Below are 70,731 nucleotides of genomic sequence, written 5' to 3'. Positions count from 1 at the left end.
TTTCCCTTCTCTAATTGTGTGGGTCATATATTCATGAGGAAAATAAGTGAACAGTGATTAATTTGTTGATTTATTTTACCACTGTTTTTTTCAAAAGAATTCCTAAGAAGGCAGCAGAAATGTAGTTTATCCTACTCCCATCTGTCGTTTATCCTACTCCCATGACAATCTTTTAGCTTAATTTTTCAGAAGCACCTAGGTAATCTGTTTTTCATTCCTGCAGTTTTGTTCAATGACTTCCACTGAGGAAGACTGGCACCTGCTTGAAGTTGCACCTGGCAACTTCAACATTTTCTTTTTCTTTTCTTGAGAGGAGAGTGTGGTTGTGCTGTCTGGAGGACCTCCCATTTGGCTTTCTGCAGCTTTCAGCTGGCTCTGAGGGTCATATCCTGCTCCAGTTGTATCTGCACAAGGTTTGTTACCGTAATTTCATTGTGCTCACTTGCATGTCAGAGAGTGGGGTCTTAAAGACCTCATTTAATCATGATGTTTAAATGGATTCTTTCTCCTGATTGTGAGGACTGACATGTCTGTTGACTGCTGCAGTCCTTCATCTGGCAAATACCCTTGTAATATCACAGGAGCAGTGCCTGTGCTTAAACCAAGTGACCAAAACAGGGCCCTTAGCATTAATACAGGTGACTTAGCAGGACTGCTAACTGATGTTAGTCTTCTTCAGACTGTTACTGGAAATACCATGTTTTATATTGGTTGTGCTTAGCTAGAGAAGTTTCTGGATATAACTGTTGTTGGAGTAGCATCCAGAAGAAGCATATTTGGGCAAAAGTCCCTTATCTGTGCCCTTGGATTCACCCTGCCAGCACCTTGAGTTTGTGGCAGGTGAAAATGTTCAGCGTGTTGCATGATCTGGTTAGTTGTTTGCATGCCATGTTAACATAAAGCTATCGGCTTCCCTTTGCTTTGTGAGAGGATATTTTCCATTTTTTTCATGACTGTTAAAACCAAATGTAAATGCTGGTGGTTCACAATGCTGAGACTCTGCTGTGTGGGGACACTGGTGGGGAGATTTGTCAATGAATTGTCAGAAAGGCTAAGGATGAGCAGTATTGGGAAACCTCATTTAAGAAAATTGTTCCAAGTTTGTTGTAGTTCCCAGTGCAGAGAATTAATTAATCATAAAATTGAATGCTGAAGTGAGTTATTTGAGGCTTATAAAATCTGAATAAAACCAAACAGGAATGATTCAATTGTTTATATAAAGGACTTCTTCCAGGAATATTTGATTGCTTAACTACAGTGCTCACTAATTTCCACCACTCTGCTTGGGGAAAATAGACTCCTAAAATAGTAGTTTTAAATCCTCTTCACTATCCCCTCCCTTTAATTTCTTTTTGCTGTGACACTACCTTTGTTGTGTAGTCCCATCAACACACCGCAGTAACAACATAACACCATCTTCCAAATATAGCTTTGCTGAGGGATGTCTCTTTCTGACCGTTAATGTTTGGGTTTGATGCTCTTTCAGCCCCTCCTTTTGGAGCTGCACTGGCTGTTCCGCCAGCTTTGGTTTGTATGTGTGCATGTGTGTGCGTGCAGGGAGGAAGGTTACCCTTTTTGGTGTCAGTATAATTGATGTTTTGTTGTGGGTTAAATTGGTAAAATAAATATCTCCTGTTTTAAAACAAATACTGCAGTGTTTTTTAAACTTCATCTTGCAATTTAAAGCAGCATGTTTCAGTAATGAAAAAAATTGTCTCTATTAATAGCATTTTATATTCACTTCAAAGTGCTGTGGATTCAAATTTTGTAATGTTAGGTTTTAATAAGATGACATGGTTTTTCTCTGCAATGGCAACTGCCCTGTTTTATTGTTCGGTGCTGATTTACATTTTAAACTGAACAGAACACAACAGTTTTGAACAAGAAAGAAATAGCAAGGTAGATTGAAATTTTTTAATTTTTTTTTTTTTAAGCAGGCGACATTTTGGAGGGCTGCATTCTGCGGTCTTCAAAATGTTTAAGTTGCTGTCATGTGAACTCATGTGAGAGGAGGAAGACAGAGAACTCAAGTGCCTCATTCTATAGTGTGAAATGAAGTTTGTGGGTGGACTTTTCACAGGGCTGCATTATGCTTTGTCTCTGTGTGACATGCTGGTTAAATGGACAGGACGAGCCTTTGTAGTTTTGCAATGTCCCATTGTTATTTAGCACATAAGAACAGCGCAGTATTGGTGCAGCTGTTCATAAACTGGTGACTGGAAAACCTTGTGCAGGGCAAAACAGAAAATGCTATATCATGATTTTGAGTCTGAGTCTTGAAGATGCTTCTGGCAATGTGAAACACTCCCTTTCCTTAAAAAAACCATGATTACCTCTAAACCTCATTGTGTGATGCTGCAGATGGAGACAGTACTATTAGCAATTCAGATACACAGGGCTGAGGTTGAAGTTTTGATCTTTTATGCTCTCCGAGGATCTCTGAAGAGTATTTTTGGCCTGGGGGTTTTACACAGCCCTATTTTGTGAGAAATGCTGAGCTCTCGTTTCTTTTCTTTCTGCTTTGCTGAGGGTGGGGTTCTGAAAGCCACTGCTGAAAACTTCAGTTGTAGTCTGTCTTTTTGAAGTAGTTGCATTTTAAATACTTTGTGAGCTTGAAGCATTCTAATTTCCCCTGGAATAACAAGCACCTTCCTCTAACGGTAGCTGAGAGGAGACTAGCTAACAACACTTTTCACACACACGCTTCTCAACTTACGCGAAATCTCATACCCCAGGGTACCAGACCTGTTCTACACTGCTGACCTGGACATTAACCGTTACCTTTAAATTTAGCAAGGAAGGAAGGGTTTGGCCTGAGCTGTAGTTTTGGGATGTTTGCTAGAAGGTAGAGGTGCATAAACCAATAACTAGATGTTTTCATCTGTTGCAGCTGCCACCTTGTATCGGGGGCTCCTGGGAGCTTTTGCTGTTCGTAGAGTCCCAGAGAGCGGGTGCCATGCAGGGAGAGCAAACTGAAGGGTCAAGAGGATGTCAGGTACGTGCTCGCCCGAGGTGTTTCAAATGTCCTGGAAAAGCCGTACAAAAATGCTAGGATGCATCTGACATCTTCCCCTGTTCCTGCCCAGGCCATGGAGTGGGTGAGCACCACTTTCTGGCATTTTAATACTGATCTGGAGAAGTCTAGATGTTTGTCTGGCAGGTCTGTTTTGGTGATTTGGAAATTTAGCTTGCCTACATACTAGAAGGCTTGTTTTCTGGATGCTCCCAGGTTTTATCATGGCTGTTGAAATTCCATGTAAGAGAACAGATCTGTCCTTGCTATTACTTACTCATAGGTGCTTGGTTTAGGACGCAGCTATCACAGAATAAGGTGACAATGTCAGTTGGCATGCTGATCACAGTGAAGGCAATGTGTCACACGTCTATTTCTTCCCCTGAATGCGTACAAAAATGAGACTCATGAGATGACACCTGCGTTGCAGTGGCTGCTGTATAAAAGATTAAAGCTTGGAGCAGTTTGTTTGATTAATTGCAGTGTAGCAGAGTCTGTTACTAGTATGTGACCGGAGGCACTGAGACAAAGGATGATCTTTAGAATGTGTTAACTGCAAGGGAGTGGGGGCAACTTTCACAGAGGTCATAGAAAAGGGTCCGTCCCGACTCAGTGAGTAAGTGATCTCCCTGCAGGAGAAAGCAAATGCTGCTTTTACTTATGTGAGGTTCTTATTTGCTCATGATGTGACAGTAAAAAAGACAATCAAAATGAGTTAATATGTTCATTCCTTTCTTTTGTCTCTTCCTTGATGAGTCATTGTAATTACTGAAAACTAATATATTTTCCAACATTAAAATATTGCGTTGGGCTATCAATAGTCTAGTGTACTCTTTCATGTTCAAAATGTGGAAGGGGTTGCTAGAAGATAACTTCCTGTATTTAATTAAGTAGCTTATATGTACATGGTACTTTTCAGAAAAATGAAATTAATAATCTCAGAAAGGATATTGTCAGGGTGCAGAGTATGCAATTATATATGGCACTGTCTTACCTTATCATTATTTTTCATTAATGAAAATCTTAAAAAAAAAAAAAAGGCAAAATCATGAAATGATTATTTAATAATTTGACCAGCAAATGTTCTCAAGTTCGTGTATTTTGGTGTTTTCTTACAATCCGAAAATACTGCCTACAAAAAGTCTGTTGGTGCTTTTGTGTCTGTACAGGGTCACCTGGAATGATCTCAGCGTTTCCATATGAACAGTAAAGAGCTGCTCTTCCCAGTGTCAGACTTGCTTTCTTGTCCAGCAGGTATGGGAGTACGTGCTGAGGTTCTATTACTGTGAATTATATATTATAATTTTTAAAGCACCTCTTTTCAGAACCAAATTAAACTCTTTGGATAGGATTTGTAAAGTTATTGAGGTTCCTAAAATGCAGATAAACTCTAGCTGGGACTTTTAAAACAAGAATTAGGACTCCAAGATACTTCTGAGAATCCAGGTTAGTGCATATTTGCATCTTTGGGCCAAATGTAGTTCTGAGTCACTTCCTGAGGATGGGATTTAGGAAATACTATCACACTGAGATGCATCCAAAAGCATGCAAATATTTTGCTGAATAAGACCAGACTTTAAAAAGTGTGTGTTTCAATGTTGTGTTCCATTTGACTGACAGACTCACACCATGCTTTGAATTTCTGCAGTATGCATATGGCTAGCTGAATTTCAGTACCACGTTCCCCGAATATGCAGGGGGTGCAGAAAATGGTGGACTTTACTGCTGGCACCAGTGTACTAAAGGAGAATTTTCTTAGAAGCTGCCTGGCATGTCTTCCAAAGTCCTTAAAGGTAACCACTCTGTTAGTGAGCCTGGGCTTGCCTGGGCTCTCATAAGCAAACAGCTTTAGACTCTCTGTTGTTACGATGTCCTAAACAGTCTAAGATAGTATCTCAGGCTAGCATGTAAAGCCCTATATAAGTGCTAAATATTCCCAAAAGTTTATTTGTCTTCGTGAGTGTCCTTGTTCCTTGCTGAAAAATAAAAGAATGCCATTAACATGTTTTGTAGAAAAAATAGCCCATCTTTGTTGGGTTTTTTTTCATTTATGTCCGTCTCAGTCAGGAGAAAAAAATCAACCTTGTGATGACCAAGGTACTGAGTACATTCATAGGTTGTACGTGTGACATTTTTGGAGTTCTTGGCATTGCCAGGACAGGAGGTTTAGGATTATGGACAACTTTAAAGTTCAGCTCTTTAGTCACAAGGCTGTCTGCAAAGCTGCTGTATATTTAAGCAAACTGAACTCTTCTAACCTGATGGCTGGATTAGGAATAAGGACTCAATTTCTCCCATTTTGATATAATTTGGGAATATTCAGGGCTGAATATATTATAATCAGAGCTTTGCAGCCACTGCATTTCATTGCGAGTGTACTCATTGTTAAAAGACAACCTAGATCTGGTTCAGAAGCACATTACATCCGCTGAAGTAACAATGTATTTGTTAGAATTAATTCTAATGGTAAATCCTCAGCACAAGCAGATGTGCAACTCGGTGGCTGAGACTTGTTCAGTGCTGCAATGTACACACGGGCAGCATCCACTGTTCAGCATCTGCCACATACAGGTGATCAGCTCACCGATGCTCTGGCTCGCAGGTGAGGATGCAGTGTGGGAGATCATCCTTGCTGCCATGCAGCAGCCAGGAAGCATCTATCATCTGGCAGGTCCACCCTCTCCCTCGATGGAAGAAGCCCTGCCTGACAGCACATGCTTTAACAATACAAAGTTTCTGTGATACACACATATGCTAGTATGAAGAGTAATTGGATGAGGATTTAACTATTGAAACACTGAGCTTGGAGTTCTGATTTACTTGCGTGGAGATAATTTGTACTCCAGTGCAACACTTGGATGTACGCTTAACTATAAGTCTGTGAGCCTCATTGAAGAAGTATCAAACAGAGCACTTGCAGAAGCATTTGAAAGGTCGTGATTGTACTGGTGAGAGATGAGGAAGTATCCTTGTGGATGGATACACAGGAATGGTGCCTTCTTTTTGTGTTTTTACAAGAAAAGCAAAACAAAAATTGCCTAGAGTAGAATAAAAATCATTATGTCAGAAAGATGCAACAGAAAGCCTGACATTCTTCTAGTGTTCCGCAGCCTTCGTAACTATCCACATTGTTCTGCAGCAGCATGTCAGCCACCTAGATTATTTAGATCAGCAGCAGGGAGATTCATGATCCTGCAAGAAAATTTGTAATTGTGACAAAAATAGAATGAAATCCAATTTCCCTCCTTTTTACGTATTTTATCTTGAATTGTACCTTATGTGACAGGACTGCAATTAATATCTCTTGTAAAACAGAAGGCTCATTAAATTGGTCTCATTATGGTTGCTGAGGTTGTGTGCTGCTGCTGAAAGGGATTCCCCCATTATCTGTGTTTGACACGTACTCCTAATCAACCAGGCCAATTCTGCTTTATCAAAGGTCTGTCACATGAGTGGAGATAATATTTATTTTGACTTGTACTATTAGCGTAAAAAATGTAGGTTGCGTTGGCAGACACATAACCCTCTGTCACAAATGGCCACGCACAGCATTTATGGAGGTGTTCCCTTTCTGCCTAGGTGATTCTAAATATAGCCCACTTCACCCTTCAGTACAGGGGATCCAGGTCATTTCATTTTTTTAAAACCTCTACTTTCAAGGGATATTTATGAAATTAAATTTAAATAGACTGTGAGGAAATCTCACATCAAGAAGTGTTAAAAGGCAAGATTAATATCAGTTCTGCAATTTCCTCCGCAACTTATTGATGAAAAAAAAGAATAATCCAGCAGCCCTACAGATACAGCTTGCTTTGGAACCTCGTTAGCAATAAATGTTCTCCTTTCTGAGAAGTCTTAATGTGTAGTGCAATATTACCTCATTTGTTGAAAATTTGCAGACACGTGGTTTTGTTTCATACTGGTACTCAGTTTATCAGGGATACAGACATTTTCTCTGTGTAGAGAACTGTTCATAGGAAATTGATGAGTGAGTTTTAACAGAAAGATGATACTACTTTCGTCTGTTGAGTTTACACTAATGCAAGACTTAACAACATCACCCCTAAAAGGTTTGCACAGATATTTTCATACTGTTGCAGCGTTACATGTTCAAAAGAAACATGTATAGCTGTAATGCAGCCTCATATGTTTGTATGAGAAGCCACCTACCCCAAACCGCAAACCAAATGCTCTCTTAGTTACATGTAAGAAATTTTGGGTAGAAGGTAGATCCATACAAATGTTATATGTATGTATAACCTGTTATATGTATGTATAACCTACAGACTTATTTTTGATTATTCATCCTTTACCTTATGCATACTGCATCCATTACCAGGAGAGGATACTTCCTCTTCTCCAGTAATACAAAGCAGTTTCCGATTTGAGGGAGAAGATGGGAATTGGGAGGAAGGGGAATTGACGGTGCCCGTGCCGACTGCTGGAATGATGCTGCAACACCCTGACCCAGACTGATTGCTGGGAGAATGACAGAGAAATCAAGTGCAAGGGTGTTGTTGGCTATGGGAGTCCTTTTTTAGTTGTTTAAACCCTTTACATCAGCATAATTTCTTTCTTAGGTTACCATGAAGACAAGAGAACACTGGCCAGCATTTTGCAATAGACCCCTTGGTACAGCAGTGCTGAATATGGGCTGATACTTCAGACAATGCCAATTAAGCCAGGAGTAAACAAGCATCCCCAGAAGGAGGTGTGGGGATGTGATTGCTGCAGAAGTCACGCCACATCAAGGAGGAAGGTGAGGAGTTGTAAGGGCGCTGAGCCTGAATGAAAGCAGTCAATGTCCTAAAAGTGCCTGAAAGAGGTTGGGCAGGAGGGCCTTTACGAGCCCAGCTTGGCGCTGAATCTCTTGGCCTCTGCCTTCCTTTCATCGTGGGACCAATGGCTGAAACCCAGGGTGTCTAGGAATCAAATTATTTTCCAGTCACTATTCTGTCCCTCGAAAATCTTTATCTGCTCATGAGGGGCTTATGTTTATGACTGGCTCCACTATGCAGAAAAGCTGCAACTGGGACTAATTCAGAAGACGATGTTTCTCTCCTTCTACAAGAGATGATCTGGGTCAGTGTGTTAATGCCAAGAGATTGGGCCCTTTGTTCCCTGTTGAGAAGGGAACTTTCTTTTTTCTTTCTCTCTTTCTTCCCCTTCCAAGGTGAATAGTTCTGTATTTTTGCTCTGGTCCCACACAGAATGACGGAGGAATAGCTGTATTTTACAAATGAACAGAGACAGAATACCGCAGTAGAAAGACTTTAGTCTGATTGTTCTTAGGTACAGTGTCTAGAACGTTTAGTATCTTATAGAGATATAATATGTTAAATCAGTCAATCACAACTTGGACATTATTAATACATTTTTAGCCAAAACATCCAAAACAGGGGAAGCTAAAAGTGAAAAGTGGTTTCTGATAGTGGAGATAATAATCTTTCCCTTTTGCAGACTCATCTTCCATGAGCTCCCAGTATTGTGTGTACTTCTAACACTGTGTAGCTTGGTACATAATTAATGAGCTTAGTATAATGCCATATTCATTTATTCATACCTACTTCAGATTTATTAGATGAAATATCCTGAAAGTCGGTGTTGGAAATCAGAAAGCGTAGAGCTAATTTTTGATGAATAATTTGTTGATAAGTTGATGCTTTTGCAGACGTAAATCGTCAGTTAAATAAACATGACTATAGATAACAGAATGGTCCTGGTGGGGTAGTCTCTGCACCCTGAAGCTTTACCAGTCCCACTTACTCAAAGTTCCTGCAGGTGTTGTGGAGCTGCTGCCTTTTACATGCAATGATCTGCTTGTCAGCTGTGTGATGGTGGCTGGTGGCAGTCCGGCTTAGCAGGAACTCCCCAGGCATTGCTGCGCTGGCAACAGTCAGCAGCTGCATCTTACTTTGTAGGGGGCAGTTGCTCCTGGCTTTAGTAGGGTTTGGAGCCGGACCTCTTTTTAGTTATTTACACTACTTGGAGGACACCTACATGAACGGCAGTTTGCATGGATTATCAGAGCACAGCTCTGCTTGTGCTTTCAAATTTTCATTCATTTTTATTGCGAAACATATTGTCTTAAGCACTTTGCAAGATGTGGTAGGAAGGATGCAGAAATATGGGGCTGTGTTTCCTGCAATAGACTAAATAGACTCATTTAAGAAATACTACAGATATGTGAACAATTGAACAGTGTAGTGGGGGAAGGAAGTCCTCCTGTTCTTCCCTTAATCCTCCTTTAATTTCCTTCTGACCAATCTCATTTAAGTATTAAGGTGACTGATTTCTAACTGCACCCAGCAAAAAAGAGAATTGTTTCTTTTTACTCTATTTAAATTTTAAGCTTGGTGTGCATTTTTAGAAAGGAATGTCTTTATGGAAATGGGCAATGCCAATGGACTTAGTTTTCAAAGGAAACTCAATCGAGACTTCATCAGTTCAGTTACTAATATGTGTATATATGTACAGGGTGAGGTGTGTGTATATATACACACACACACACCCGCTCTGGTGCACTTTTATTTTAGAAAGAACTCAGAGAAGATAGACTTCAATTCAGCATCTTATCTAAATACTCCCCATAGGTAGATATGTACCCAGCTGACTACCTGCTACATTGATAGCTGCCCTAGAAACATTATCCTTGCACTTTAATATAGAATCAGTCATAGAATGGTTTGGGTTGGAAGGGACCTTAAAGATCATCTAGTTCCAACCTCGGAAGGTTAGAAGGGAAGGACACCTTTCTTTAGGTAGGTTGCTCAAAGCCTCATCCAGCCTGGCCTTGAACAATTCTAGGGATGGGGCATCCACAACTTCTCTGGGCAACCTGTTCCAGTGCCTCACCACCCTCTGAGTGAAGAATTTCTTCCTTATATCCAATCTAAATCTCCCCTCTTTCAGTTTAAAGCCATTGCCCCTTGTCCTGTCGCTACACACCCTTGTAAAAAATCCCTCTCCAGCTTCCTTGTAGGCCCTCTTTACAAAGGCCTTCTGTTTTAATTCCTTATACATAAGGAAAAATAGAATGGGTTCCAGTGTGATTAGGACAAGAAAATGGGATGCACATCTGTGTGAAGTTAAACATATGTGTAAGTGCTCAAAGTACTGCAGCCTGTACTAATAAAAAATACATATTTGATAATTTTCAATTACTTTTTCACTCAAAACGGTTGATGAATGGCTTTTTATTCTTGTTTGGAAATATATTTTATTTTAGAGTTTGTACAGTATTTCAGACTGCACAAAACACACAGTTCTTATTTGTAGAGCAAATAGAAAAGCCATTATGCTGGAAAACTGCTCTGTGTCTGCCTGAGTCTTCTTCCAGTACCTTTTAGTTATTACAGACAGCTTGAAATGCCTTCCTTTTTTGTTCTTATATACAATGCCTATCTTGCATCCATATTTTCTGTCCTCTAAATCATACTATATTAAAACAGTGTGAAAGTTAAAAATTCTCTTGGCAATCTATCAAAGTTGTTTCAGGAGTAACCTTGTTCTTAATTTTCTAATAATAGCTTGTATTTTTATAATAAATTAGTTTTTTTCTGGAAGTCATTATTCATCAAAAAGATTTTTGTGTTTCTCCAAATGGGTAGCTCAGTGCCTTTTTATTGACTCTAAGCCTCAACTCCAGCAAGTGTGTGATCAAGTATACCGGAAAAATCCTTTGTCCATTGCTAAACCTTATGAAATTGTAGATCAAAAGAATTTTCCTATCTTACAAGGACTGTGGTACTATTCATGGGCTAAAAATGACTGTCGAAGTAATAAAACAACTACTGTTGTCAGGGAAAGATTAAAAGCAGCAGCTGGATTGTACACAGTCAACTTTAAAATCTTTCTCTAGGAAGGTAGACGCTTTAGAAAATGATCTGGCTTTTCAGTTGATTTGCCATGATTGGCAGCCCCATAAAATGGCTACTGACACAGGAACTTGCAAAAGAAAGAAGCCTTTTTTCCCTATGAAGAGAATATTCTGCTTCTTGCCTTCTCCCAAATTGGACTCTCCACTTGGAAGTGAGATATAATGCAAGTGTCATGGCGATGATGGGTGCCAGCCTTTTCCTCTGTTTTATCCAATTTACCTATCCTCTTTTTTTCTGAAATCATTCCTGCTGTCAGTTTTCTGCAGCTTGTATTTTAACCTATGTTCTTTTACTATTTTAGTTTTGTTTCTCGAGTTCATCCGTACATTTTGCAATTCCCCTTAAATTCAGTATATTGCAACATCCGTTTCCATGTAATTTTTCCAAGATCATAATCTGCTGGAACAGTACTAAATACATCTAATCTCCATTCAAATTCTACCTTTATCCCTCGTATCAAGGAGTGAAATTTTTTAATTGTCTCCAAACTCCTAGCCATCCTGCTCTTCAGATTAGCATGTGTGCAGTCTTTGAAACTTTATTCACGCAAGGTCAGCATAATGGTTTATTTTATTAATTCCTTTCTTTCTGTTTTCATCATCTTTCTTATTTCTAGTCATCCAGACTTTCTTGTTCTCCTGAACAAAGTAGATTATCTTTGTGCCTATATCAGAAGATTTGGCCATCTACCTTGCACTTATTGGTGATTTTTCCCAGACTGTTGTTTTCTTTGGGGTTTTCTTTCCCCATACCTTTTTGATTCATGTTTGTTTCTTAACCTCTTCCTTCAAATGTTTCTGACTACATAACTTGTTAACTTGGAGGGTAGTTTATCTTTCTTTCATCCTGACAGCACCAATGGAAATCAACTAAATGGTTTGCCAAACTTTTTCTTCTGCCTGGCTTCTGATTCTAGCCCTCCTAGTACATCAGATTGTAATTCTGGGCTCCACATTCCCCTGTGAACATCAGTGTACCTCTCCTCTCCTCACCTCGGCTTGGCTAGGCTAACAAATGTGAGTCCTGTTTGTCTGTGCTGTTTTCCCTTAGGGTTATGTGCATTGGAGTCATGAAACAGGCAGCTTTGTTCCATTACATCCTTTCTTCCACGCACTGGTCTTAAAGCCATGCACGTGTTTGGCTTTTGTGGGTCTAAGAACGCACACGTATTGCATAATTTGTCACAATTCAAATTCAGTAGTGGTGGCTGTGCCAGGCCTGTAACATGCCAGTTCTATGCCCAGTTTTCGAGCATGTACGTTTTCTTCTTGCCCATTCAGATGCCAGGCTTGGAACATACTGCCTCACAGCTATCAGGTAACATCAGCAGTATTCTTCGTATCTGTGCTGAGGATGGAAAACTCAGCTGGGAAACAAAAGCTGCTGCCCTTTCTGATCTTTTTTCAGTACCCTGCCTGAAAAACACGGGCTCCTACAGTAGGTGACAGTTGAACTGATTCAGGAGGAATGGTGTGCAGAATTGATGCTGAGCAGAGGAGGTGCTGGATGCGGCTGCTGGCAGAATGGCAGGCAACGTCGTCCACCCCCCTCCGCAGTCACCCTTCTGGCAAACTCCCTTTAGCCAAATCTATAAGCACCACCGTCTGAATGCCTTCAGCTCCGTTTTGGGCTCAAGCTCTAACAGCAGCACTAAACCTCACCCTTGCTGACTGTGGACCTTGAAAAAGAAAAGAAAAGGACAATGTCTGATTTTTTTTCAGATCTTTCTGAAGGAGAAATACAGATAAAAGCAAAGCTCTTTGTGACTGATTTTTTTTTCACTATCTACTTGAAAGGCAGTGGGTCAGAATTAAGGCATTTTTGCTGTGGAGGAAATGTGTGGGATGTTGGCTGCAAGCCAGTAGCCACTAACATCCCTGCTGCACTAGGAATACTTGAATGAAGTGGGCGTCAACCTCGGGAGAGCGGGCAGCACTACCTACATCAGAGGAAAACCTCTTCATTGAGATTCAAGGAGTAAAAATATTGAATGGAGATAAACCGGTCTGGCAGATTTTTCTGTGGGGGGCAGTGAAAATGCAAGAATTGTCATCCAGTCTGGAAGAACGTCCTCTAAGGTCCTGTGCCTGTCAGGTCCCATTCATTCTGTGCGAGAAGAGATCCACACAGTCTCTAACAAGTTTAAAGTTTCAACTTCTAGTTCTGTTTTCTCAACACAAAGAATGATGAAATAACATCCGGAAACTTTCAGGCAGTAGTCCTTGCTACAGCCAGTCTTTAGCACTTTTTTCTGAAACCAGAATAAAGATCTCAAGTGTGTCAAATGCTTCTATAGAATGTAATTTATCCAGACACTCATCCCGCTTGTGTCCAGCTGAATATCCACTGGGGGTAGGGGGAGAAGTGATTTCTAGAGTTCCTTTGTACCACTAAATTATGAATTTGAAGGATCAAACAGAATACTGCCAGTGTTGTCTTTCTCATTGTTATCTGCCCTAGTTGCAGAGCTAAGCCACCTCGCTGAGTCAGTCACCAGTTCTATCCAGTCTAAATATGACCACATTTTTATTGAATCAAGTCCATCATCAAAACATCATGCCTGTGAAATGGCTTTCCAGCTCCAGTAATGTGATATGTAAGCAACAGTTTGTTTTTTTTTCTCGGAAACTACAGATCTGTTCTCAATATGCATAAGGGAAGGGAGATTCTCATCTTATTTGTGACATCATTGAATTATTACAAAGTAATACATCCATTTTTCACACAAGGAAAATGGCAATGATGAAAAAAGGGAAAGAAGAAAGAAGTGTTGTTAGCACTAGACAAAAGCGGCCACATAAAGACAAAATGACATCACAAATGCTTTAATGGCATCACAAATGCTTTAAAAAGCTCTTCTCCTTACATGGAAAATAAAAGAGATCCTGGACAAGTTACAAAACTACTTCTGTGTAAATCTGGATGTTTACATGGTAGCGATGATTTAGGTTTTGGATACAGTTGTGCATGTTGGCTCAAATATGTCTGGTCTAATAACACTGAGGTTACGGAAAGCTACGGGCTAGGGGATCCAAAATGACAATGAATTGGCATGGATGGAAAAAAAGTGAATCTGAGCAGGATTTGGGAAAATGAGACCCATGAACTGCAAGAGGTCTACCGCAGCAGACAAGGCAATAGCTCTTCGCTTTTATTATGGACAATAGCTTTATGTTGAAAATTTGCCTTTCATATTCTGGTTTTGGAAATGATCTATAACAATGTGTTTGTGGACAGTCAGTTTGCAGTGTCCTACTGCCTGGACTGGGGGGGAAAAAGCTTTAGTGTCTCAAGGCAGTGTAGTTTCTGTGGCTGATAAACTGAAAATTACCAGTTAACCACCAGAGCAGGTCTAGGTAGGTTGACAGGTAATGTCTGATATGAATCGAGCCTGTAAGATCAGGGAGAGAAATGTACTTTACAAAGCAAAACAAATAGTTGGACTTCTGATGAGTTGGAAAAGTGAATTAGGGCTGCGGCTTGAAAAAAAGGGTGAGGCTGAGGAAATATGCAGCCAGGAGAGCCCATTAACTGATGGATGTGGTGGAAGTCACAACTGCCAAGGACATCTGTGAGAAGACACAGAACAGAGCCAGGAGTCAAAAGTCTGAGATGAGGAAACAGACCTGGAAGAAAGCTTGATGGCAGCAACATAGGAAGGAGAGAAGGAACGATGCAGAAAAGGTTTGGATGCAATATTGGAAGATGCTTCAGCAAGAAGAATGGTCTGAGGGGTGAAATACTCAGGAAAGCAGAAGAAAAGAATGTAACCGTAATGTCTTCTGCTGTGAAGAACCTTGCTTTTTCTGAGATCCCTAGGTAGCAAACAGCAAATCAGCAAACCCTCAAAATGAATTTTGAAAGTAACCACACTTTCTGCTCTGAGAGAAGAGTTTAAAACGTCTAACATAGTTTTTGTAAGGAAAAGGAAAATGCGCCGGAGGGCTGAGAGTTCTTAAGACCAAGTTATAAACCTTTGAAAATAGGATTTTATAATGGAAATGCAGAGATCATTAACTATTGTAAGCACCTCTAAGAATGACACCTCTATAGTAAATTACATTCAAATTAATATAAAACTGTAAAGATTCCCTGACAGCTTTGATTATGTAAGTTGATTTTAGTAGTTAAATGTTGACTTTCTATAATGCATTCTCCAAATATTATACTGAATGCTGCATCATATATAACAATTACCATGTCACAGTGCTATTTTGTGTAAATTAAATTATTGACAGCAATATAATTTTGTATTCACTTTATTATTTTGATTCATTTTTCTGTCAAAATACACAATGACTCTTCACTAGATTTAGAAACCAGAAAAACTCTTTAGATGGTGAAGTATTATTCTCCATACATTATTTTTCCTTAGCCTGTAATGAGGTTGGGGGGGAGAGAGGGAAGCAACATTTCATTCCCTCTCTGACATTGTGTGTGTTTTTAGACATGTTGTCAACTTTAAATCGTGTTACAGTAAGTGTTCTTATCAGAAGCCTGCAAACTCCATGGCAGCCCTGGTCAGTCTCTCTGGGCGTGCTGCAGACTTGGTGGTTTTAGTGTGCTCCAGCACAAGTGTTGTCCTGAATCACAAGACGGGGTTTATGATATGGTGATTATTCATCCTAGCTTTAAGGAAAGTCTGTTGTACATCACAGGGTGAATACTTCCTGTTTCTTCATATTTCTTATGGATAAAAGTGAAAAACCTCATCTGTTTGCACCTTTTCTTCCCATGTCCTTTGTGCGTTAAGGCAACAGTGATTGTCTCTCCTTGGATGCCTGGAAAGTACTTGCAGGTTGTGGTTGTAACTGCAAATTGATAATCATTATGCAGCATTTAAAGTTTTCTCGTTAACCCTCCTCCAGATGCACAGCCTGTCAGCTCCTTGCGACCCACTCGAAGCTAGAGTGTGGAAACTGGGACAGCAGCTGCATCTTCCTACTGGATCTTGGCTCTCTTCCAGGTAGGTACCCTGACCTCCGCGGCAGAGCCAGTCCAGCTGGCTCACTTCATGTAAGGCTCAAAGTCTGCATCAGAAAGACACAGGCAGGTCCCAGAATGACTGAAACATGGTTTTGGGCATCATCCTACAAGGTGGAAGAAATGGGCTCTGCTGCATTCAGGCAGAAAAGAGGCTGAATCCAGCACGTCACACAGTGTGGGCAAGGACTCTAACTCTGGGTATAAAACCTCTGTTCTGAGTGGTGGTAGAAAGGCTCAGAAAACGCTCACCTTCTCAGCTAGTCCAGACCAAGGAGGCTGGGGAAAGGCTATTTTGCAAATCTCAGTGGGGCTTAGTTATGGCTTAGATGCAGCCAAGCCTTAGTCACATCTCCATCTGCTCAATAATAAAAAGTAAAGGCACCTTGGCACTCCTGAGAGCCGAGGAAGCAGTTTCTGGTCTCTGGGCCAGTGAGTGCAGACTTGCTTGTGGCCATCCAGCTGTGGGCTAGCTCCCTCTTCAGCAGGCTGACCCAGGTCTGTGCCCCATGTAGTGCTCTGGGAGCCTTAAACCTAAAGATTATTTTTCAGATGCTCTTTGCAGTTGTGTTATTCAGCTGTACTGAGCATGTGGAGTCAAAGAGGCTGAGAGGAAAGCTGCAAGTTGTCAGCATGGTGAGGATGGGACAGGGGATGAGAGGTAACAGCAGAGGGCTACATCCTCTCTGAGTTCACCGTGGATTTACGAATGTTCTCCAAATACATCAAAGTTCATTTGTCTGTTGACCTAAGGTTGGGAACACATAAATAAAAATATTCTCTTTCCATGGGAGCACAAAATTGCAAAAACTCATCTGATACTGATGAAATATTCTTAGCCATTGCACTTGTGTTTAATTCAGTATGAAACGTTATTATATTGTTTTGTCTGCAGCATACACCATATTTCATTGCGCTCGGTTTTAAGGGACGGAAGCCCAAAGAGACACTTGGCAGTCTCTGTTGGGGATTAGTGGTAGGACTGAAAGTAGATATCGCTTCTTAGCCTGGATCATTCCTTCTTGCCTTTGCTTAGCCCCTGTTCAATATGGCACGTTCAAGATCTGCAGTGTGGTGGCAGTAGTAGTAGTGTGGACATGGAAAAGAGTCTGTTTGCTTGAAGACTGATCTGTTTTTCTATTAGATGGTCTGATAGAAAAACATTAGAGCTCTGTCAGCGTTGCCCTCCTAAGACACTGGTATGGGCGTGTATTCTGTTGTCAAACAATGTATTAACAATTATTGCAGAGACAACTGTGGAAGCCCAATGTCAGCCTGACCGTTTGTGCTAGCTGCTTTATAAAATCCCAGGAAGTCATCGATGGATGGAAGAATCATTTCCTTCTAGCTTCTCGTTGAGCAGCCATCCCTCCTTTGGACATTTAACCTGCAAGGAAAGAGCTTGTCCCTGCATGTATCTGCATGTAATTTCATGTACCTTTCCCTGTATGAAGCAGTTGCACACACAAACTCACGTACAGCAGTACGATTTTAATAGAACCGCCTTCACCTGGGAGCAGACAGATAGACTTGGGTCTCTTCTGGCACAGGCACAAAATGCTAAGCCATGATGCTGAATTTCTCATTTGGCCTCATTTCTTGTTTAGTTTGCCAATGTGGGAGTTAATTGTATAAACACAGAAATATGGGAGATAGGGAGAAATACGTTCTGTGCTGTCCTGTTCATGTAGCTCTGGTTCTCGCTGGCTTTGTTAATGTGTTGCTTACAGCAGTTTAAATGGCAGGGGTGATGAGGAACAGGTGGTGATGAGAACGAGTTAATGTGAGAGGACATGGAGAAATCATATTGCTCAATAGGAAATTGTTCCTCCCAGCATAGTGCTGTGCTAGCCCATACAAGTGGGACTCTATAACAGTATCTTGTGACTACACCAGAAGATACAGCGGCATTGAGTTCAAGTGTTAAACAAGTATATATCCTGTTTCAGCTAATTCTGGCATCTGAGATTTTAGGTGGCAGTCATTCCCCTTGATATGTGAGTCCCGAGACATTGTGGTGATGAGTTAGGCCTTGTTAGGACCTCAGGTTACTACCCTGGAGAGAAGAATATTGTACAAAAGGAGGATTTAAAGCTAAAACAGAGCAAACAAGAACTAAGAGCTGGTTAAGTTATCCTGAGAGTCGGGAAAGACGAACCTGTTGGGCAGGTATTCCCTAACAATGTAATTTTGACTTTACTAGCCTGCCTTCTCCTCGATGTATCCTCTATTTGTTCAAAGAAAATCATCTGCTCCTCTCAGTTATTTCAAAGTAAAGTCACAAGAATAGCTTGTTCCCACTCTATTCCAAATATAGCTGTTGGCAGCAATTGCTGAGATAAGGGGGAAGGAAAAGGAACTACCAAGGAAGAGGAAAGGCAGGAGGGGTAAGAGAGGAAAAAGAGAGCTGAAAAGGTTGGACAATAGAGAGTAGGGAGACACATGAATGAGAGGGGAGGTGAAAGAACAAGGACAATACATCGCAGCAAAGAAAACGAATCAAAGATAGAAACTAACTCCTGCAAAACAGGTGGAAGCAGCCCAAATACAGAACAAAAAGGACCATGCCCACCCTCAGGAGAAGTTTGAGCTTTAGCCTTGAAAAGTAACCAAACCTTGAATAAAATCATGCCCAATTCTGACTTTCACTCAGATTGTAGGGGTTATAGCATCAGAAAACTTATGCTAATTTACACTGCTTGAAGATCTGGCCTTAGAAATTTTAAAGCAAAACATGTTGTTTATTTTAATCTCTTGTGGGATTTAAAAAAAAAAATAAAAATCTCTGCTCCAATAAACTTTACCAGCAGTTCCTGGCAGAACGCCATCCATTGGGTAACTTTGCTGAAAATTAACCTGAACACTTCTCTTCAGGAGTTCACAGTCAGGATGGTCTTCTGGTGAGACTGGAGCATGTAGACATGCCCTCGGGAGCAGAAAATAAATGATGATAAAAACTAAGGAAAAGCCAGAACCACACTTAGACTGACTTACCCAGAGCAAAGGGTTGAGGGTTTCCAGGGCTCAAGGCAGACTGGTTTAAGACCAAAGCACAGAGAAATGAGACATAAATGGAAACAGGTTCTGAGAAGTGGCGCATAGACAGGGCAAACGCAAACGAGTTCTTGGCAATCTAGAAATCCTGTGAATGGCTCCAGCTTCCCTGGAGGGGTGGGAAGTTTCTGAGAAACCCCACAGAGCTCTTCTGCTTCTTTACTCAGAAGACTGCTTGGAAAATGGTGCCAGAGTTTTACTTTCCCTCCTGGTCTGCTGAAGAGATGCCGTACATGACCTTACTCCTCAGCTGAGGATAAAAAGCCCTACTCGGTTCTGAAGGCACTGTTTCCTATAAACTGAGTATGTTTGGAAAGACTTGTGACAAGCTCTCTAAGTACTCAAACAGTAGGTAATGGGACCAACAGAAGCGCTGAAAATGTGACACTTGCTATAATTATTTTATTTCAGTTCTTCAAGGAAGAAGGCCACTTGCATCGTGAAGGGATGTGCTCGATTAGTGTCTCTCTGGACTAAAGGCCCAGTACAGCCATGGGACAAGGCAGTATTTACACAAAGCAGAGGAGACGCATTAGAGCAGGAAACACAGGGTAAGTGAAACTGGTTTCAGGAGAAAAGACTGGAAAGCAGAGCTTTGCAGTCAGACTATCGTTATTCAGAAACAGTCATCATTATCTCGAGAGTCTTGTCACATGAATGATATGTGTATCCAAGTTATTTTCCCTGTTATGAGAGGCAACTTCTTTGTTTCTTTGTTTTTCCCAAAGCAAGCTTCATGCAGAGCTGATATTTTAGCCTTTTGGCAAGGACACTCCCTCTGTGGCTTGCTCCTGGCACCTCTCTGGGCTATGCAGTCTCCGTCCTGACACCTTTGGGGCTATGGGGGGGTCACAGCCTGTAGGACGGCCACCAGGCAGCCCTGCTGCCCTGGCCGGGATCTCTGGGCTATACTTTGGTCTCTCTATAGGTAACACGGCTGTGGTGTAAAGGTTTAGGGGTGCTGCTATGCGGTGACACACCAGCAGCACTCAGCCCAGCGCACTGCTTTCTGCTCGGCTGCCGGCTCCTAGCCGGCTCCCGGGAGCGTCTTCCCCCAGGAGAGGGCAGTGGAGCCCACACACGCTCCCCGCTCCCATCCCGCGGCGGTGGGGAACGTCCTTTCCTTCGGGTATTGGGTGAGTAAAGAAAGGGGTGAGCAGAGGCTGGACTACGGATTGAATACGTACGCTAGAAACGGAAATATCCAGGAAATGTTATGCGCATTTAATAACAAGAATAGGTTTTGGGCAAACAAGTTTGTTGTTGCTTTTATTTGACTGGAAGTTTTCCCTGTCACACGTACTTGTTTACAGCTGCACAAACTGAAACTACTAACTTGCTGATTCCACACGGGTCTGTTTAATTCCTATAGCCCGAATTAGAAAATGCTATTGACATTTAAATAACCCTTCAGGATGCTGCTAAGGCTCTCCTGAGCCAAATCCTCACAATAAAGTCGTTTACTTATTTCAAATTTGCAGGCATTCATCCTAAGACAACAAGCAGCCTTGGCTGAAAACCGCAGAGTGTGGTTTCACGGTACTGTAATTAAGGGCAGGCTGGGATGCCTTCTCCTCCACTCTTTAACCATCCCCTTCCCCGAGCATGCCAGCAGTCAGGCAGCTGTTTTCTGTAGGTTCATGTTTACAGCAGGTTTCCCTGGCTGGGTACCAGGTTTCAGTGACTGCCCAGCACAGGCTGAGAGCCTGTATCAGGCCTGCGAGCGGTAGATTTAAGGGAAGCGGCTTTTGCCTGCAGCCTGGGAACCCAGCAGACACCCCTAGCAAAACAAAAGGTATAAGTAAACCAGCATTTCTTCCTGTGAGAACATGCCAGATCTCTCTACCCTCAGTGAAAGGGGGCAAGTTTATGAAACTCTGAGAGAACTTTGGAGAGAAGAACTTCTCTTTTAGGTGAAACATAATGGCCCCAACCTGAATCTAGCCCAGACTTAGGACAGATGTCCCTTGCTGTTGTCAGAGGACAGGGTCACTCACCTCCTATCCAGAAAAAAGTCCTTGCTCTCAGCTGATTCCTCACTCTTGAGGGCACCTGCTGAGCTGGGGCCACCTTAACATTTCCAAAAGCAGCAAGGTGGACAGTGGAAGTAGCAGGGTGTGTTTCCCAAGCAGGCCTACTAGCATTGCTGCTGTTAGCACACAAGGTCAGTTGAGTTTTGCTACAACAGCATAGTAACCCCCTGGAGGGATGACTCAAGGGTGTGATGTTAAGCTGGTTAAATGGTGCTGCCAGCTCCAGGGATGATGAGCTGCCTTTTCTTCCTCAGCCACTCTAAAGCTCAAGTATCGAGGCAAGGACAATTTTATTTCTACAGCTCCTGTCTCAGGTCCTTGTAGTAGAGAAAAACTGCAGGAAAATATATCCAGTGCAACGTCAGCTAGCACCTTGTCAAAAGAACAAACATGATAAATCCAAAGGGAACTGGTTTCAAAGAAATTTGAAATAATAGAGAAGTTTGGCCCTTCGGCTCTGAACCCTCCTCAGTTAGCACTATATCCAGTCAGATATGTCATGCGTGTACGAGGCACAGCTCCTCTCTTGGTGCGGTGGGGCTTTGGCAATTTACACCCGCAATCTGTCCGTCATATGAAACCACATGGTTTATAAGAACCACAGGAATCAGTAGGATTTTTTGCACGTAAGGCTTATTGACGTCAGTGCGAGCTGGACCGTCTAACCCTTGGAGTCTGGTATAATCAGCCAAACGGGGATCAAAGGAACAAAGCACATGCAAAGCACTACAGCAAGAATATCTGAAAAGGGACCAGAAACGTTTGAGTTTCATCTGTCAACATCTTTCTGAAGACCAAGCATTAACTCCGTTCCCATCTTGCCTTGCACCAGATCCTGCTGCCATTCAAAGCTCCCATTGAGAGAAGCCAAGTGACTTGATTGTCTGTGTAAAGGCTGGAAATCAGGCAGAATTTACCCCATTCTTTAGAAGCCTTTTAAAATTAACCAACAAAGTCAACTAATAGCAGTATTTCTTAGGTGAAGTTAGCCAGAAGGTACATTAAATTTTATTTGTGTCAGTCTTTCACTGAATCCTTCTCCATAGTGGAAGAAGACTAAATTCGCCCGGTTAGCTCAAAGGTGGAATTGAGACATGAGGAGGTTAAGGTGGGAAGCGAAACCTTGGTTCTTCTTTCTCCTGTGTGCATTATGATTTAGTGTCATCAGTAGCCACATGGTAGTTCCAAAAAATACAGGAAGATGTTAACAGAGTATCCCTAAAACCTGTAGCTGATACATCTGTGACTTTTTGTGGTAGGGAGGATACTATACTTAGTGTTACCTGTTTCTCAAATTGATGTAAAGTAACTTGCCCCACTGCACCAACAGATTCCAATATTTTGTTCTTTCATAGTAGCGATTAGACCAATTATAGCTCGGCTGTAATGGAAAGGTACAATACAATTGCTCCTACTTCTCAGTCAAATTTCCCAGAACCTGTCTCTCTCTCTCTGTCACAATTTAACTTTTAAATTGAGATGGGTTTTTTTTAAACGAAAATATCTAGAATCCGACTGAAATTGAACACGAGCTTTCTTTCAACTAAATCTCACACGCCAAACTGTATTGGCTGTATGTTAAGCGCCAGAAAGGACTGGTAACACATTCTACGTTAAAAAACCACTAAGTATTGTATATTTACTAATTACCATGCACACTTCCCTGATCACCCGTGAAGGAAAATATCTAGGTTTATGCCTACTGTTCCTTAGCGAGGATGACAAACGCCCCTAAAACTTACTTTTCAGGCATACTCCTGTCTATCCTGAGCTCTGCGGTGACTGGACAAGTAGTGAACCTGGAGCATCACCAAAGGCAGCAAACCAAAAATGGAGCAACTGAGAGCGCCTTTCTCAGCTGGGGTGTCAGTTGTTGCAGGGATAAAGAGGGGCCTGGGAAACAGATGCCCTGTCACAGCGTTTGGGACCGGAGGCAGAGGTAAGTTAACGTGCCATAGGGACACCTGAGCACGCCACACTTCTATGCTGCATGCTCTAATGTACTAAAACCAGTAAATGCTGATATCTGCAGGTAAAAGTGGAAGTGAAGAGTTTTTATCCTTCCTGTGTATTCTCTGGCTTGTTGCTTTGGAACAGGAGTGTGCTTTGTAACATCTCTCATATGTTGCTGCTGCTCGGGTTGTCAGTGGTGTTTTTTTTTCTGTAGACCACTGAAAAAGGGCTTTGCATGCTACAGACCATATGTGAGAGTCGCTTTCCTAAATGCAGGAATAACCAGCCCTGAGATGAAATATTCCTAAGTAATGAGATTAGTGACATGAACATAGCATGGGATACAGCTTTCAAAAATAATTACATCTGACACCCTCATCAGCAAGAAGATGTAGGGGCTGCAAGCTTGGAGCTTGGGAACGGCATACGAAGGATTGGCTTCTCCTGGGAAGGAAGGCACAGGGGACGTTATTTTTAGTTCTTTGGGGAAAAAAAAAAAAAAAAAGCTAGAATTTAAGCACTCTTTGGTTTGATACCCTCATTATGGAGGAGATCATAGGGAAGAAAAGCAAAAACGGGAGTGGAAGTGGTACTGAGGCTTCGGGAAGCTGGGACACGGCATCAAAAGCAAGAGGTTGCTCGGAGCAGGGGAGGGGGCGGCGCGGACGGAACGGGGTGGGGGCGGGAGGGCACTCGTGCCTCCCCGTCGCCCCCGTCCCGTCCCGTCCCCGGTTGCACCCGTCGGTACAATAACAACCCACCGACGGCGGAGCAGGCGGTTCCGTTTTCGCGACGGTATATATAGATCAGACACTTTCCAAAAAAAGCAGCGACGCGCTCGCTTCTGCTCGGCGGCTCTTTCCATCCGTAATTCAGAAAAAAAAAAAAAAAAAAAGAAAGATTTTTTTTTTTTTAAAAAAAAAAAAAAGGAGAAGTCGGATTCCGTGAATGCGGCTGTTTCTGACCCGCCGCCGCCGTGCGGTTAAGGGCTGCTGAGAAAGTGAGCGGGGTCCGGCGGGGCGGCCCCGGGACCTCCTCTGCTTTTCCGAGCTTTTTAAAATTTTCCGGAACGAGGCCTAAAAAGGAGAAGCGGGGCGGGGCCGGATCCTCGCCTTTTTAGGACAAGGGCCCCGCCACCGGAATACCCCCCTGGGCGGTGCGGCGCGCGGCGGCGGGGGCCGCGCGGGGCCGGGGCGGGGCGGGGCCGCCCCCGCGAGGCGCGGCGCGCGGAGTGGGGTGCGTGGGGGGGGCGAGGGGGGGGGGGTGTCGGGGCGGGCGCGGGGCGGCGGGTCCTGCACGCGGGCGCCCACGTGACCGCCGGGCCCCGTTCCTCAGTCCTTATATGGGCAGTGACGTCCCGGGCATTCAGGGGGCCCCCATAAATACTTACCGCCAGACTTGTCCTCCAGCGCGAGCTGCGGCGGGAGCGCGGCTCTCCCGGGGCACCGCACCGCATCGCCGCGACGGGGCGGCCGCCCGCCCGCACATGCCTCCCCGCGCGCCGCGCCGGCTCCCCGCGGTCCCCCCGCGCTGGTAGTGGGAGGCAGGGGGAAGCGCCCCCTCCTCTCCCCCGCCTCCCCGCCGGCCGGGAGCGCCGCTCCCCCGGCCGCCCCGCTGCCCCCATGATGACCGCCAAGGCGGTGGACAAGATCCCGGTGACCCTCGGCGGGTTCGTGCACCAGCTCCCCGAGGGCATTTACCCCGCGGATGACATCTCCGCCGCGCTGCCAACTTCGGTCGCGATCTTCCCCAATGCCGACCTGGCAGGGCCGTTTGACCAGATGAGCGGTGTGGCTGGAGGTAAGCGGACCCCGCGCGGCCGCGCAGGTGCGGGCCGGGCCGCCCGTGGAGGGCAGCAGGTTGGCGGGGCGGAGGGCGGGCGGGCGGGGGGCGGACTGGGACGGGGCCGCGGTCCCCCGGGGCTCGCCCGCCGCCCAGCCGGGGCCCCCGGCGCCCCCCGTGCCAGCCCCGCCTCCGCGCTCGGCTCAGGGCGAAAAGTTGGGGCCGGCGCGGAGACCCCCGCAGCCGGAGCGCAACATGTGCGCGCCGCAGCCCCGCGCCGGGCCGGGCCGGACCGGGCGGCGGCTGGGACTGGGACCGGTGCCGGGGCGCCCGGCGGGCGGCGGCGCGGAGGGCTGACCGGCTCCTTGCCCCCCTAGACGGCATGATCAACGTGGACATGGGCGACAAGCGGGCTCTGGACCTGCCCTACGGTGGCGGCTTCGCGCCCAGCGCCCCGGCCTCCCGCAACCAGACGTTCACGTACATGGGCAAATTCTCCATCGACCCGCAGTACCCCGGCGCCGGCTGCTACCCCGAGGGCATCATCAACATCGTGAGCGCGGGGATCCTGCAGGGGGTCAGCACGCCCTCCTCCGCCGCCTCCTCCGCCGCCTCCGCCGCCTCCTCCGCCTCCTCCTCGGCCACCGCCGCCTCCGCCGCCTCCCCCAACCCGCTGGCCGGGGCCCTCGGCTGCACCATGGCGCAGGGCCAGCCGGCCGACCTGGAGCACCTCTACTCGCCGCCGCCGCCGCCCTACTCGGGCTGCGGCGACCTGTACCCGCAGGACCCCTCCTCGGCCTTCCTGCCCGCCGCCGGCGGCGGGGCGCTGCCTTTCCCTCCGCCGCCCTCCTACCCCTCCCCGAAGGCGGCGGCGGCCGACGGCGGGCTCTTTACCATGATCCCCGAGTACGGCGGCTTCTTCCCGCCGCCCCAGTGCCAGCGGGAGCTGCACGCCGGCCCCGACCGCAAGCCTTTCCCCTGCCCCCTCGACTCGCTCCGCGTCCCGCCGCCCCTCACGCCGCTCTCCACCATCCGCAACTTCACCATGGGGGCGCCCCCAGCGGGCGCCGCCCCCGGCAGTGCTCCCGGCGGCGGCGGGGGCGAGGGCGCGGGCGCCCGGCTGCCCGCCGGCGCCTACAGCCCGCACCACCTGCCGCTGCGGCCCATCCTGCGGCCCCGCAAGTACCCCAACCGGCCCAGCAAGACGCCGGTCCACGAGCGGCCCTACCCCTGCCCCGCCGAGGGCTGCGACCGCCGCTTCTCCCGCTCCGACGAGCTCACCCGGCACATCCGCATCCACACGGGCCACAAGCCCTTCCAGTGCCGCATCTGCATGCGGAACTTCAGCCGCAGCGACCACCTCACCACCCACATCCGCACGCACACCGGCGAGAAGCCCTTCGCCTGCGACTTCTGCGGCAGGAAGTTCGCCCGCTCCGACGAGAGGAAGCGGCACACCAAGATCCACCTGCGCCAGAAGGAACGCAAAGGAGCTGCCGCCGCCGCCGGCGGGTGCCCGCAGCCCGGCGGCGGGAGCGGCGCGGCCGCCCTGGCCCCCTGCGCGGCGCGGACGCGGACGCCCTGACGGCGCGGGGCGCGCAGGACCCAGCGCTGAGCCGCTGAGCCGCCGCCGAGCGCGGCGGGGCGCGGAGCGGAGCCCGGCGGGGCGCGATGAGCACCTGGCGGCGCCGCGGGGCTCCCCCGGGCCGGAGCGGAGCGGGCCGGGCCGGGGCGGGCCGGGCCGGCGGGTGTACATAGGGGCTGCGGCGGGAGGATGGATGCATGCAGTGCCGTCGTGGTGAGGTGTCCTTGGTGCCTTGTGTGGTGTAGAGCCCGGTCCCCTGTCTGCATGTGGGGGGGGTGCCTTACCGATCCGCTCCGACGACAGCGGCGACGCCGAGACCGGGAAGTTTTCCCTCCCTGGTTTTAGTATGGCTGTACATTTCTGCCTATTAATATTGGGATTTTTTTTTTTTTTTAGAGACTATATTTTTGTACGCACTGGTTTGGGGTTTTGGTTTTGGTTTGGTTTTGTTTCTTTTTCATTTTGGTGACTTGAAAGTGTTACGTTTGTAGTAGGACTTGGGACGGGATGTAAATACTCTGGCTGGAACCGACGCCCGTTGTCCGCCGGGACCCGGCGCGCAGCAGATAACACGAATAATTCACAACCACTAACGGGAGCTGGAAGGAGAGAGGGTTTCTTTCTGGCCATTCTGTAAATAAACTTTTCGACAATAGGGTCGGTGCTTACAACGTTTATAAAAGACGACAAATAAATCTCTTAATTATGCTAAATTGACACTTTTATTTCCGTAGGTTGCCTGGCCGGGCCCGGGCGAGGGGGCGCCTCCCGCCCGTCCTCGGGCCGCTCCGGACCCCGGCGGCGGGAGGCTGCGGGGCGAGCCGCAACGCCCCGGCGCGGAAAACCAGCGGCTCCGGCCCCGGCATACAAACACCCGGGGATTTCCCTCGGAGACGAGAGACGGGCTAATATTAACCGGGGAGCGGGGTGGGTTTTTTTGACTCACTTTCTGTTTTTGTTCCGCGGTTACGATCTGCCCCAGGCAACCTCCCGAGTGGGCTCCGGAAAAGTGGGTACCGCCGCCCCGACGGCCGCCGCTCGGGGAAAGCGGCTCCCGGCGGCGCCAGGCTGCGCGGGCGGCGCCGCGCCCGCTCTCGGGGGGCTCCGCGGGGGCCCGGGGGCGGCGGTGCCCACCCCCGCGGCACAGCCGGGCTTTTTCTGCTGAACTCATCTGGCCGCAACATCGCGCTCTCTTTTTTTTAACCTATTTTGATTATGTTTTTTTAAGATGTTATCCCGGCCTGGCCCCGCCGGGGCCCACCCTCGGGTCCTGCCGTCGGTGCAGGGCCGTACCGGCCCCGCGGACTCGCCCCGCTGCAGCAGAGATCCGCGGTACGGCCCGCACCGCGCAGGTGAGCCGTGCAGGATGAGCCGCGCCGCTAACGCCGCAGCCCAGCACCGCAGGGAGAGGGGGCAAAGCCCTTGTCCAGCGGCTCCCAGCCTCTGCTTGCCTCGGTGCCGGGTTCCGCTGTGCGAAGCCCCAGTGGCACCTGCCTTTTCTGTCTGAAACGCCCTGCTCCCTGTCTTCTGGAACTGGCACTGGCTTTTGGAGCACCTGCTCTTCTCTTGGGAAAGGTGGTCAGTGGTAGCTGAAGCGAAGTGGCTGATTTTCAATCAGATGCGAAGGCTTCCAAAGCTGGGCACGGACCAGTCTGTGCAGGATGAAGATGCCACAGAACGACACCAGCTCCAGAGCCACCACAGTCACCACCGTCCACCTTAGCAGCACAAGTAAGCCTTCCCGTCGCCTGCTGCATCTCTTGGTGGGCTGCAGCTTTGCCACCTGATCCCCTGTGCTCCTGGTCACCAAAAGAGACCACGGCCTGCTGCCGGAGGGATGTCACACAGGAGCCGTGGCCTTCTCGGTTGGCATCGATGAGCTAAGGTACGGGGAGGTGACCAGGGATCCAGTGCTCTCAGCTTGCTGGGCTCCCAGAGGTACTGCCACGGCCTCAGATAACCACAGCTCAGTTGCAGCCAGAGCATCCTGAGCAAAACTGGGATCTCAGCTACCCAGGCACACAATCCAAGGCTCCACTCACACTCTCCAAACTACTGTCTGCAGCTGTGCCACAAGATTAAAACCAATCTTCGTCAAAAGCAAAACTAGATGAAGAACACAGAAATTGTAAATGAGCCGATTTAAGGAAAGGGCCGATGACTAGCGTACAGCTACAAGAGAATCTGATGTTGTGCAACAGTATCCGCCATCCCAAACCCACGCCTTTGCCTTACAGTAACGGCCAGCTTCCAAAGTGGCAACACTGCATGTGCCTGGATTTGTCTGCGGGACATCGGAGGAAGACCTGGGCTGAGAACCCAGCGTTAAGCATCACCTTTCAAAGAAAGGCCAGTCGCACCACTCAGACTGTTAGGCAAGAGAAACCTGCGCTCTGTACCAGACTTGGCTGAAGACTGTCGTACTTGAGAAGGAAAGTAATGACTGGTCAGTGGTGAGATATCCTGTATTTAATCTATAATTCAGCAATAACAGTAATTTTGCTGCTGTGAAAACACAATAACCAGACTGCAGAGAGAAGGAACGGCATTACAGACTTAAACCTTCTGCTTACGGATATCCAGAACATATGAAGTCAGTTTCAATTACCAAGTAAGCAAGAAGTTACACAAAGAGGCTTTTCTTTAATCTCAGGTTTTCTTTGCTATTTTTCCCAGCTTTAATACTTTGATGCTAACACCTTTATTAAAAAAAAAGAGAAAAATGTTTTGCCATGGTTGTTAACACTCCACAGTGTAAGGGACCATGCTGTCCTCTACAGAAAGATGTATTAAAGTCCTATCCCATTAAACATCTTGACTGGGTTTTACACATGGAGAGAAAAAATTAAAAACCAAGCAGAAAGACCTAAGGGGAGGACAGAGCAGATGAGATAAAAAACGTTCTTTGTCGCAGTTTGTTTTTCCAGTACAACTGTTTGCACGCACCACGCTATCTTCTTTGTGGACTTCTGAATAAGGACCATGGTCTTCATTAGCATCGGAGAGTTAGAAACAGGCTGTAACACAGGGAGGCATTGCGTTATAGTTAATGACCACATTCGATAGAGAATTGTTGCACATTAACTAACACTGAGCTGCAGGGGAATTCCAGGAAAAACAGGTAAGCCAGCTGCAGAAATATCAGACACTTTAAAGTGCTGTAAGAATAAATGGAAATCGCCTAAAATAATTTCCACCAATTTTTCCTTGCAAAAGAATTAATCTGTGCATGCATAATGCTGACTGTATTTTACATTCATTCTTTCGCAGGCAAAAAAAAAACCAAAACAAAAAAAAAAGCAAGGCCGGATCAGAATAATTTCAAAATTCACACATACAAACCACTGTACAGGAAAAACAAGTCTGCTTTTATAAATACACAAAGAAAAATTAAAGTCAGTTGTGGAATGATTTCTGGAGCAGGTTGGTGCATCGTTTAGGAGGTTGGTAAGTAGTGTTTTCTTACTCAAATTCCCACATGGTGACCAAGAGGGCCAAGGCTACCCCGGCCAGGGTCTGGTGCGAAGTGCGTGTTAGGATGAGTGGGCAGGGGACGAGTCCCTGCAGTACAGACGGAGTTATTTCACCTCTAGAAAAAGTTTCTCCCTTGTTAGACAGACCGCATCCCCTGCCATGGACAAACTGCATCTCCAGGCTGCTTGCATCACAGCAAGGCGAAATTTGCGGTGTCTCTTCTACACTACGTTTACTTACAAGCCTTACGAAAAAGTAGTCTTTATAAATAGTATAAAGAGAGGAATGGCAAGGCTTCAAAAGCCCAAAGCGTTCACTTGCCCGTATAAAAACAGAGACCAAACTTGAAAGACAAGACATCAGGTCAAATCTTATCTGTACCTAGGTGTGTGCGCTGCGTGTTTGCAAATACGTCATGTTTCTAGGATAGCTTCCATGACACAACTGTGGATAGGTGTTTTTTCTCTTAAGATGCCCACAGTTTCCGCTACTGTCCGCCACTGCTGCACAGGAGGTTCCAAGCGAGGTTAATTAGCAGCTGACTAGTCTCCTTCCCCTAGCTGAAGGAAATATGCATAGACGTGCTCTGCAATTCTCAGTTGCAATAGCGAGATCTTATACACAACGCTTTAAAGAACTGTTAAAAAGCAATTCTGAACCTGACAGTGTCCCTTCAGAGCGGGAATTCCCTTAACTCCAGCCCTAGGGATCACTGGCATTCACTGGAGGAGCGTGTCCCGGCTCAGGAGTAGTTCTGGGTTTGTTTTTTGCTAGCAGGGTACAACTCTTGTCGAGACTCCCTCTGGATGACGGAGCTCCCAAAGGCGGCAGCCAAAGCAGCCCCCTGCCCAGGCTGGGTGGGCACGCACCACCAGCCCACGGGCACCAGCCGACTCTGGCGGTGGGAGCCCCGCTGGGGGAATTCGGGGCACCCCACGACAATGCTTATTGCATTTACTCTCCCTGCCGGAGCCCGACACCCCCTTGCTGACGCGCAGCCCCAACTGTGTACACAGGACGCCGCGTTGTTCCCCGAGCCGTTCAGTCGAGCAGAAGTGTCACCGTGGCACTCCTCCACCAGCTGCCCAAAGGAAACCGACGTGCTCTGGCGCTTTGCTGCCCCCGACTCACGCCGCCAGGCAGCCCTTTTGACTCGCAGCGCTCCCGGGGAGCCCCAGACAGCACCCGCGGTCCCTCCGTCCGGGCACGGGACACCCGGCAAAGCGCAGCTCTGGTTCCCACGGTGCTGCCCGCCGGGGCCGGGGCGGCGCGGCTGCGGCAGGCCGGTCCGTGAGGCGGGCCCGGCGGCGCAGGGCCGGGCGGAAGGCCGGCCGGGCGGGGGGCGCCATCCATCCCAACGGTCGCCGCCGGGCCCCGGCCGCCGCCGCCTCAGAGGCAGACGCGGGGCCCGGGGTAGGGTTCGCCCCCGCACCAGAAGTCGGCGGCTTGCGGAGTCTCCATCAGCCACACCTCCCGCGGCAGCCCCGGTGGCTCGGCGCCCGCCGCCGGCGCCGGCGGCCCCTCCAGCAGGCGATAGTAGTGGCAGTCCCGGCCGTGCTGGGGGTCGTAGGGCGGCGCCAGGATGTCGAGGAAGGCGGCGGGCCCGTCCACGGCGTCGATCTGATGGAGGTTGTCGGTGTGCGGCGAGAGCAGGCACGGCGGGGAGGCCGGCGTGTAGTTCTGGCGGGAGCGGAACAAGGCGCGGTGGCAGGGCCCGGCGGCGGCGGCGGGGGGGCGGCGGGGCGGCGGCGGGGGGCAGCGTGTCCATGCAGGCGATGCGCAGCGTGCCGTAGAGCACCTTCAGCATGCCGTTCATGCCCGGGTGGTCGTGCAGCGGGATGCAGGCGCCGCTCCGCAGCAGGAACACGCCCATGCTGAAACTCTCCGTCTCGCAGATGTGCATGTAGCTGACGGGCGGCACCGCGCCGGCCCACGGGAACCCCCCGCCCGCCGCCGCTGCCGCCGACGGCCCCCGCGGCGCCAAGTGTAAGTCCTCGGCGCGCACCTCGTCCAGCAGCTGCTGCAGCCGGTGCAGGTTCTCCCCGAAGGCCGGTCCCGCCGGGCTGCGGAAGGTGATCCGCGCCTGCCGCGCCACCCGTTGGATCAGGGAGGCCATGTTATCCCGGGGCATGGCGGCGACCCACCCGGCCCCGCCGCGCCCGGCCGCCGCAGGCGGTCCCGTCGCCGTTTCCGCCTCCTCCCCCTGCTCCGGCCGCGCAGACGCGCCCGCGCCGCCGTGCACCACGGGGCTCGTAGTCCTGCCGGTCCGTCGGCGCCTCTGCTCCGCGCTCCTCCGCGGCTCCGCGCCGCCCCGCAATCCCCGCCGCTCCTCGGGGATCCGCGTCCGCGGAGCCCCGAGGAGCGGCGGGGGTTGCGGGGCGGCGCGGAGCCGTGGGCGGCGGCGGAGGGAAGAGGAGGGAGACTACGACTCCCAGCAGGGCCGGCGGAGGTGAGTGGCCGGCGGGGGGCTGAGCCCTGCGGGGCGGCGGGAGAGGGCCTCTGTCCCGGGAAGCGCCCTCCGGAAGCCCCGGCCCCCCGTGGCGGAGCGCTGAGGGATGGCGGCGGTGGGTGGTCGCCCGCCGGCTGCGGAGGCTCGGGCACGGGCACGGCCCCGCTCCCGGTCTCAGCCGCCCGGGGGTCTGCGCAGCTTCGTGCCTGCCGGGGACGGGGGAGCCGCGGTAATAAAAAAAGTTCCCGTGGCGCTTGTTCTCTCCTGTAGAGCCGTGGGAGGGTGAGGAGAAGATGCAGCAGGAACTTTTTACTTGGATTGTGGTTTAGCCATCTAAGGCTGAGCACGGTAGCGCAAGAACGGTGTCATGGACCTATAGCGGGCTACGTAAACAGTTTATTTTTGATCACTAATTGCTTGTTAAAGCTAAGCCATTTTGTCAGATTTATCGGATTTTAACGTACTTTCGGACACTGCCCTCTCCCATTGGAGTATTGGATCGAGGTCCTGCTGCACGGCACGTGCTGTCTGTGATGTGTCTCTGTATTGTCACGTCTGAGTCTGATCCTATCTGAATTCATTATCTTTAACCGCAGATGAACATCGAACGAGTGCATGGAGTTCCAGACACTGCTCCTCGGAGAATCCACGTGTGACAGAAAGGATGGATAGTTTTTTTGGCTCAGTTCCAGCTTGGTGGAGCCGGCCTGTGGTTGTTTCAGGCTGATGTACAAAAAGGGTACAGCGTGCATTCTGTCAGGGCATTACCTGCAACGTTTTATTTCATTTATACATCTGTGGCAGCGATCCAATTACCTTCTTTCTTATACACGTGACTGCGCATAGCAGATCATGCCTAAAAAATACTGTGGTTTTGAAGTCAGAAATTAACCTACTGGTGCTGGGATTTGTTAAACAAAGTTAGGCTCCGATCATGAAAATATACGGGCTCATACAGGTCAATTATTTAAGCAGGTGTTCAGCACCTAAGTACCACGGCAGGTCTAGGCCCAGCTGGTTAGGATTCTGAAACACAGCCAAATGATAATACTCAATCAAATAGGACTCCAGTGGCTGCAGCCCACCAAATTAAAAAAAAATAATTTAAACACAAAGTAAACCAATGTGTTTTCTTGATTAGAGGTAAACTCAAATCTTAAGATACACATTAAACTTAAGTAAGGTATGTGGCCTGATAGTATTCTTACATAATGTACATGAATCTGAAATATTGTACATGAGTCAGAAATAGATACAGATATTGTGGGCATGTGATGGCCCAGCAAAGGATGAAATAGTGATACTGTAAACAAAAATTGGTGACTTGAATCTCTCTTCCCAAGCCTATTTCCCTCCTTCTATAAATAAGTTTGGTGCACAGAATGCAAATTTAGGTCATGGCATTATTGCTTCCTCTTCATAGAGGAGGATGTTTGTTCGAGTTGCTGCTTTCGAGTTCCACCTGAAGCTGCAAAGCATTGCAATCTTCAGCTGTGTCGTGTTCACTCACTGATGTTTAAAGTAATTTCTGTCTCTAGTGCCAGTGTTGGGAGCATGGGGTGAAGATCAGGTGAACATTTCTGTGCCTGGCAGGAGGCTTAGGATAAAGGGGTAGACGTCTCGAGTTGAGAGGTAGAGTCTTTAACGGCCTGTGAGCCTTTCTGTGTTGGAGTAAATGGCTGAGGACACCGATAGTCCCACCACTGCTGTGTTGATTGGCACCTGGCATTTTGTCCGAAGCCAAGGGATTTGGAAGGCTCTGTGTTCAGTGTGCTCTTCTATTCAGAGCCCTTCTGCAGGGACAGTCAATTTAAATCTGGACGTATGGGCTGGAATTTTTGGCAGTTATCGTTATCAGTGATAACGATAAATTGGCGCTCTATTTGCTTAAGCTATCCGTTTGTGTCCTGCCCCAGCAAGTACATTTTACGTTTGCAAGTGATTGCTAGAATGCTTACTTTTGAACACACTGGTTCTTTTTCTGTGCAGCACGAAAGTAAGCCGTTTTGTGGAAACGGGAATGCTTGGTATTGATAGGACATTGTGCGCTTGGAGTAACATGCAGTTTTAAGAAAGATCAGCATGGAAAACTAGGATCCTGAGTTCTGACTGCAGGCTGATCTTGACTTGCTGGGTGATATTGAGTTACTCGACCATTTAGTGCTTATCACTCTGTAAACCATGAATCACACGTCCTGTGTACAAGGATGTTTATTAAGTTTTTAAGAACATCTTTATGTGAGCATTCCTGGTGCCACGTTACGTTGGTGATAAGGTTTATATTTTGCATAACTGATCACTTTATGATCCTCAATGTTTCATAATGCTGTATGGATTTCCATTTCTAACAGGTACAGACAAAAATATGTCCATGGCACTTAACGTTCCAGTTAAACACTGTATCACACACACATTTTTCAGTGCAGTAATATTAAAATAAACAACAACCAAAAACAACCTCAAAAGAAAAGAAAGCTGTGTGGCCAATAGACAACTAAGTTGACATGTTTTCTCTTGTGAAAGGCCATATTCTTAGCTGGCCTCTGCCATTTTGAGTGCACGTGAAGAAAAAACAATCACAGTGTAGTTGCTTGACTGGGCTTTGAGGCTGCTTTGAGTTGGTGATGCAATGACCAAAGTTCAGCCCAGTGGTTTTATGATACAACCAGTGTGAGTGAGGTCAGGTTCAGGTTACGGTTTTAGTGTCCTGCTATGTGTGTTTGTTTTCCACACACACAAAAAGGGAATGTGTTCAGAAGTGTTACAGCTATTTTCTCCTGCCCAACTTCTAGGCTCCTCTCCTTTCTACCTGAACTCTCCTGTGGGATTGACGGTTTTGCAACTTCTTGGCTTTTTTTGTTACTGTTATGTGTTACAATTCCCCTCCAGTTTGTGAAATATCCCTTACTTGTTTTCACTTTCTTCTAGGGGTTGCTTCCCAGATCGTCTTAATTTGGTTTGAGAAATTAGAATTACCTGGAGCCATCAGGTAAAACAACAGTCTTGAGTGGATGAAAATGCTGCCTGCTTAGAAGGTTGGTTGGTAGCTGTAATTAAATCTTGTGTCATGATGCTAGAATATTTTACAGGTGTAGAACTTGGACAGACAGTACAAAACCCATCCTCTGTTATAATGTTGCCAACAGCTGCAGATGTGTTTACATAGCGCAAAAAAATAAGAATCTGTGTCAAAGAACATCTTTTTGCACTGTTCTTGCCACTGGTTCTGCAAAGGTATTTTTTTTTTTTTTTTTTTTTTTGTAGCATCACCAGTCAAGGAGATAGATATGAATGCTGGCCAAACATGATTCAGATGAGAACAAGGCTAAAAAGAGAGAAGACAAAAAACATGTCTGTAATATTTGCTGGCTCTCCAGTAATGGCTTACGTAAAAGAAAGTCGGTTATCAATTATTCATCAGAGAGTTTATCAGTAGAAACACAGAGGAGTGCTAGATATAACTACTGAAATCGAAAGGGGAATTAGGTTCATATATATACACCAAACTTCAAGCAGATCTATGTAACATTAAGACTCCCACCCACCTTTACCACTTCTTTGCTGACACGCGTGCTGTATTCCATTAACCACGTAATTCACCCCTCGCTGCACTCTTCATTTGTTGTAGCATCTCAGTTAAATGCACTATTTCTATATAAAGCACATCATTAATGAGTTTTATTGACAGTTTGCTACTGAACAGCCTAGAGCGGGAGTTGGAGTGACTCAGAGTAGGAAAGGCTGTGCAGCATGCAACTCCCTGTGCATGAATTTGCAGAGATAATGAGCCTCTTTCTGGTCTTCTGAGTTTAGCTCCACGGATTTCATGCTTTCCACTGGTGCAAATCAGATCCGTGCTCATGTCTCTGACACCACCCGAGTTAGATCGTGGCGATGGGTGCTGTGACTTAGTCATGGCCTTATTCCTTCTGAACTCTCTGACTGTCTAGGACTGATCCGGGGTGTGAGGAAGAAGACGTTTACCAGTGTGCTTAGAAACTTCCCTCCCTTCATGCACTCGCTTCTTGGCATGTAGTTTGCAGGGAGACATCTCTGGCCAGATCCACTTGTGTGGGGTCACTCTTAGCTACTGCAGCTGTGGAGCTGCACGATACTTTTGCCAGTTGTGTGCAGCAGTGACAAAAAATGGAGAGGGAGAAAACTCCTGATGGTTGTGGAAAGAGTTATTACTCGACTTTTCTAAGTTTTTAATGTATCTTCCATGTTTTCTAAAGATAATCTGATTGTATAATTGGGAAAAAATATGACCTTTATGTCTAAAACTTAAAAATATATTCAATTATGTTGAAGTGTCCAGAATCCTGAGTGCTCAGATTAAAGGCAGGAAGGTAAAAAAAGACTTCTTTTGATAATTACTGAGATGAAAGACCCGCAGCTCATTTTGCAAGTGTAATTTTGAGTCCACAAAAAGCTGTGTTATTCTTTCTTATTACTGGCATAACTTTCAAAATAAAGTATCAACAGGAATGCATATGGATACTATGTTATGAATAATGTAATTAGAAATAAATGGGAATAATTGATTTAACTGGTTAATCTTACAATGTGTGGAACACTGTAATTTGGACCATCACTTTTAGTCTTTTAACTGACAGCAGAAAAGACAGTTAAAGATGTGGTATGTTTGCTTGTGATTTCTTCCCTGCATATCTTTATCTCTGGTTGCATTAAAATAATTTGGTATTTTACATAAGTGCATTCAAAAGCAAAATGCATGGAAGTCATTTATCGTTTTATTAATATAAGTTTCAGTTAACTTAAAAGCCGACACTACTTCTTGGGAAAGTTGAAATCTGTTTCCTGGGATAGTTGGTACGGAGTGAGTCGTACTTGGCTGTAGTCCTGATGCTTTATTAGCACGAAGGGTTTGTCTCCTCCCTGGCAGGTCTTGGCTAGCAGTGAAGTGGAGCACCCAGAGCCTGTCCTGCTGTTGCAATTTCTTGGGCTCAGAGTGTGGCCCTCTCCACCATTTTTGAAACCTGTAGGTCCTTCGAATTCTGTCACTGTCACTGGCTGCCAGACCCATAAGGCCCCTCCGGCCCCTATTACATCAGTGCCGAACTACACTTGGGTTTTTTTTTGTCCTTCTGTGTTCCTTTTTCAGAGAATCCCGAGAGTTGTGTTTGGTTGCTCAGAGAGAGAGCGGAGGGTGGGAGAAAGCTTGCAAGGTCACCTCTGTTTGGAAGCAGCTCCCTTGGCCTTCAGCCCTCCCCGCAGCAGCTGGCTTTCAAATGGCAAGAGCAGCTTTTGCTGATATGACCCAGGGGAAAGGCCCGCTCAGCGTTCGGAGGCTCTGCAGTGTCCTCGTCGCCGGGCAGTGATCAGAAAAGCTGCTCCCTTGCCTCCCTTGCAGGGGAAGCCTTTTCCTTCTTTCCTGTCTGTTCCCCCGTTATCACTGACCTCGGTGCCGTGTTTGCGTTTGCCTGCTTTGAGATAGGTGCGGTATATAAGCACTTTTGTACTAGGGTAGGTTGTGATCCTGCTCTGTTGGAGCCTGGGAGTTGGAAGTAGAAAGTATATTGACTGGGATCCCAGAGGGTGTGAGATGTGGGTCTACCGTTGCTTGTGCTACGCTAAGTAGCGATCACACACCCGCTTTTAGGCAGCCTGACTAGCAAGCTCTAAAGTAATCCTGTTCCTGCGGCTTAAAGAGTTACTGCTCTGCTGCTGTGTCACTGTAACCTGCATGGTGCTCACTCATAGCCTTCCCTCCCTGCCAAGAATGCTTCAGCACAGCCTGTCTTGAAGCTAAGCCCTTCTTTTTCAGAATCACCGGTGAGGACTGGGTATGGTTGTCACACAGGTGATAAGCAGTAAGGCATGAAGCCATAGTAACTTGGTTGGCTTTGGTTATACATGTAACACATTGTTTTAAGAACATCTTTTCATCAAGAGAGAGAACTTTTCTCATTTCTTAACAATTCGGGATCAAATTTATCCCAGTGGAGGTCCATACAAGGTTAATCAATAGTGCTGATTTTAAGAAGAAAAGAGTAAGTAATTTTTAAGGAATAGCCAAGGAACAATTTTCTATTTTAAATAAATAATAGATACATTTTTTCGTGGAGAGACTTAGTGTTCAGCAGAAAAAGAGGTGAACAGTAAAATTTAGTGGGTAATGTATTTAGTGGGACAGGGAAATTTCTTTCAATGTTTTCAGGTGTTTGTAGTTTTTAGGTTAAGGAGTAAATCCAGTAAAATCCTTCTTTGTCCCATAGGTAAAGGGTTCGTTCTGAACTCGAGGCCTCCGGGAAGAGGAAGGAAGTTTTACGCAAGTGTTTGAAGAAGGGAGGTGGACTGAGGGAAGCAGAAGAGAAAGGCCAGGACCCACGGGACTGTTACAGCCTCTCATGCAACAGTGTTGATCTCTCTTTGAGTTGTGATTATCTATGAGCATTTGACTACTTCCAAGACAAAAGTATTGAAATACAAGAACATCCATTAGAAAATGTTGGCTATTAGTTAGTAAAGGGAAATGTTGATGAAAAAGAGAAGGAAGGAAGAGATGCCCGTGCGGATGAAATGTCAGTGAGAGAGGTCAAGGGGATGTTCCAGAGAAGCAGCACGCAGAGGTGAGTTGGTATTTGAACATGCAGGAAATGAGGCAAGGAGGGAACAGGGCAGTTTGGTTCCCTGATGTACGGCTGCAGGATGAACAATTGTTAAAGGGAACATACAAAGGCATTTGGAAAATCAGTGCTATGTGTAGGCTAGGTTTTGAAGTGTGGATTGAAATGATGACACAAAAATTTTGCTCTCTTTAAAAATGAAGAAAGTAATTTTAGTGTTGTGTTTGAGGACAAAGTGAAAAGTCCTAAGTTTGGAAATGACAAATGCTTGCCAGAGCTATAAACATGACCTTCGCTGGTTGAGCTCTAGTACTCAGTGTTTACGTGACCACACGCTCTTTTCCAGTTAGAATAATGTGCTTGTCAGCAGCATACCGCTCTTGCACTATGCCACAGTGTGCACAGGTGTGTCTTCAGATGATTGAGGAAAAACCTCAAATGTCACCAAGGTGTAAAGGGAAATTAGTTCAGATATTGCTTTTGCATTTCACTGCATGGTAGCAAAAGTGTGGCAGATTTTTCTTGGAAAGTTAGGATGCGTTCCAGCAGAGACTGATGCAGAGACTCAGCTTTTTCCTAAAAAAAAGTAGCTTCCACTGTTCCCCGAAGCTAAGTATTTAGAGCTTGCAGGGTCAGGGCCTAACAAGGCACACATCCTTCTTACTGGTTTGGTTTTTGGTTGTTTGTTTTTTTTTTTCCCCTCCAGGAAAACAAAACTCTCCATGTTAAAATGACTGGAAATGGAACTTAGGGGGATCTGGCATGTGATTACTTTTTTTAGACAGGATTTTCTTCATAGCTGAATTGGACTGAGTCTTTTTTTCCTCCTAAAACAGATGGTAAGTGATTCAGTACTTTTAGTGGTAGAAGAATTATTTGTTTTCTTTCCTCAGTAGTTGGTGTGAATGTACTTTTCTTCATCTATTTACATATTACGTAAACGCACTTTACCAGCACTGATGTACGTAGTTTACAGTCCTAATCCTGCAGAGAGCCCTGCATAGGTAAGGCTTTGCACTTAGAAGGCATTGACATTGCTTACAGAGAGCTGTTCGCGTGGAACCCATGGCAGGGTTGTAACTGTATCTGTATTTTTATGTATTCACTTAAATTTATGACACTGTACGAGGATGCCAACAGAGCCGTAAGTCCACAAAACCATCAAATAACTTTGCACACTTTACTTTTTTTCACCTAACAGAGCCTCTGGGGATGCCCTTGGTCTCCTCTGCTGTCTTCCTGTGATAGGCTGTAGTCCTTGTGACTTTTGAGTTAAAGCTAAAAGCTTTGTCCTTACTGTAGAGTGTTGGGGTGAGTTCTTCCTGGTGTGAGGGCCTCCTTCGTGTGACCTTTCGGACTTGTACTGATGCTACTAGGGGGACTTCAGAGGGATTCCAGTATTAAAGAGTAGTAAAGAGGGAGAGTATTAAGAAAAACTCCTTTCACGTATGTACTTGATTTCTCAAGGTTATCTACATCTGTGTTTCTTTGTGTATATACAATGTTAAAACTGAATGCTAAATGCAGAGCTGTTCCTTGTTTTGTGTTAAACAGCACATACATGTAAACCATATACATGCTGTGTCAGCATATGGGTATTTGAGGCGGAATGGAAGGATCTGAAGCTGATAGTAGACTACATTATAGGGATATAGTATGTTATAGTGTCCAGCCTCTGAGTCCTTATACAAGAAGATAGGAGCAAGGTTGCCCAAGCAGCTTTACAGTTGTCCTTTCCAAGCAGCGAAGAGCTGTTTTGTAAATTTGATGTGCTTCTACCCTAGCTTTGTCTGAGAGTTAAAACATTGAATGCAGAGTCAGACTGCTGCTTTACTGAGGTGATAATACTCCACTTTAAAAATAGTGGCCAGTTTCTCTGTTTGCAGATCTGGCTGTACACAGTTGGAATGGGATTATCCGATTCTCCTCTTGGTTCTCGCCTCACCTACGCATGCTTCCGTTGAGTCACTGGGGGTTTGCGCAGAGGAGCTGGCCACTTGCCTTGTTTTCCAGGTTTACCAGAGAGTTGAAACTCAGTTCTTAGCATCTCCCACTTGAAAAATATGGCAATCTTCCGCTTCCGTGGATTCTGAATTCTAATAGGCAAAAAAAGACATGAATTAGCATCAGAAATTCTGTGCTGTGACATGTCAGGCTTTTCCCCTTGATGAGATTATTCAGCGGAAGGGTGGCAGAAGAGAGCCCTTGAAACTAGCACTGTTTTTTGCCATGGATCAGCAGTCAAGCTGGGGTGATTCACCGTGCCTTGTATTTGTGTAGTAAATTACTTTTCCCTTTACGGAAGGGGAATTGTTTGGGGGCGTTTGCCTCTCGGGCTGCATAGCTGTTGATGTGGTCACACAAGGTGGCAGAAGGACACATGATCCCGCAGGATGCTGCTGCTGCATGGGGTGGCGGGTGAATCCCGCCTGAGGTCGGACTGCTGGCTGGGAGGAGTGAGAGCTCGTTTGGCCAGTGCGCTCTGTGCGTTACGTACCGAGGGCTGTACCTCTGGACATACCTCATCACACGTGTTTTCATAACTGGGAATTGCTTTGTTGCATTACCAGAAAGAAAGCAAAGCACAAAGCAATGGTTGTGAACTTCTAAGTGCTGTATCTGTAGGAGAGCAGAACAAGAACTCATAACCTGGGTGTTGGCACGCAGAGACAGCGGGATTAAGATTTGTGTTCTCTTGGGCAGTTGCCATACGTGCTCTTGCGCTCGCTGTAGTTGCCTCCTGACTGGCAACAGAGTGCTTGCTTCCCAGTGCCACTGTTCTGGTGTCTCCTGGCACCTCACCGCCTGTCCCTTGCTGGCCAGGTGTGGCATAGGGAATGGCACCATGCCTGGCAGGGTGGCAGTGGCTGTGACGTGTATAGCAAATGAAGGGAGTCCAGGAGAAGTTAAACCAGGTGATCTGTCAGTTAGGGAGAAGCAGGAAAGTCTGCCCTCACTGCGGGGGGCTCTGAAGAAACAGGTTTGGAGACCAGTTATCTGTTACCTCCAGTGAGCCCAAGGGAGTGAATACTGTGGAGAAAACTTGGCTCAAAGCTTTGAGGACTGAGTAATTGCTGGAAGCTCTAGGTGACTTGAGACATAAGCATGCATTTATAAGCACTGGAAGTACTGAAGAGAGTTTCTTCTGGTTTCAGTTAATAATAGGGCACGTTGTGTACAGTTCGTTTGCTCGATTGGTTCACTTTATTGTGTGTAAATACACTGCAGAAACAATTTTGTCTTTTGTTCGGTGTTACTCAGCTGGCATGCTTCTTGTAAATCCACTGAATTAAGGGAAATTAGTAACCCACTCTGGTCTGTCTGTGAAACGGGGTCCATTTGAAATAAAGGCCCACGGGGGATATGGTGGGACTGCGGAGGAGTTAGAAGGACGGTGGGCAGAGGAGGTGGCATGTGCAGCGGAGCGGAATCCTCCGGGCCACGTGTGCCGCAGGCACAGCAACTCACCGGCGGCGCGAGTTGCCTTGGTGAAAAAGGAGTTCTGCTCTCCCGTGTGCCGTACGAAACTCAAGCTCCACTGATCTTCGTGGAAATGACGTGGTGGCAAGTGAGAGCAGAATCTGGCCAACTGTTAATAGCTTTTTGTATCTGGGGCTGAAATGAAGTGGCTGTGTATGCAAATAATTGTGCAAGCATGATTCCTAAGTGACTTATAAAAGGCGAGTTCGATATTTAATTGTTGGAAATACAAACTTCTTGGCACAAATCTCCTAGTTTGGCTGAGCTGTACTTGACCTGTGACAGAGAGAGCAAAGGTGATTTTAAGTCCTGGGATGTAAGAGGCCAGTGTGTAACGTAACTCAAGGCAGAGTTAGTGCATTGGCTGCTTTGTAATTACAGATGCTTATTTTGTGTACAAAGCCAGTCTCGATTAATTATCTTTTATTTCCATTATCTCATCTCAATCTTTACGTGTCAGCCTGAGCTATTTTACTTCAAGGGGGTGACATACAACTAGAATTAAAAAAAAAAAAAAGGGTTGATAACAAGAAGTTGATTGTTTTGATATAAAGACGTTCTGATGTAACCAAAGTGATAAAATTGGTTAAATCTATGTGCAGAATCTGAGAACTTTGTGGGAAACCTAACAAGATGAAAATAACCTTTCTTCTGCTCTGTGCCCTGCATTACTTGCAATGTTTTGACCCGTGCCTCGGAGCAGGGATAGTTCAGCTCTTAAAATATAAAAGAGACAATTACATGCAATCACGTTGCTGTAGCTTAACACACTGTCCCTCCGCAGCTGCGCTTCAGGAACCAGCTGAACTTCAGGAACTCTGCTCTCATGCCCTGTGGTGAAATGATACCTGTTGGCTTCAGCCTTCTTCATGTTGTCAAATTCTTAAACTGTGGTAATCTCACCACAAGTTATCAGCTGTCCTTATGCCTAGAAATATGGTCATCCTATTCAAACTCCTGAAAGCAGAGAATGTTTTTCCTGAGGCTGAGAGTTAAAAATGCTTTGATCTTTCAAAGAGCCTCCAGAATTTGACAAAGAAAATTTTACTTATGCAAGCTCTTTTTTTGTTTGTTTTGTTTTCTTTTTCTCTTTTTTCTATTGTGTAGAAGTGACAGTACAAGTGTGGATGGTGTGGAGAGACAGCACGTTTTTGGGGGACAAAAGTGTGAGCCCAGAGCTGATGGGATACGTCTGAAAATACTTCCTGACAAAAGTTGTACTGACTGAGAATCAGAAGCTTGCGTCCAGTTGACATCACTGGAAGATGCACACACAAAGTGAAAGTACTATGTGGCCTTTAAACTTCTGTTGCTGTGGTATGTGAGGTTTTATACTACACAGAAGAATTGAACCATTCACTTTTCTGAGTAACTGAGATAAAACGGGTATCTCTGATCTATTCCAGTCTGCTCTGTCTGGGCGCACTTCCACGACTTCAACGAAGTGGTGCACATGCACAAGGAGGCTCTTCGGGTGGAAACACTGTAATGGAGGACTCATTAACTGATGGTACTTGATAATTTTTAGAGAGATGAGTGCAACAGTTGCTGCTTATCTAGATCATAGAAATAAGGGAATATGATCATAGAATGAGCGAATATGCTCACCAAAGTGAAATGTTCTCTAAAATGCTTGCTAACAGGTTACTTATGTTTGTTTACTCCAAAAGCAGTATCTTTTTCGCTAAGTCAAATGAAAAATTAGATTGTCTTCTTATTTAAGTGTATGAGGAGTAACCGTGAAAATCGATTAGGTTACACTGATGTTAAGTGTCTGCAGTGGAAAATCTGGCCCAGTGCTTTGTTTTTGCACATTTGGCCAAAGGAAAGCAGCAGTTCCATCTTCTGTTGCTGATTGTGTTCCCCTACAATCTTGTCTAATATACAGAAACACTGAAACTGTATCAAGAATATGGTCTCTCTTGTGCGGTACCACGCAGAAAATAATCACGCAATCAAGCTTGCCGTTTGTGTGTGTCTCCTGCCTTGGGCTGTCCTTTTAGATGCGGGCTGTCTGGGACAGGAGCTGCCTGTCACTGTGCCCGAGCCTGCGGGCACTGCTGGAGGAGAGCGAGCAGCTTCCCTTCTGCCCTGCTGTTTGGGAGTGACTGAGGGCTGAGCTGGAAGGCTGGTGGGTGGCTGGCTTGCTTTTCTAGGTGAACCCAGTGAAGCAGATGGATTTCACGAGGAGTCTTGTGTTGCTCTGGTTGACAGCGAGTGTGGCTGGACACATCAGAAATACCAGAGCTGCTCAGCTCTAAGCCCTGTCTGTACATCCACAGCACCAGTCTCCAGGGGACTGCGGTTACTAGAATGGAGGATGCAAGTTGCATTAAAAGGCCAGTCCCTGGGGGTTTAGGAGCGATAGCAGAATCAATACTTACAACTTGCTTTCATTTTGCATGGTGCAGGATTTGTTCTCCCTTGCAAATGACTTCTCCGGTGCTGCTTGGACGTGCCTGCTACCCTGTGATTGTTCCTAAAGCCTTGATTTGACACTAGCCACTGATGTGCTGTGGGCCAGCAGATCCACGTAGCAGCAGGCCCACCGGTCTTCTTGTGGAGAGTCAGGTGAGTTTTGGAGAAGCTGAGTGATTCAGAAATTGGCCACTCTCTTCTCTGGCAGTTCCCTGGATTCGAGGTGTCCCTCGTCTCTGGCGCAGCTGGGCAGCAGGATGGGGAGGAAAGCAGCGCTGGGTTTATTGTCGTTGCTCAAGGACGGCTGATGTTAGGTGCTATAAGCGTAGGTTTTTTGTGAGTGAGGAAGAAGCATCACTATCGGGTGAACTGGAGGGGTAGTACTTTGACCTCTTGGCGCACAGGGCGGGCTGAGGAGAAAGACTAAGACTGACAGAAAGAAAATCTTCTTAATCTGAGCAATGCCAGCTTGTCATCGTCAGTTCGGTAGTAATGTAGCTGCAAGCCCGCTGCTGCCTGCTTTGCAAGGGGCAGATCATTAACGACAAGGCATGGCAGAGTGCAGCGTACTCAGGGCTTTGAGGTGCTGACAAGCTAATACCACCCAGAATAACTGCAGAGAGCGTAGTCGTGTCCAACACGAGCTACAGTTTCAAGAAGTGAAAGAACCTGTTACCCAGCGTGTCACCCGTGAAGACGTGTGGCATACATGCTGAAACTTAAATCTCCCTCGCTTTCTGCCTCCCCAGCAGCTGTGTACGCGTGTTCAGCTTCTGCTTGGAGTGAGACTCGAGGTGACAATCTGTCCTGGTTTTGGTTGGGACAGAATTAGTTCTTCTTTTTAGCAGCTAGAAGAGCTCTGGGTTTTGGATTTAGTCTGGGATTTGTTATGAGGAGAAATGTTGATAGCGCACTGATGTTTATAGTTGGCACTGAGACCTCAAGGACTTTTCAGCTTCTCATGTTTCGCTGGTGCACAGGAGCACAACACGCTAGGGGGTAGCATGGCCGGGACAAAGGGCCCACAACTCCCCTTATGATTTGAACTCAGACTTAGGATTGACGGCTAAATTGGCCAATGGAGTATTCCATATCATGCAACGTCATGCCCAATATTTAGATGAGGGTTGACTGTGAAGTTTAGAATTCTCTTCTGAGGGCTGTCTCTTGGGCTCTCAGAGTTCTGTCTCCCTCTCATCCTCTTTTTGGGCCTCTCACTTGTCTGGGATTGCAGTACTGAGACTTATCTGTTTCAGGGTTGCTTGCAGGGACAGGACAGGCCTTGGTCACCAAATAGTGAGCAATTATACTGTGCATCACCTGTTTGTATATATTATTATAATTATATATATTCATATATTGTTATTCTTTGATCACTATTAATTTTATATTATTTCAATTATTGAATTGTTCTTACCTCAACCCAGGAGTCTCCTTCTCTTTTCCCCTTTAATTCTCTTCCCCATCCCCAGAGGGTGGGAGAGGATGAGCGAGCGGCTGCGTGGTGTTTAGTTGCTGACTGGGTTAAACCACAACAGAATCAGTGTAGCACAGGGATTGGAAGAGCTTTGGGGTTCCCTAGGCCAGCTGGATGTGCAGTAGTCTTGTGCCTTTTGCCCTGAGAAGCCCTGGAGCACCTGGGTAGCCATGCTGGGCAGGGCGAAGGGGTGGAGCAGGCATACTGTTGGGGTGTATGATCTCTGGCAAGGCTGAGAGTGGAGGGAATCTTGTGGGTCAGAGAGAATGTGGGACTGAGGTAAGAGAATGCAAGAGCACACTCACCATATGGCTGCTAAGCAGCGAGCAAGAAAGGATTTTACTGTTTGTGGCTGGAAGGATGAAGCGAGGAGTGATGGGTCAGTTAGAGAAGAACCTGGTCAGGCTGTGGGGTAGTTGTACAATATACCCAGAGCTTGCAATTTATTCTGGACCAGTTTGGAAGTGTTCTGGTGTTCTTCAGTAGTGCTTACAAGCATCTGATAGTCACCATGCTGGGCACCTGACTCACCACCCAGAGCACTGACAATTTACCCCCTTGTGTCTGTCATACACACCTGCAGATTTAACACTTTTCTTTTGGAGAATTTTTTTTGAGGACTTTTCTTGTCCTGTGAAACAATGCTGCTCTTCTGCCATTCTCATGGAGATGCGGTGCGATGATATCACTTCCTAGTGAGAGGCTGGTGAATCACTTTGTTGGTGTTCATGAATCACTTCTTTGCTACCAGTTTTTGCACTGGTCTTGGTATAATTTCCAAAAGCAAAAATCATCGTTTCGGAGACCTTTTACTTTTTGTTAAAGAGACAATGCCGGAATTATCTTGTTGCGTAATGTACTGACCCCAAGCTCCCAGTGTGCTGCACAAGAGCTCTCCCAAATCTGTTTTTGTAGCTGAAGGTATTGCCACCTCTCCAATCGATCTCCCCGACAGTGGAGAGCTTGTTCACATCTGAGTGGAGAGATGGGAGCACGTATGTTTGCATCACAGGCTCTGGTGGATAGTCCAATATGCCTATTGCAACTGTGGCTATTGCCCAGATTGCCCAGCTGGATTGAATTGATTGAATTTCCTAATTAAGGTATAGACCCTGCCTACAAAAGGCGGGCCATTTCCTCCTGGCTGTGGCAGATGCAATGATATTCTTGGAGCTGCAGCCTGGGCTGGTGAGCAACAACTGGTGACCCTGACGTGATATGAACACGAGAGACCCTGAAGACTGTGACTCCTTTGCCGGAGCCAGAGTAGCCAGAGCCGGAGCTAGGGCCGCAGCCAGGGCCGGAGCGAGAGTCCTTCGGTAAAGAAGGTAAAGCCACAAGCTCCGATGTGATACTCTCATGGGAGGGAAGCGTGCTGGAGCCAGAATGAGTGGACTGGGTCTCTGCTCACTGTAAAGCCTTCACCTTTCTTTAAAAACAAAAACTGGTAAAACAAAAAGGGGCAATTATGGCTATTACAACTGTGGCTATTGCCCAGATTGCCCATCTGGATTGAATTTCCTAATTAAGGTTTAGATCCTGCCTACAAAAGGCGGGCTGTTTTCCCCCTGGCTGTGGGAGATGCAACGACATCCTTGGAGCTGCAGCCTAGGCTGTTGAGCAACAGTCCAGTAACTTAGCTTAAAGTGTAAAGCTCTGCTGTGGGTCTGATAACCTCTTGCATGGGAGCAGAAGTGCTCTGAGCTGTCATGGCCAGGTGTGTAAAGGCACTTCTGCTAGCTGAGTGGCTCCCATATATTATTGCCTGCCTAGGAAGCCTAACTGGTTGTTCATCTTCATTAGCTTTGCAACTCAACTGATGTAAAGAAGGCAGGAAGCAAGAGTAAGTAGGTCCCTTGCAATTTCCTTGTCCAAAGGAAGAGCAGATGGCAGGCTGTGTGGTTGTATCGAGGCAATGCCAAAGGTCTTTGATGTGCATCTTCTTATGCATCGGCACAGGGCTTTTTCCTGGAGAAAATGTAGTTGTGCATGGTGTGAATACAATCTCGTGAGGGTAAAGGCACTCATGGTTTATTCTTGGCAAAGCCTGAGGCTGCTTTAAGTCATCTTTATGGCAGTACTGATCTTCTGGTGACCAAAGAGTCAGGGAATAGCATGGGAAGCGCAGAGGCACCTTTGCCCGTTACCTTGTTCGATGGGTCAAGCACCCCTCCATCACAAAGATCCAACCCATTTCTCCAACCAAGCACAGCACGTGCTCCACAAGCTCACTCACTGCTGCCCTCTGAGGGTATTTTTGCCTTTCCCTTCCTCTGTGATACGTTGCATGTTGCCAGCTGGTATGCATAACGCGTTCAGCAGAATTTTAAAATGAAACGTCTTTGGAGGAGGTCAGCGTGCCGAGGGGGACACGGCCCGTGCGTGGGCAGCATCTGACAGATTCCTGTCGCTGTTACCCAACAGGCTTGTCAGAAATGACAGCACCTGCCTGCGGACTGCACCGACACAGCCCTGCTAGGCAAAATGGGAAGCGTGGTTGGCGTTGTTTGCCCTCTCGTTCATATTCGTAGTCTCTCCCTGCTATGAGAGGTGCAGTGTAAACGTCTGGATGGATAGTTAATGTGTGTTGGGATAGTGATACCAGCTAACATTCAGTTTTGAGCAGCCCATGTGTAATTGCTGTAACAGACAAGCAGCACAGAAGATTGCTTAAGAGTTTTTCAGTTGTCAGTGACTTTTCTGCACATAAGCAGGTAAGGAGGTAACCTGTCTGAAAGATCTCTCATTCCAGAATTAGTGCCAAGGATCAAATCTTCCTGACCCCATTGCCGGGAAGCTCTGTTCTCACATTTACAGTGTGCCTACATGCTGGAGGTTTTCCTGTTTCATTTCTCCTTTGTGATGGATGGAATAACTTTTTTTTTTATTATTATATTAAAAGATTATTTGACTTTTTCTGCCTGTGTTGCAGCCGTTAGTGTGTTTCATGTATGTTATTAGTACTCCGCAGCAGAATCCTGGTTTGTGTCCAATAGGGATTCTCAAAATAGCCATTGCTTCACCCGCTCTCTAAGCTTGTCTGCAGTCCAAGCTGCTTAATTTTCCATGTGGTCCACTGTCAGCCTCCCATTGTAAATTATCTGCCCTTGTAACCTGATTTTTCTTACTCCACTGACCATTGAGTTTAGCAAATGAAGTTGATGTTAAGACAATACCTGTGAGAATTTCCTAGTTGCATGATTTGTACTTATTTTGTAAGTTTTGTAAGGCTGTTTGGTTCCCTGCTGCCCTGATCTCAAATGAGTGACCTTGGAAATTGGTTGGTTTGAACGTAACTTTTTTTCATTTGCGGTCCTCGGAGGATTGTAATTGCAGCATTGCCTTGTGACTGTGCTGAATTAAGAATCAGAGCCCAGCTGAAATTCCCAGACCAAAGGATACAATGGCTACTAGTAACCTTGGTGCGTTTTTAATGTTTTTTTCTAAACATCTTTTTGTGTAGTATGTGGTCAGTGTTTTTTGGGAAAAAAAAAGTTAGTTATTAAGTACCTATTAAAATTTAAGAAAATAGTTGGTCCTCTTCCCCCTTATGTGCACACCTTCTCCTTCCATATGCTTCAGTGTTGTAAACTGATCATCTCTTTCTGTTGTTATGGGAAAACATTTAAAAAGCACAACATTTTATAGGCAAAGGAAGGAAAAATCCAACAACTTTGTACTCTGCCTATAGGACCTCTCTAAGTATGGCAAAATTGGCAAGTATGAAACGTAGGCCAACAGCTAAGGAGAAGAAGGGAGAGCAAAGTTGGAGATGCTAAAGAAAGAATGGATAAGATCATTCAAAGAGTCAGGAGGAAGGACAGAGGATACTTAGCAAGAGGGACCCAACAATATGGGTCAGCTTTACTTTACTCCTATCAAATCTGAGTGTTATCCCAGATTTATGGAGATACGACATCCAAAGCCCTTCCAGGGAGAGAGATCTTAGCCCAGAGGGCAACATGGGATAAGGCTCAAAGCACAGAGAAGAAAAGGAGACACGCAAGAACAAAAGGAATAAGAAAAGTAGCGAGAGCGAGTAGGGAGGAAGAAAAGCAGAGGGGTTGGGAGCAGCCTGGGATAGGACTGTGTAAATGCCAGCTGGGGTTTGAGCAAAGTCAAAGGGAGTGATCTCAAGCCCAGAGCAAGAACTTGAATTTGACCTGAAGGTAGAGAGAATTGCAGCAATTCTGCTGTGTAGGTCTGCATTTGGAATTTCAAGCTTTGTTTTGCCTCTGGAGTCCTCAGTCTTGCACTGTCCCAGTACAGCAGCGGTGGGCAACGCAGGTTTTAGTGAAGGTGAGTTCCTATCCTTGGGTAGCCGCACTGGTCATGTGCGTTTTTAGTAAAGGCTGTCCCCAGAGTGAAGGTCAGCTGGTGGAACTAACAACAGCGGCTTTTCAGAAAGCAACACTGAATGCGCCATAGGCATGACCAGGTAGCATTTTCCCAGCCAAGCACTGAGACTGTGTGCAGAGAGCTCTGTTTGATGGAGTCTAGGGCAGCTGAAGGGCAGACAGGCTATTCTGGTGCTTGTGTGACCACTGGAGAAAGTGGAGACATACCTGTGCAATGTGAGGAGATACTGGTGCACATGGAAACTTCCCTACAGAGCTCTGATTAGAAGATGCAAATGGGATGCTTCAAAAAAGGTAATTTACTGACAGAACAAAAACTAGTGATGAGCTGAACAACTAGCTTGTCTTTCACCTTTCCAGATACTTTAACAGCTAAAGATTTAAAATTAATCCAGAAGAAGTTGGAGCATTATTTTGAGGCTGTTAAATTCTTCCTGTTCAATTTGTGGTGGTCTTCTGGAGGAAGAGTTTCTTATTTCAAGTTAGCTTAACCCTCACTTTATTATTGTTATTGGTCAAATTAATTGCTATCTTTGTCAGAGATCACAAACCCTCCACAAATCTGATTGTAATTACTTATGTGTTTTCATTTCTTGAAAGGTGAAGATGTATTAGAAAATAAAGGAACTTTGATGACAGTTTGTTGGAGTGAAGAATCAAAACTGGATTTTCAGCACATCTTGGTAATGTACATGAATCCGTAGAATGTATCTGAAATTTTGTATGTATCGTAAGGTTTTCTCTTGTTCCACTGGTGTCTTTTCCACTCCCTTCGCAGTCATCGTTTCAAAAATGTCAGAAGAACCACAGCTGAGCGTTTCTCCTCTTCCCACCCGTGCTATGGGATGTGAAAGAATAACGTTAGCACACAGAGACCTTGACTTCCTCTTGGATGCATCTGAACAATTTTATTAGACAGTCCACTGTGCCTGTGATCCATCTGAGAGCAGCTGATGAGGAGCATCACCAAGGTATGGTACTGGGCTGCCCACCAGTTTTGTGTCTTTCAGAAGGCTTGAAAGAGATTCGTGAAACACCACTCTCCTAAACCACAGCCTCACCGTGATGACATTAGGGCAGCCACGACTGTGCAAAGTATCTTCACCAGCAGTCTTTCACCCTTTGACAAATCTTTTCTTCTTGAAGGTAACTGTGGGTGGTCTTCCTTTGTCTAATTTCTGTAAATTTGGTACATCGCTTTCTGGTTATGCAGCTGATACTTGTGTTTATATGAGTGGCTATTTAAAAAAGGAAAGATCAGATGTTTGTTGTTTCATTTCAACATAAATCAAATTTTATACTCACATAGCAATTCTAGTTTAGCCCCAGGAATAGCTTTAGTATTGCTAAGTGTCTGGAGAGTATTGACTACAGAGACATGACTTTAAGCAGGCTATAATAGTTTCTACAGCTGTTAACAGTTCGCAGAAGAAAGGCAGTATTATTCATCGGTGTTTAAAATGTGCATGACTTGCATTGCACAGAAGTCAGATTGGGAGAATGTCAGAATTTTTTTTTCTGAAATTCTGCCAGGAAAGTCTTCAATAACTGGGGAAATTCTTTTCACTGGTGAAATCAACATGCAGCACATTGTGTTATTATAATTGCTTATAGCTCACCATGAAAGTTGTCTTTGTATGCGTGGATGTACGGCTTGTACTGTTTTGTTTTTATTTATTCTGCATTCTTTATTATAATGTTCTTTCCTTTTTTCCAGACCAGAAAGATTGTTATTGAGCCTTCCACAAAGCTGAAATAATGCTGTGTGTTAAAAAAATGTTAACAATTTGAAGAAGTTATAAAAATTTATAAGTTGACTGAATACTTTGGAAATTTCTGCATATTTTAATATAAATAGGTAATGCAAATGTTTGTTCTTTGCATTTAGAGGTGGGTCTCTGTTTTCTAAAGGTCTTGTATATAAATTTGATTCTTACAATTACATTAGAACAAACCCAGTATTTTTTCGGATTGTATAATAGGAAAAATGTGTTTGCAAAAGACACAGAACAGACATGGTTATGGGTGAATGTCATATAGTCATGAAATTTAACATAAATAGTATCAGTTGTTTGAATGACTTCATTAAGTGCGTTTAGGGGACTGCTTGTTGCAGTCAGCTGAGGTCCGTCCATTCAGTTCCGCGGGTCCTGGGTTGGCCCACAGAGAAAAAGACCGTGCTGCAGCTAACAGAAATAAGAGGAGGTGATTTCCTCAGTAGATAGTGTGAAGTTTCAGATTGCACTGGTAGAACTGACATAGAATTACAGTCACACAAAATCAAAGAAATCACAGGATACAAAGGAGTTATTTCAGATGAATTCGGTGTTAGTGATGAGTTTGAACTTTATCTGCACCTAAAGTCATAAAACAGAACAAGAGAGTCCAAAAGAAAGAAAGGAAGAGTAGAAATAGGTGAAAGGGAAGAGGTGAGTGACAGAACACTGGCAGGTGAGCAAGGACCTAAATGATGACAAACAGTTTTAAGAAAGACTAGTCCAAAACGGCAACAGTTCAAATGTTATGATCAACTAGAGATGCTGGTTGGGTACATATCTGAAAAGACATGACATCAAGCTGCTTTTTTGGGAGGGTGGAGGGGAGCAGTGTGAGTTTTGGGTGGTTATACAGGGTAGAAAGGGTTTGATAAGTTTCCCTGAAGGAGAAGGAACATCTGATACTCCAGGGCAGTTTCTCCACTGGCAACTATAGCAGCAACTAGGAGTGGACCTGGAGTGCTCTGGCTCTAGTGAGGTCCTCTGGACCTGCGTGCAGCCAGTGTGCTTTGCCTGTGTTGCTGGGCTACCTCTTCCAGCTCCGTTTTGTCTGAAAGGAATCTGGTCTGTGTGCTCGGGGACTGTTCTGTGATGCACAGCAAAGCACAGTAAGCAGGGCGATCAAGGGGCTGGCTTCGGAAGCACCCTGCTGCTCCAAACTCGAAAACTAACATAGATGCACCCTGCTAAACTTTAGGGTGGGAGCAGTGACATGGGACAGGGTGGAGAGAGCACTCAGAATGTACTAGTTCGTGTTACAGATGCTGGCAGCACATGGAGCTGAGAGCAGTGAAAGCCCAAAGGAGCACAGCACCTGAAGACATCACCAGGAGCTGTAGTGCAGGGTAAGCTCTCCAGGAAAGAGAAAGGGAGAAGGATAGATGCACGGCTGTGTAGGTGTGTTTGAGGGGGAAAAAAAAAAAAAAAAGATGAAGTCTTCTTAACATACATCTTAGAGGACTGTAGGATGGTTTTGTCCGATGAAACAATATTATCCACTGAGTAAGTTGACTCTAGAAAGGACAAAAATGCCTTTTAGACATATGCAAGGTAACAGCGAAGGTAGCTAAAGCTTTGCGGTGTTCACCACCTTCTCAGGGTAAAGAACTCTTTGGGAAAGTTGGTGCCTATATTAAGGTTACTGTAATTTAGCATTTCAGGATGAATTCCCTCCTGACGTATTGTCTGTGAAATTTTGATAACACTTGGTAACACCAGCTCCAATAAGAAGTGTGTGAAACTAATGCACACAAGTCACGTGTTTTCGATGTGCAGTTTTTACAGATCTTTTTCTCAAGATAACCTAGAACATGCTTTGCTGTGTCGAAAGGCTTCCTTGGTTGGTGAGACCGGTCCTATGAAATAACATAGCTGCTCGCTGGCGGCTTGCTCTGTAGAAAGCCCCTTAGAATTTTCAGACTGCTTTCCAAACGGAATCATTATAGTAAATGAACCCTTTTAAACTTAAACTCACAAAAGTAAATTCAGTTCAAGAAACAGAGTCGATTCTTCAGTCTTTTGTGAGTCACTTCCACTGTAACATTCTCTGGAATCATTAGTTTTTGAGTATTAAAAATGACTGGTTGGTGATGGGGAGTTATCACAGATTCAGAGGTATTTCCGTGTTCCCTGTCAGTGTTCCACTTCATACTCTATTTATTCTCACAGAGCCTGTTATATAGAAGTACCATTTTACAGAGCGGAGGCACACAGGAATAAATGATGTAGTTAAGTCTATGTAAGGAAATACTTTGCAGAACTGATCTTGACTTTCCTCAGCTTCAGATGTTTAACCACTGGACCAGCTCTCCTCTTGTTCTGCAGCACAGTTACGTTCCCTTCTCGCTGCGACTCTTGGTTGTCCCATCGAGCACAGACAAAAAGGCTGCCGCAGATACAGCGATCCGGCGAGTCTGAACGTTACCAGAAAGCTGGTAGGATTCTTACCTTTAATGACAGGGTTCTGTCAAATAGCATGACAGTTAGCTGAGGCAAATGTGTTTAGTGCCCAAGTATAGCATGTTTATGTATGCCAGTACTTTGAAAACAAGGAAAGCAAAAAATGTTTGGACAATAGGTTCTTGTCAAGATCCGTTATCCTTGGTACAAGCAATGGGCATACACTGCAGTTTGGCTTTTAAACTTTGCTAGAATTATTTGCTAAGATGATTTTGTCTTATGAAAGATGATGATATACACGAGCAGAACAAACGTCTTTACTAGACCTTGTCAGCAGTTGTGAAGATAAACTTTAACAATGTCAGAATTTTCTAGGCCTCTTTCAAAATGACTGCGTTGCCTCGCTAAATACGCTGATTGTTGTATGTCTTTGTCCAAGAACAGTTGGCCTTAATTGCTTCTGAGCAGTATTTCCTTGGAAGCTCTCAGATAACAAAAGACAATGCAGAGAAGTCTGAACGAATCTCTACTTAGAAACCAGCCATGTTCAATCTATAAAGTATGTAGATTTATTTTTTTTTCCTGGGGAAAGGCAGAAAAGGGCAATAGGTGCAGGATGTGGAGGGAAGAAGCATTGCCGCAACTCTACAGCATTTCTGCTGGTTGAGTCATGGAGTGACATTTAAACATTTCTCACTGCATCCAACATGAAAAGCTATGACGGAGGTCAAATCGCTGGCCGTGCTCAAGAGAGAAATGAGGAGGAAAAAGGTCAAGGCACTTATCCATAGGTAGCCTTTCCTGTGTTTCAGATGTTGGGGGAGCTTACCAGCAAGCCAAATCCATCTTTAATTCCTTCCCCCCACCCCCACCCCCCTTTCTTTTTTCTTTCTTTGAGGGAATGAACGGCTCTGGACTTTCCATCTTTAGAGCTGGTGGTTTCCACACCACAGTGATTCAGCCAGCATGAACTCTTGACCAAATCCCAGTTTGTTTCCTGGTTTTGTTTTTCTAAAATATTTTACATTTAGCAGGGCATAAAGGTCTCCCTACTCCATGACAGTGTCAGAAGGAGAGCTGTGCTCTTTTTACGGGTTAGCTCTCAAAGGATGATTCTCTGTGCTTCTGAAAACATTGCAACTGAAGCAATTGAAAAGGAATCACTGAATATTGACTAAAACTAAGGCCAAATTCTTACATGCTCCTGGCTTTTTGATGCTGTGTGTTTATGTGGAATTTCCTTTGAGGTTTAATAAGGTCTGATTTTTATTTTATTTTTAGAAATATGCCTTGCCTGGAATGTTCCAAGGTTTAATCAATGTGTTATTGCATAGGCAACTCGTATACATTTGTTTAGTTGCTAGATAAATAGATTAGTATTGACAATGATTTCAAGGGATAGTAGATTGTTAAATTAACGTGAAGGGCCTTGTTCCTTTGCCTGGTTGGATGTTTTTTTTGATGATTGAATTCTCTGGGGTATCCTTTCAGGGAATGTGCTGGTGGTTATCCCTGTTATCATGTAAGCGGTAGGCTCAGAAAGGACTTAAGAGTAGCTTGGCTCTGGAGTTTTAAACACCAAGAGAGATGTGCCAGATGGAAATCTATAGCCTGGGAAAGCTAAAAACAAAAGAAAGCATACCTTGAAAATTTAAAACATAAAATGTTCTTTCAAAAGTTAATATGTTTATATAGATGCATTATCCCAAATGATGCATCATATAAGTAAACAAAATATTGCTGTAATAGGTTTGAGACCTAAGATGGAAACCTGTTACAGTTTACCTCTGTGAAAACACAGCATTACCCCTGTTGCACCTGTGTCGTCTTGTTGTTCGACAGACAGAAATACTGGTACATATAGGTTTATTTCAGAGTCCCCTTCATGCAGTGAGCCCCATTGTCTGCTTTCTTTTTTACATTACTCTGCTATATCTCCATAATCTTCTCCCTGTACTCCAGTAATTTGTTGTCTATCTCAGGTTCTGCATGGGTTGCCTGAGGCTGTGGGCTGAGGTAAGCTAGTTGCGTGGGGTCATCCTTCTTTTCAAATATCAGTACTTTTAAAATAGTACGGGGCATCCAAAAGGCAGGACATGGATGTATGGGTATGCTAATAACATTACAGCTGATTAATAAATATTCAGGTCATCAAGTGTTCAGAAACTGCCAAATGTCTTTGCAGTGGAAGTTCAACCTTGTTTTTCATGTGTGCAATGAGACAAGGTTTCATAACTTGATCACGTAGGGTGGTGTTTTACTTTCTAGCGCAGCCTTTGAGTAAAGCAATCAGGAGGGAACTGGTGCAGCCATTGCTACATGCACTGTGGCTTGAAGAGTGGCTCTCTGTCCACCTCCACAGGCACTAATACTATGTAGTTTGGCCTTGCATAACATTGAGTCTGGTCATAGTGGACACATTGCACGTGAAGCCCATAGGGAAGCAGGTAAGCGTCCTTACTGCGGTCGCTTTCGAATTATTGACAGTAGATTGCATTGCTGAAGTCAGTGACAGAAGATCAACGTAACACCCATCATCACCTCTGAAACCTCAGATTTACACGTTTCAGGATGTAAAACACAACCACCTTTTTGCACTCCATTTTCTAATGTGACTGGCCCAGTTTGAATGTCTTGTCTTGGAGTGGGAAGAAAGTGCTGCACCATATGTGGAGGATACTATGTGGTATCCCATATCCAAATATATGGTTTTCTTCCTGAACAGGGCGAGATGAAAAGGAAAGAGAAATTATTTCAGCTAAGTGAATAATTCACACAGAAGAATTTTTCCAGAGTATCCAACCTTCTCTTCTACTTGCGTCATGTTAATGATGCAGTTGCTGTTCTCTGGTATTTATGTACCTTTCAAAATTTCTGTTACTTTTTGAACTCTGTCAATTGATGTGAAACAGTGTTTTGTGAGCTATCATTAATCATTGTGTTGGCTTCGTGGGGTTTGGGTGCTCTTATTGTATTGTTGGTGCTTTCTATTTGGATGTCTGTTTGTCTGTTTGCCCAGACACTTCCAAAATAAATGCTCCTGAGCTAATATAAACTTCAGTTTCCTTGAAAACTGTTCTGTGAAGCTCAGACGCTGGCTTTCTTTAAGTGCATTTGCTGTTACAATTCAATTGCACAAATGTTTGCAGATGATACAAAGAAATGGGGCACAAAGAAAGCTCGAGGTAACGGAACGGAGGAAACGATCCTCAGCAAAGACTTTAGCTCTTAAAGGGTGCTGAGTTCTTTCTGTGCTCAGAGGTGCTTATTGTGCAGAATCTTCATACGCATCAAAGGTGAAACTTACCCTTAGTCAAGTGCTGGAAGGCTCACTGCTCGGTGACCTGCATCTCTCAGGTACCTTTTTCAGTCTTGTACTTGCTAGCAAGTGGTTTCTGTTCTTCGGACCACTGTTGCCTGTTCCAACAGATAAGGATGGTATGGAATACTGTAGCGTATGTGATGACTGTTTATTGTGGCTTGTTCCTTCTGCTGATATCAAAAGATGTTTTATGACTTTTTGCTTCCCTCATTGATCTTAGGGCTCAAACTTCTAAGGGTTAACTAACTTTCTTTTTCATGCTTTGCAAAATCAGGGATTTCATTGAAGAAGAGTGTTCCAAGATGCTTTTGAGAAACCTGACGTTTGCATCAAATGACAGGGGATATTACTAAATTAACTTCTTGAAAAGGATCCTCCAGGATACAGTTCTGTCACTGTTAGACTGCTGTGGCCGCAGGTGGGACTCAGTTGATGCTGGTGCAGCGAGTGCCTGAGCCAGCACAGCAGAACAGCGCAGGCAGCTGTTAGAGCAGGGCAAGGTCCCAGATTAGCCAAGGCATAAAGGCTTTGCTCTATTACAGCCTCCCTGCAGCTCCCAGGGAAACAGCACAGGCCTCGCATGGCTCCAGCTGCTCACCCTCGCCTGCTTAAGACCAAACCGCCCAGTCTGAGGACCCTGATGGAGCTCCGACCGTACCAGCTGCTTCCTCTGGCTCCTGCTGAAAGCCTCTGGCCTCCCATTCGGTTGCGCGTGAAAGCATCTTTCAGCCAAGAAGGTGTGAGTAAAGTTGCCCAGCTTCGTGGCGTTTGTCTGCATAGAGTTAACCTTTTGTTTCTGAAGGAGGTTTCGAAGGGCATCCGTTAACCCAAGGGTCCAGCGCCTTGGGATGGCTGAGGTGCAAATGGACAGGATGTGGTTACGTTGGTTCAGAGGCAAGGAACTGGTAGGAGGAGGCACCTTTGCACCAGGACAGTTTTACTGCTCTCCCCAAGGGTCAGGGGAAAGTAGGTAAGGAGAACATGGACCTCCAGATGTGGAACTGGAATGGGGAAGGAAAGACCCAGGGGTCAAGGTACAGAAATCTGGCATGAAGCTGAGGCAGGGCCAGGGGTTTGGAAGGTGTGTCTTGAAGTAGAGGGATGCTGAGAGAGATGATGGGAGGGGACTTTTGGAGTGAGTGGAGGAAAGAAGGGCTCCATGGGCTCGCAGGACTGCGATATGTGCTATCTAGTACCCACTTGCTTCTGCAAGCAATAGAGAGATTCCTGTGTGGGTCTGCAGTTTTGAAAACATCTATTTATTTTGTCTGCCTCCATGATTAGGAGGCCAATTTAGGGCTTATCTACATGGGGAAATCCCTGCAAAATAGGCTAGGGTATGAATTTACAGCCTACTTAAAGACCCAGCAGTAAGTGCAGTGTAAATTCACACTTTGGCTTACTTCGCAGGAACTCCCCCACAGAAACAAACCCTCAGAGTCACCTCTGTACCTCAGTCTGGTGCTAAAAGTGAGTGGAAGCTTGTCAAAATGTGGGCCTCCAATTCCATTTCTGTGGCTGGGTTTTTCTGTCTCCTGGGGCTTTTTGCAGCTGCTGTAAATCACTGTCGCTTTGCTGAGGTTGCAGAAGCTTGGCCGCGTTACGCTGCTCAGGATCTGACCCTTTGCCTCAAGTAACCTTTTATTATCAATTGGCCAGAGGGTATTTTCCTTTTTACTGGCTTTGTTATTAAGCTTGTTCATTCACTCCCACCACTGCTGAGGTCTTTTTTTTTTTTCTTTCTTTCTTGTATTTTTTTTCCCTGTGAATTTTGTGTTGTGTCTTTCCTCCCATGTAATTTCCTAATAGTGAACTAGTGACAGAGTGGGCTGCTGGTATTTCGTCTTGTGGCTGGAGAGGTCAGGCTGTTTCTGATACAGACAAACACTCCATTACAGTAAACTCACAGAAAGTTTCCTTTTCAACCTGAAAGGAGAAGGAAACGAACTCTCCACCAATGGACTTTCAAGAATTATTTCCGTGAGCTGAATTTACACTAAAGGCCAGTTTGGTAATGTTCTGTGTAGAACAGGAAAAAAAAAGAAGAAAAAAAAAAAAAGAGGAAGACGTACTATTTCTTCTTTCTGTTTTTGCTGAGATTTGGCTCAAGTCTTGGCTCCTTATCAGATTAGAGTCCTGCAGTGAAAACACCAACCCTGTGCCCTGTGCCTTATTGAAGAAATGGTCATTGCTGATGTCCGGCTGAAAAAGCATAAGGATTTGAACCTTCAGATTTCTCTGTCTGCTTCTGGAATTTAGGAAAACTTGCTCCTTGGCAGGAAGAAGCCAGCAATAAGGCAAATATGTAGTGCAATACGTTTCTAGCTGTACTCTAGGGCTAGACTAAAAACACTGCCCCTGTCTACTTGATGGCAGTTGAATTTAAATTTATTCGACTGCTCCAGGGTGTACACAGGAGTCTAATCCTGTAATCCATGGTGAGGTTGTATGTATCCTGTATTGCAGCAGTCCCTGTGCATGGAATAATTTGGCAGAAAATGCGCTCTCTACTTCTCAGGGGAGAGGCAAATGTAATAGAGTATTGTCTTACTGTTCACTACTTGGACTTCACTGAGTTGCCCCTTATTAGAAAGACATGAATAAAATTAAGTGTTGAAGGAACAGGAGCTGCAAGATAATAAATAATGATGTCCCAAACTTGACATAGTATCATAAATCAATCTTTTTTGAAGAGATTTAGTTCTTCTCTCTGCCTAATTATTTGATTTGTGGCACTAGTTTGCTTAAATTTGTTTCTGTGGCAACTTGAGTAATTTTATGCCTCTCCCTTCTACAGAAAATTTAGTATTGATTTGCTGATTTCCTCTTTAAATGCAGTCAAAAATCTCCTGTTTGCTAAATTAAGAAACCAATAACATGGAATGAAAACATGCACTACCTTGCAATGCCTGAGCTGTGTGATTTGTTGACTTTAACATGTGCTGTCAATTATCAGAATACATGTTTATATGAAATATATAATATTTTTGTTTCCCTACCATTCTGGTACTATACCTACATGAAAAATTAGGTTAAAGGGTAGTTAAAAGTGGTTTATTTAAGTGTGGGAGCATATTATCAATTGGAAAATGTTATTGAAAAGATGACTTTGTAGTTGAAGCTGTTCTATTACTTGAGTGAACATTGCAAGGTCAAACGTGGACCAAGTGAAGAAAAAGTCGGTTGGTATGTGATGTGTTTGCACACGTTTGTGCTAGGTGTAAGTCATGAATGTTACGTACACTTGATACTCTTTACCCGTCTTTCATACACTGATTTTTATTATTTATGAAATACTTGCAGGGAAGAGACAGCGTCCTCCTGCTGCTCTTGGTTTGTGGTGTATCTGTCTGCAGCACATACAGAACTTGGTCTAGACAGCCTGGCTAATTTATAAGCCTTGGAAACAGGATCCTATAAGGAGTCATACAGGACAGACTGCTGTAAGTTGTGCTCTCAAAGTGTTCACTTTATATTGCATAATAAGTGTATTTCAGTAGGTGGCTTGAATGTGACTGATATTTTAAAAGCTGGTTGATGAGGGATGCTCGCCTGAGCTTGGGGAGCCTGGGGGAGCAGCCAGTCCCTGGCTGCCTGGCGCTGTGTGCCGACTCAGACAGAAACCCTTTTTCTTTCCAACTGTAGGTGACACAGGCATTTGCTGTTCTGCCTCAGCCACAGGGTAGGTACAAGCCCAGCCAGATCGGTATCTCACTGCCATTGCAGTCTCTGTGCCAAATCTATGTTTAACCACGTCTCAATTGCTCTGGTCAAAATTCCCATTTAAAAAGAATAGTTAGAATTTTTCTACAAGTCCACAAGTCAGTGATCAACCAAGTGTTAAATGAAGAATGATGAGTATCTCTTGCAGTCTTCACACCTACAAGAAGCCTTTACAGAGCCTGACTGTGCTGTATTTCTTACAGCTACCTGCTTTATGTGTTTAGAATGAAAATGCACAAAATCCCGTTGCCCTCCAGGAGAGGCCATGTCACACCACACGTGTGTGTGTTTTGGAGCCTGTCGAACTTGATCCAGTCCCTGGGCCTATTCCTTTGGGGCTCCAACTGCCCTCTTATGGGTGTCATAGAAACCCCCACGGCACAAGGGGCAGCTGCTCCAAGGTCGCTGGAGTGCAAGGTCACTGCGTGCAAATATTGTACCTCTCTATGATGTTGTGGATCCCTTGGATCATTTCTGCTTCCTGGCAATGCCGCTATTGCAGAGAGAAGCCCGGCAGCCCCCTCTGCCTGGTGCACCCCTGCGAGAGCTTGGAAACCAGCAGGAGAGAGTCTACCTGCTTTCACACTGGCAGAGCCTTGTTCTTCCCTGCCACTTCCCCAGCTATGGCCCAAGCAGACTCTCTATGGAAGGACTAAAAGTACTGCAGAAGCCAAGCCAAGGAAATAAATCAAAGCTCTGTTGAAAGGGCAGGCTTACAGGTGTTTTTCTGGACAGAAAGTTTCATGCAGGACACCAAGATCATGCAGAAGGAATCTCATGACCTGGTTTCAAAGCCCTTGGACCAATGGCGCCTTTTCTTCTTCTCTATTTGAAAACATACACAGCCTGTGGATTGGAGTGGCCTTCATATTTGGCATATGTGTGATACATGTCTACAGACAGGTAGGCTGTGGCACACTCAAGTTTCATGTGGCACAGCTCTTGACTTCTACAAGAATTACCTTTTGTGTTATTGTCATTAATATTAGTCTTGTTTGATTACTGCTTTAATGATAATTTTATGTCATTATTGTGTCAAGAAGCCACAGTCTTGAGTTACTTTCTCATTTGTCTTGACCATTGGACACATTCAAAAGAAAAATACCATCCAGGTGGGATATATTATCTTACTTGAGCTGTCTGAAGGCTCGGCATCTAGTCTGAGCTAAGCGTATGGGCGCTTTCTGTTTCTCCCTCATCACCGAAGATAGCCAGAGTGATTTGTCAGGCATGTAAGAGAGTGAATCATCTTGCAATACTGGCTGTCTCTGCCAGTGATGGAGAGAGTGAGATGATTAGCCTAGACTAGGCATTAACTTTAGGCTAAAGGGGCATGCTTTTCTTGCTCAGAGCCAGGGAAGTGTGAGTTTAATTTCCAATTAGCAGTATTTAGATGCAAATGAACATAAAGAGAGCCTGGAGTGCTGCATGTCTGTGAAGGCAGCTGTGGCCCACAGACAGATGAATGTGCTGCAGGTGCTCAAGCATCTCTCTGTATATGCCCAGAGCTCCTCTTTGCCACATCTTCAGTGAGCATCCCTTGCATGATGAGACACAGCCAGAGCTTCCCTTTTGCTGGCTCTGCAAGGGCAGTGTGACTCTGGAAGGATGTACATAGACAGCTAGGGTGGAAATACCTTAAAGTCTAGTAGAAGGTAGACTGAGTTCATCTGTCAGAAACCTCGTGGTTTCTTCATACTAGCAGTGTCTCTAGGTCAGGGACAGGCTGGAGTTTTCTTCACTGAAGCACTTTTCCTGTTGGGAAGATAAGTGTACTGGTGTGAAGATGCTCACTGCTGAAAGTTTGTTCCCCTTCCTGTGGGACAGACACATCAGCACTTCTTAGACCGATGTTGCTTTATGGTATGAGCCAGACAAAGCAGGGGCCGCCTCAGAGTTAGAGACCTTTTATGCTGCTAGCATGGTGCAAACAGGTGTTTGTTATAAATGAGCACTGGAAGATAATTAAAAATGTATCTTTACAGTTTATGGAAGATCTCTCTTTCTCTGGGAAAAAGAGGGCTGCTGTGAGTCCTGTTCCACCGTGGTCAAGTTATTTCTAGTGCACAGTGTGAACAGGAAGTTTTAGATACCATCTTCTGAAGAGAATGAAACTGGAATCAGTGCAGCTGTCTAGAAAGGTAAGGTCTAGCAACAAATGCAGCACACAGTTACTATTCCAGTTGTCCCTTGTTGACATCTTTTTATATGTATACGTATACAGTCTTAGATTATCTGATTTATCCAGCTGAGGCATGCTTTTGTTTGTTCCCTCTAGTATTGGCATTCAAATCTAAAACTACTTCTGGAGATGATCTGAATTATTTCATAATTACAAGAAATCCTAGGGAGGTATCTCAGTGTTTACAGAGGAGTATCTCGCTTTATCACACTCCAGATTTATCAACACAGTCAGATCTCCTTTTAGTACCTTATAGTTTAATTAGCTTCACATCTTGAGTCGTAATCTGTTTCTCTAGGGCTGAAGCACACACGTGCGTGGACACACACACACAAAAGACAAAATGTGAAATGTAAAGAAGTAGTTGTGACCTTTGGCACTTGGATTTGGGATCATCTGTTAACATGACTTCTTCTAAAGTCAGTTTCAAATTTGTTCGTTGAATTGGCTTTTCATGCTGTGGATAACATTTCCCTTCATTATGAAGCTGTCAGATGCAGCTCCCCTGAGAAAACCTCCCTTCCAGTCTGAGATCTGGGACATAATTCTCTTCTGCTCAAAATTGCCATGCTTCTAGATAGCAGTGGCACTCTTTACTCTAGCTGAGGATCTCCATGAAGTACTTCAAGGGCAAACTCCAATTGGGCAGTGAACCAAAATGTCACCCCAGAGGAGCAATTGCCATGAAAACCTTGATAGAGTTTCCCCAGATGTGTTGGAGGCATCTGGGCTTCCCAAGCCACAGATCTTTCCTTGGCTTCTCTAGAATATTACTTCACCATTAACTTGATCTGTTTACTCTCTGTCAGAAGGGTTGATGTTTCTGATTTTTAATCATCTTTTTCACTAACTGTCTTCCAATAACATAGTGTTGGAGGGACTTCAGGAGCTGATGTATCCAGAGCTGGCCAGCCTGTGCCTTGGAGATGTATGTAGCTGTTAAGAGGTTCAAGGGTGCCTGTCACGTTGGGACAACATCATGCACAACAGTCTCTGTGCTCACCAGGGCTGCTAGGTAGTCTGGTCTCCTGGCTGTGAGTGGAAGTGAGCTAGATTGCTACACCTGCACCTCTGAGATACCCAAACCTTCTTGCTGTGGAGACACAGACACAGAGTCTGGTCAGCCTCTCCTGCCTGTCAGTTCCTCCTGGACTTCCCGCACCTCTCAGCTCACTGAGATAAGTGATACATATCTCATTGCTGGATCTGTTCTTAAAGTCATCCGCATTGAACCCTCTGCAGTTAACCTCTCCTGGTCTTCACTATCAACTTTTTGGAAGATTTCCTTTTGTGTGCACTTTTTCACATGTCAGTTACCACTTTTCATGCTTTTCTTGTTATTCTCGCTGGTGTGCAGAGCCATGGCACTGTATATGACAACTCTTTCCTCTGTCTCTATCATTGTTAACCAGCAGTCACATCTCAGTCATCTTGCCCTTATAAGCTGTAGAGGCTAATGGCATCAGGCTGTATGTATTCTTACTGTGAGGCATTTTCTGGTCTCATTTCCTTTCTTGGTCACATGTTGATCAGGCACAGACAGGAGAAGGAGAACGAAGCAGTTAAATGAGATCAAAGTCTCTCTTTTGAAACCTGCACAGAGAATAACCACTGCTATCCTAGAACAGGAGCAGAAAATAGCAGCTTGTGTCACTTTGTGTGATGATGATTGCAATAAGAATGGGAAATAGTACACTTCCCTTGTGTTTTTTGCAGCTTCAGGAGTAGATGAATGATAATTTTGGTTCCTTCTCCTCAGATCGAGGAGCAGATGACTAATGTCATTGTGACTGGTACCATTTCATTGGCTCAAAAGAATTTTCTGGTTGTTCTCATGATAAGCATCACTTCCCATCATGTGCAAGCCATTGGACAGCAAAGACCTCCTTTTGAACTGTCATGGTATGGAGAAGATGTAAAAGTACTGTATTCCTGAAGCAATTAAATGTACATGAAGTATGTATGAATCAGTATTCTGATCTTCCTGTGCAGCAAGTCATGATGACTGATCTATTTCTACAGTTTCTAATTATATTATGTTAAAAAATACTTGGTGTTGAAGTGACTTTTATGCAAATTTTCTGTGAAGTTGTGATTTAAGAAGGACTCACCAAGAAGGTATAACTGAAATATTTTGCTTTGAGTCAGTTTGATCCATTGCAAAACAGTTTGTTGAGCTGGATTGCTGTGCGTTACTTAATATTAGTCTGAGCCATCTGCCTGAACTGCTGTGGTATTTTTGGGACAGGTAGCATTGTATTCTGATTATTTCTTACAGCCACCCCCACTTCTGCGTTACCTAACTAAGGGTGCGTTGCAGTCTCCCTCACCTACTGTAGTGCTGGATCATGGGGAAGAAGCTCAATCAGAGAGCCTTGCTCTGGACGGATGAGACAAACTCTGTGATGTCAAACTGGGCCAAAACCAAATATTTTGCTTTGGTTCAACTCACTGAAATGAAACTTTTCAATTCAGGAATACCAAACCACTTAATTTTTTCATCAACAGTGTGGAAATAAAATATCTGGTGCTTGCTAATGTCAGATTTTAAAGGTAAGGGTATGAATTTCTTGGGTGTTATTGGCAGGAGATCCTCCCTTCCCATATAACAGCAGATCTTCTTACACAGGCCTGTTGGGGAGAGGTGGCACTTAGGTGATGAAGAAATAGGAGTCTGTTGCGTTGCACCACACACCAGCCTAGTGAGAAGAGGGCTTTATGCTCAGTTGGAAAGAGGCCAGTGCAAAAGTTACGTAGGTAAGTAAAAATTAAGAACCACATAGAAGAAAAACATTGGTAAGTTCAAAAGAGCGAATATTACGCTAGCAGCTTTGGAAGGTTAAGAGAGCAATGTCAATACAAACATAGGAAAAAATGGAAAGGATCTGAGGCTGCAGAGTAGAATCAAATTAAATACTTAATAGGCATGTTAGAAATTTGCTGGGATAAGTCATAGGACTGGATTGTCAGCACAGCTCATTCTGGAAGGACAGGCATGGGGAAATGGAGAAGCATTATCCATGCTTATTCTGAAATTGTGGAATAAATGAGGGGCAGACTTCTGGGTGAAGTTAGAAAGAGAGAAAGAACAGAGCCTCTTTGACAGGTGGGTGTAGTTTAAGCCTCCTCACTGGGAGGAGCAGAAAGATGTTTTTGAGCGATTCTTGGAAAGACTTAGTAGCCAAGCTTCAGTGGCAATGAACACTTTATTGGGATATTGCTTGGAAAGGCAACATGGCAAAAAGCCTCAGTGTATCACCATCTTGAGATATGTTGAAGCAACTCTGTTTCACAGGGTAGAAGTTATTAGGGAGTTATTTTAGTTGAGTCTTACTCAGGAGGGCTTGCCTGTGCATCTAAAGAGGGAATGTTAATGAAACTGAAAACACTAATCCACTTAAGAGAGAGGTTTGGATTCCTGGACAGATAGTGGAACAGATTGTCAGTCTGTAGAGACATAGATTGTAAAACGATTTAAAAATATAATTGCCAAGAGTAATTAATGTTAAACGAACGTTATTTCCCAGTTTATAGGGCAGCTTGCTAAGAAAAAAGTGAGCAGTAGATATCGTACAGATATTCTTTTGATTTTGGTATATCTTTTGATCTTGGCTTTCAACATCATCCTTTATTGTATTCTCTGACTAGGTTACCAGACAAAATCTGGGTAATTTGACCTAGTCAAAGTTGCCTGGTTGGACAAATATCCAAATGAGGTGATAAGGTAAAGAGATGAGGCATCAGGAAAAACGTTCTAATTGCACGAGTGGTAAAATCACAGCCCAGATGACTTAGGGAGAAAGTAGAATCTTCTTGACTGAATTTTTGCAAGAACAAGGATGACAAATATTTTTCAGAGATGGTCCAAGTTACTTATTCTGCCTTAGAGCAAGGGAAGAGATTAAATAATCCGTTCTCATCCCCTCTAGGCACAGATTTTAAAGCTTTTATTAAGTGGGCACTTTGGAGAATTTTAAGATCCCTGCTTCTCAGGTGGAGTCTGGACAAGGATAAATGTTGTACTACGGAAATTTTCCTCAGGGCAGGTGTACATACAAGTACGGCTTTCAGGTCGTGCTGAGAAGAATTATTCTTCATCTGCTCTGCAGAACTTTAGACAAGGATACCGGACTTCCCAGGTTGAAATACTGCACATCGCACCAGCGTAAGCATTTCTGGAGGCTACAGCAGATTATCTGAAAATGTTTTTGCATAAACCTAATTTTATTAAAGATTTATGCTCCAATGATGAGGAACAACGGAAGGGCATGTGATGGAAGCGTGCAGTGTAAACAGATGAGATTGCTTCTAGCAATTGCATGGTTTTAATTGGGTAACAGATCAAAAATTATATTTGTAAAGATTATTCAGCAGTTTCAAAAACCAAAAATGTTTAAGAAAACCATGCCCTTCTGGAGACATCTGGCAAACAGATAAAGAGCCAAAGTTCATTAATAGATGAGTCATTGCTTCTATGTCCTTCTCTGAGATACCCACACAGAGCACTTGCTGGCTTCAGCGGGCAGTGTGGTTGGTGTGAAGGAGAGCATGGTCTCTTGGCCTGGCTCTGGCCTGGCTTTGATTTCACACTGATTTGTTGGCAATTTTAAGGCAAGCAGAGAGGAAAGACTGCTGTAACCGAGAAGGTGCTTTAGCACTCCTCTTTCTCCCTTTCACCTTCTCGTCCCATCCGTCTCATTGCTTCTTCTGCTCTCCTTATGGTCAGGGACTTACTGTCCCTTTCTGGGGGTGGTGACCACATGGCTAAGCTCTCTGCAAAGCCCTGGCTTGTGAATGATAGCTCTAAAACTTTTTGGCTTTGATTGGCTGCCACTGCATTCTTCCAGGGTTCCTTGCCCTTGCTACAGCAATGGCTGTTGCTTGCGAAGCAGAGGGTGATTTGCAAATTATGAAATTGCAATAATTCTATCTACTTTTATATTGAGTTACAGAAGTACTGATTTAATTGAGTGCATGAATTTGCAACCAGCAGTTCAGCAGCTGCTTCATGAGCCATCCTTGCAGGAGGAGAACCTTAGAGAGATAGGCAAGTTGAATGTTGAGAAATGGGAATCGGTCTAGTCATCCCAAGAGAAATGATCCCCATTTGTGAGTCAAAGCCTGCAATCTCTTGCCTGAGATGAAGGGAATCTCCCAAGGGCAGCTAATCTTGCACGATCTCATCACTTGAGATCAAACATCATGATATCGGGTCAATAGATATTTCTAAAAGTACATGCGAACCTCGTTCACATTCCCATTTAGCTGTAGCCCAAACACAACCCGAATCATGATCCAAATAATCTCCTCCTCATCCCACCTTCGTTGCCGTTCTGGTTCAGTGGCAAATGCAGCACAGAAAAGATGCCTGAATGCTTAATTGAGAAATTTACTGTTTAAGGCATTACTTGTATGAACACCAGCGTAACACATAGAATACCAATGCCCTAAATTTAGCAGTTTTGTCTGAGTCATTTTCACTATGTGGGAGGGCTGTGAAGACACTCCGCAGAGTGGAGAAACTTGCTGGTGGTGTCTGTCCAATGATATTATTTTTTTAAAAAGTCAGAACACAACAGAACTACAGATCTGTTTGTGAGTAAAATGCAATTTTGTTGCAGACTTGGGTGCAGGAAAGGGATGGTGTTGCTCTCCACCCACTTCAAAAGCTGAAGTCCAGTTTGACTGATAGGCATCTCCAATACTGCAATAGGTGCTGAACTTTTCATGACAGCAACACTCAGACACAGGTAAACGCTCTGGCTGCGTGATTTGGAGGGACGTGATGTGGTGTAATCCCCAGATTTGTCTGTGCAATGGCATCTTATTTTCAGATCTTCTAGCAATAGCAGCTGAGTTGTTACAATCCTACACATTACCAACCAGCAGCCAAAAGCTATTCCTGGGGTTATTCACTGAGGGATGAAATGTTGTCCTACTGAATACCAGGTGACTTTTGCCACACAGGTCATTCGGTAGGGCTAGGAATACACACACGGTTCTGGAAATAGATGTGGGCAGGAGTAATTAAGTGTGGATGCGAAAGAGGCATTTAGAATTGGTGTTCTAAACTGGTAACGCTTACCTTCCTGCCAGTCTGGATTTTATTCTTACTCCATTAGCTTTTCTGCTTGAATACAGCTGCTTTCAAGTTGATATGAATGAACTTAGAAATTCCATTGTGGAGATTTTTCCTGGGACTCTGTGGAATAAAACTGCCCTTCTCCTCAAATGAAAACCTAACTTCACTGCCTGAGTTTAGTCAGAATTGATCATGTTTGTACTCTGAATAAAAGTCCGTGCTAGCTCCACCTGCACGCTGGACTGGGAGTGGACTCTTCATCAGGCAGAGATGAAGCATGTTTTCATGTACTGTATGTTGTCTGATATCAGCCATGGCAGATGGGTGAGCATGCTAGGACTTGATCTTGTGGCCCTGATTGTCCTGAGTAGTGCCACCGAGTTCAGAGCTCTGCTCGTGCAAGCTGGAGGATCAGTTGTAATGTGTTTAATGCCAACAAGATGAGCTGTGTTCCTAGAGGAACTCCAGTAAAATCAAAAGCTTGTTAATAGAAAAAGTAGTTAGCTGTTACCATAAATGGAGCAAAATGCCAAACAAAATCCTGCTCTGCTATTTGTTCTCATGCAGGCATTTAACTGCCAGGAAAGACCAGTCTTATAAACATGGAATTGTATCCATGGTAACATACAAGCCGTGTTTAACTTTGCAGCATGTTAAAAGGTACATTAAAAAAAAAATTTGTGTTTTGCTACGGAGAATAGCAATTATGACTTTTAAG

The 70,731-nt window shown here is 45.2% G+C and overlaps 3 protein-coding genes across 3 annotated transcripts; 2 read left to right on the top strand and 1 right to left on the bottom strand.

Moving 5' to 3' along the window:
- Positions 1-24,538: 24,538 nt before the first annotated feature.
- Positions 24,539-26,283, top strand: EGR2 (early growth response 2). Its single transcript, XM_086616782.1, has 2 exons — positions 24,539-24,716; positions 25,076-26,283. The coding sequence occupies exons 1-2, from the start codon at positions 24,539-24,541 to the stop codon at positions 26,281-26,283; spliced, it is 1,386 nt and encodes a 461-aa protein (XP_086472908.1).
- A 4,863-nt stretch (positions 26,284-31,146) lies between these two features.
- ADO (2-aminoethanethiol dioxygenase) lies at positions 31,147-31,888 on the bottom strand. Its single transcript, XM_086616893.1, is given in 2 exon segments — positions 31,147-31,491; positions 31,493-31,888. Coding segments are annotated over 2 exon segments (741 nt in total).
- A 284-nt stretch (positions 31,889-32,172) lies between these two features.
- Positions 32,173-65,867, top strand: LOC147528265 (uncharacterized). Its single transcript, XM_086616854.1, has 16 exons — positions 32,173-32,206; positions 32,803-32,945; positions 35,135-35,241; positions 38,446-38,799; positions 39,503-39,635; positions 43,384-43,593; positions 43,683-43,786; positions 44,688-44,847; positions 51,130-51,212; positions 51,308-51,500; positions 52,247-52,387; positions 53,567-53,650; positions 54,630-54,739; positions 58,569-58,765; positions 59,437-59,496; positions 65,691-65,867. The coding sequence occupies exons 12-16, from the start codon at positions 53,580-53,582 to the stop codon at positions 65,865-65,867; spliced, it is 615 nt and encodes a 204-aa protein (XP_086472980.1). The 5' UTR covers positions 32,173-32,206; positions 32,803-32,945; positions 35,135-35,241; positions 38,446-38,799; positions 39,503-39,635; positions 43,384-43,593; positions 43,683-43,786; positions 44,688-44,847; positions 51,130-51,212; positions 51,308-51,500; positions 52,247-52,387; positions 53,567-53,579.
- The last annotated feature ends 4,864 nt before the right edge of the window (positions 65,868-70,731 follow it).

Source organism: Tauraco erythrolophus, chromosome 9 (assembly GCF_009769465.1).
Source record: "Tauraco erythrolophus isolate bTauEry1 chromosome 9, bTauEry1.pri, whole genome shotgun sequence".
NCBI lineage: Eukaryota > Metazoa > Chordata > Aves > Musophagiformes > Musophagidae > Tauraco > Tauraco erythrolophus.
This window is presented reverse-complemented; position numbering and strand designations above follow the sequence as displayed.

Bases quoted from the DNA above. Each gene is read 5' to 3' on its own strand.
- LOC147528265 (XM_086616854.1), top strand. From the start codon at position 53,580: ATGGAGCTGAGAGCAGTGAAAGCCCAAAGGAGCACAGCACCTGAAGAC. The intron at 53,651-54,629 runs GTAAGCTCTCCA...CTTGTTCTGCAG, and splicing joins ACCAGGAGCTGTAGTGCAGG to CACAGTTACGTTCCCTTCTC. The intron at 54,740-58,568 runs GTAGGATTCTTA...GCTCTATTACAG, and splicing joins TGAACGTTACCAGAAAGCTG to CCTCCCTGCAGCTCCCAGGG.
- EGR2 (XM_086616782.1), top strand. From the start codon at position 24,539: ATGATGACCGCCAAGGCGGTGGACAAGATCCCGGTGACCCTCGGCGGG. The intron at 24,717-25,075 runs GTAAGCGGACCC...TTGCCCCCCTAG, and splicing joins GATGAGCGGTGTGGCTGGAG to ACGGCATGATCAACGTGGAC.